This window comes from Cervus canadensis, chromosome 29 (genome assembly GCF_019320065.1).
Source record: "Cervus canadensis isolate Bull #8, Minnesota chromosome 29, ASM1932006v1, whole genome shotgun sequence".
Classification (NCBI taxonomy): domain Eukaryota; kingdom Metazoa; phylum Chordata; class Mammalia; order Artiodactyla; family Cervidae; genus Cervus; species Cervus canadensis.
This window is the reverse complement of record NC_057414.1, coordinates 44,884,169-44,952,962: the sequence shown is the minus strand read 5'-3', so window position 1 is coordinate 44,952,962 and position 68,794 is coordinate 44,884,169. Positions and strand designations below refer to the sequence as shown.

Genomic DNA, 68,794 nt, shown 5'->3' with positions numbered 1-68,794 from the left:
TGTTTGACCTGCCTATCCTGGGGACCCTCCCCCGCTTTCTGAGCAGGCAGGTAGCCTAACCAGTGACACCAGCCAGACCTGTGTCTGTGCAAGTGTGGGTGACCACACACACGTGTACACATGAGCACACGTGCATGCATGTGAGCACACACACTTGTGTGGTGTATGTGTGTTTCAGGAAGCAGGAGAAAGCTAGGCCGGCCCCTCATCCGGGTCTTCGGGAGGAGGTAGGGTCCTTGAATCCTGCATCCTTAAGAGTCCTCAAAGAGGCCAAAAGCTAGAAGCATTGCTGTCCTCTGGCAAGGCTATTTTTAGCTCAAGAACATCTATTTATAGCTCTGGCAGCCCCTTGGAGTCAATAAAGAGGAGGACTGGAAAAAGCTGATGGTTGTTTGCAGCAGCGCAGTGGCGCTTCCCCACCCCAACTCTGTAGAAGGACGGGAGACCAGCAGGGGCCCTGGGGCCAGAGCAAGACTCCAAACCCCCCGGCTCCCAGGGGTCAGCCGGCCCCAGCACTGAACCAGGCAGGCAGGGTGGTCGGATCTGGACCTTGGGGGCTGGCCTCTGCTCTCGACCACAGTCTGGTCCCGGCCACACCGGGTCACCTAGGTTCTGGGCCCTCTGCTTATGTTTCCACGTCTGCCCCCGCCACCCCTCACCCCCAGACCAGGGGCTCTAGGCCCTTGACAGGTTTGGGATGGGGGACAGATGGTGCATTGGGGTTGTTTGCGGTTGGCCTCAGACTGCTGACCACGATGCTGCGGGCTGGGATGCCCGTGGCCCTCACCTGGGCCGGTGCTACTTGCAGGCACCCCCGCAAACATTTGCCCACCGCACATCTCAGCAACCACCATCAGGGAACTTTGAAAAAACAAGGTTTATTACAGGCCCTGAAGTACACAGTAAGCCTGTGTTAGTCGCTCAGTCGTGTCCGACTTTTTGCGACCCTGTGGACTGTAGCCTGCCAGTCTCCTCTGTCCATGGGGCTCTCTAGGCAAGAATACTGGAGTGGGTAGCCATTTCCACCTGGGGTCATACAAAGAGGTCACAAGGAGAGAGGAAGAGTGCAGGCCTGGGGTTCTGCTCTTTTCGGAGTCAAGTGTGGGGTGCCTAGGGTTTTGCAGTTTCCCTCTTTATTGGTGAATTAATATATGAGTGGGAATTAAGGGAAGGGGACAGTTGTCTAGGTCACCCAGAGCTTTCCACATGGGGCTCTTCGTGGGTAGGACGGCCTGACTCTTCAGCGGTGCAGCTGGCATGCATGCGTGCTCAGTCACTTCACTCACGTCCAACTCTGCAACCCCATGGACTGTAGCCCACCAGGCTCCTCCTCCATGGCTTTCTCCAGGCAAGAATACTGGAGTGAGTTGCCATGCCCTTCTGCAGAGGATCTTCCTGACCCAGGGATCGAAGCTGTGATGTATTTATTCCAGATGGATATCTTTGAAATGGACGCCTCAACAATCAAAAGCTTAGTGTCTGGCACTACCTTTACAATCAGAAAAGCTAACGATCAGGCACAGGGGTGGATGGACAGTTGGATGGGTAGCTACATGAGTGGGTAGGTGAGTGGATGGGAGGGAGACATGGATGGACAGGTGGGGGATTAAGGTGAGGATGGGTGAATAGGGGTACATGGATGGATGGTGGGTGGGTAAATGGGAGGAAGGCAGGGAGGGAGGGAGAGAAGGAAGGTGGGTGCCGGAGCCTGCCGGCAAACGAACTGGTCAAGAACGCAATCACCAGAGTACCTAGGAAAAAGAAGACTCAGAAAGAGAAAGATGGGGTTGAGAGGGACGGAGTCCGCTTGCGTCTGACTCCGCCAACTTTATTGAAGAATACCACACCTATATATATGCTAACAGGAGTTACTAAGAATAGATCGAGGGTTTTGCATACGTGCAGAGCTACAGATGTTTTAAATTCCCACACTCAAGATCAGTAAAGCATTAATTACCCTAGCGCCCAACATGATTAAGATCATTAGAACATTAGATAGAAAACAGGCTTCATCAATAGAACATTAGATGGAAAACAGGTTTCAGGCATGATGAGCTTATCAGCACCAGAAAAACAGGCAAAAAGGTCACCGGTGTGTTTTTTCCCTGAAGGAGACAAATGCCAGTCTATACTTTAACAAGAAGGGGTGGCAGGACAAAGAGAGACCTTTTGATCTCTCTTAGGGCCGTAAGGGGCCTGTACATTCAGGCCGGCTCCCTGCAACTCCCCCTTTTCTTTAAACTATTGGCAAATATGTCTCCCTCAGGGGAACCCGTTGTGCCTGTAAATGAGAAAACATATCTCAGATATACATTGACAAATGCAGTGGCCAGAGGTTATTTCCACAAACCCATCGGGTATTGTTAGGAGCTACTCATCTTATACCAGGATTATTGTTCCTAGTCTAACCTAGGCCACACAAAGGACTTATTAGTATTCAAACGTCACATCTATCACAATTTTACATTTGTAGGTAGGTAAGAGTCCCATATGTTTCATCAGGTTTCCTGGGAGTGTTCCGTCTTCAAATGTTGGTATATGAGTCTTTTGCTCCCAGCAAATGTCGGCAGGGGTCGGTAGCTGTCCTTTTTCAGGGGTCATCCAGAAATATTCATCCCAAACTTGATAATAATCTCCTTCAAATCAATCAGGAGCACTGGGGGAAAGCTTGATTAATTACTGCACATGCTAATGTAAGAACAATATAGGCCAGAGCAGATCGGGGTTCAGCAGTGTCAGCGGCCATCCTTCTTGCTTGTAAGATGAACTCATGCATTTGCTGAGCTGTCGGGAATGCACCTCTCTGCTGTAGAGACAGCCGACTCATTTGCTGGTTCAGTGATCTTCTCCGTCTGGCGTACCAGCCTTTCCGGGAGCCAGCGCGGTGTTTCGGCATCCTGTGGAAAAACACATACATAACCCCTCCCCCAAATTAATACTGGATCCGGACCATGCCATGAATTGTCTAATGGGTCTTTCCATAATACCATTGGTTTCTTACTAGAGATTTGAGGGTCCCAAAATCTCTGGGCAGCTGAGTGTCCTTCTTTATCTAAAATTAAAAAATTTAAAATATATAAAGCATGATTAAGATAATTTCGAGGTAAAAGAGGGTAGAGCTCCCCTTTTGTATTTTTTGTAGCTGCAATTTCAAGATCTGATTGGCGTGCTCGACGATGCCTTGGCCCTGGGGATTATATGGAATTCCTGTTTTTAAGGTAATAGAAAAGGAGGAACAAAAAGTCTTAAAAGCAGAGGAAATGTAACCGGGGCCATTGTCAGTTTTTATAATTTTTGGTGTACCTAAAATAGAGAAGGCATACAGACAATGTGAAATGGAATGTTTTGCAGCTTCGCCAGTTTGTAGGGAAGCCACGATATAACCTGAAAATGTGTCAATAGATACATGAACATATTTTAAGCGACCAAAGGAAGGAACATGAATGACATCCATCTGCCAAAGGTGATTAGGTAATAGTCCACGAGGATTGACACCTAGGTGAGGGACTGGAAGAAACTGAGGACAAACAGAACAAGATTTAACAATCTGTCGGGCAGTTTCTCGAGGGATTTGAAATTGCAAACGAAGGGTATTGCTATTTTGATGATGTAAGGCATGTGATTGTTGTGCTGCAGCTACCTGTGAAAGAAAGACTCGAGTATGAGAATCGGCTATTTGATTTCCCATAGATAAAGGTCCAGGAAGCCCAGTGTGGGCGCGTAAATGCCCAAAAAAGCAAGGTGAGGCACGCTGTTGAAGAGATTGAATTGAGCGCAGTAAATACTGAATATTAGAATTAGTAGTGGAAATGAAGGGAACAGTTTCTATATACTGTAAGGCATGAACAATATATTTACTATCCGTAAACAAATTAAAAGGCTGTAAGAGATATTGAGAACAGACTTTGTGAACCGCTGAAAGTTCGACTTCTTGAGCGGAGGTATATCCAGTCTGCCAGGAAAAAGGAGTATTGTTAACCACAAAAGCAGCAATTCCATTAGAAGATCCATCAGTAAAAACAGTTAGTGCATTTTGGATAGGGGAATTGGAAACATTTTTGGGGATGATAAATGAATGTTGACTAGCAAAATGTAAAACTTTGTCAGGAGGTAAATAATTGATAATCTGTCCTGTAAAAGAATCAAAAGCCAGAGCCCATGAATCATTAAACTGAAAAAGCCATTCCTGTTGTTCTTTAGTATAAGGCACATAAATGTAAGTAGGATCGGCCCCCAGCATTTCTCTGGAAAGACGTCTTCCTTTGGCTACAAGGAGGCTAATAAAATCAAAGAAAGGAGTAAGAACTTTTGAAGGCGATACAGGTAAATAGATCCAATATAAAGGGGCATCTTGATATAACACTGCCGTTGGAGTATGTTTTGAGGGAAACACATATAATCCCCACGATCGAGAAAAGTCACAGTAGGTAGCAGAATGCTGAGAGAGGGCCTGTTCTACTAAGGCCAGAGCAGCTCGCCCCTCATCGTTTAGTGTTCTAGGGGAAGAAGGGTCAGTGGATCCTTTTAAAATATCAAACAAAGGCTTCAATTCTCCAGTGGTCAATTTTAGATAGGGACGGATCCAATTTATGTCCCCTAATAATTTCTGAAAGTCATTTAAAGTCTTCAGATTATCTTTTCAAATCTGAAGTTTCTGCGTTCGAAAGGCTTCTCCCTCTAACCTAAACCCCAAATAAGAAAACGGCGGGGATCGTTGTATTTTTTCAGAAGCAATTTGCAATCCAAATTTAGTTAATTGAAGCAATAGTAAGTCATACGCTTGCAAAAGAATACCCTCCATACAATGAGCAAGTAAAATGTCATCCATATAATGAACCAAATAAACTTCAGGATAAGTCTTTCGAACGGGGTCAATTGCCTGATCAACAAATTTTTGACAAAGTGTAGGGCTGTTAGCCATGCCCTGTGGAAGGACTTTCCAATGATATCTTCGTGCAGGCTGTTTAAAATTTGTAGAGGGAATACTAAAAGCAAAGCGATGACAATTAGGATGTAGAAGTATCGTATAAAAACAATCTTTTAAATCTATAATTATTTTATAGGTTGCACGTGGTATCCCAGCAGGTGAGGGCAAGCCGGGCTGGAGAGGTCCCATAACCACCATAGTTTCATTAACTTTGCGAAGGTCTTGTAACAACCTCCACCTGCCAGACTTCTTTTTGACAACAAATATGGGGGAATTCCAAGGGGAGTTAGATGGCTCAATATGTCCTAATTGCAACTGCTCCTGTATCAATTGCTCAGCTGCAGAAATTTTCTCTTTAGTCAGGGGCCACTGATTAACCCAGACAGGTTCATCAGATTTCCAACTGATTGGGTCTGCATGGATTACAGGAGAATCAGTAACCCCCATTAAAAACAACCTAATCCAGATCTAGAAGGTTTAGAAATAGACATAACTGGTTGGGTAATACCTTGATTATTTCTTCCTAGCCCCTGCTGGGGAAGTAACCCTTGATTCATCATCATCTCAGAAATAATCTGATTTGGAGCAAAAATATAAACCCCCATTTGTTGCATTACATCTCTTCCCCATAAATTAACCGGGAGATGAGGGAGAATGAAAGGTTGAAAATCTCCCTCATGTCCTTCAGAGTCTCTCCAATGTAGGATACTGCTGCTCTGCTGTGGATTTTGAGATTGTCCTATTCCCCGTAACATGGAAAAGGCCTCCTGTTTGGGCCAATGCTCTTCAGCTATAACTGACACATCCGCACCAGTATCTAAGATCCCTGTAAATTTTTTATTTTCAATAAAAAGATCTAGTTTGGGACGCTCAGCAGAAATGGACTGTACCCAATATACGTCAGAAGAGCTAAAACCATCAGTCTTTCGTTCTCGTTTAGAAGCAGTTTTCCCCTCTAAATGAAGAGGTAGCAAAACCAATTGTGCTATTCGTTGATTGGTGGGAATGCTAATTATATTTGAAGGTGCATGGGCCATAATTTTAAGTTCCCCTGTGTAGTCTGCATCAATCACCCCTGGGGACACTGACAACCCTTTCATAGTCCAACTACTTCTACCAATAATTAGTCCTACAGTTCCTTTTGGTAACGGCCCAAAAACTCCAGTTGGAATGACTTGCATTCCCATATCAGGTGTTAATACTGTGTGGGTGGTGGCACACAAGTCCAATCCTGCGCTGCCTGGGGTGGCTCGGAAAAGGCTTTTAATGCCGGGTCGATTAGGTTTGACTGAGGCTCGGTCTGAAGTGCCCCATAACATTGTTTTGGGGCCTGGGGCCGGCCCCTCACCCAGTTTCCCGACTTTGGAGGAAGAGGTTTGCCTTCTATATTCATTTTTGATCTACAGCCCCTGGCCCAATGTCTTCCTTTTTTGCATCTGGGACATACATCAGGATTCTTTGTACTATCTAAATTATTTTTCTTAGGACATTGGGCCATACGATGTCCCAGTTGTCCACACGAAAAGCAACTACAGGGAGGCCCTCCCTTTTTCACACCACCCTTGTTCTTAATCTGTTGATATAAAATGTCCTTGATAGTTTTTCCCTGGATAGCAGCAGCCATAGACAATCCCTGAAGATAGGAAGGGCCAATATCAGCACAAACTCTTATATAATCTGTTAAACCCCCTTTTTTTTTTCTATAAGGTCTCAAAGCAGCCTGGCAAGCAGCATTTGCGTTTTCATATGCCATCTGTTTAGTTACAAGAGTGCCAGCTTCTTCATCTCCAATAATTTTAGACACAGCATCAAGTAACCGAGCGACGAAATCCTGATAAGGTTCGTCAGGTCCTTGCCTAATTTTTGATAAATCTTCAGTCTTTCTATTTGAGGCAGGGAGTTTTTTCCACGCTTTTAGCACCACTTCATTAATCTGCAGGTAGGCTTGTTCAGGATAGTTTAACTGTTGATTAAGATCTCTAAATGCTCTTTCCTCCATTAACATGTCCAAAGGTAACAAGTCTAGTTGTTCTATGCTCTGAGATATGGATGTTAACATATCTTTAAGTTCAGAAAAAGGGGAGCCTTTATCTTTATTTTTGTGTTTAGTTACTATAAAGGCATCCCAATTTTTTTTATTGTACTCAAAAGCCTGCTCATCTAAGTCGTCCCGGTCTTCAGGGTAAAGTTCTGAATCAGAATCTTGCTCGGGAACAATAGTCTCATCATTATTTTTTCTAGGACCTGGGATTATTGGGGAATCATATATGTGCTCCGCTACCCTCTGGGGAGTATTCAAACATTTGGGTATTATAAGTTTTTCCGTTTAGACACTGAAACTCCTCTAGCTTTTAACATAGTTTTTAGAGTAGAAGCAAAGAACTGTCTACTATTATTTTGCCCCATGAGTTTTACTCTCAACTATACCCTCTCCACCCGTAATCATCCACAATACCTGTACTCGTAGATACTTTTTTACCTCATATATACCTTTCTACTTCCCGCGGGACAACTTTATTTCTTCGGGTGGCTGTACGCTGGAATCCGTTCCTGTCCCTGTTCGGGCGCCACTATGCCGGAGCCTGCCGGCAAACGAACTGGTCAAGAACGCAATCACCAGAGTACCTAGGAAAAAGAAGACTCAGAAAGAAGACTCAGAAAGAGAAAGATGGGGTTGAGAGGGACGGAGTCCGCTTGCGTCTGACTCCGCCAACTTTATTGAAGAATACCACGCCTATATATATGCTAACAGGAGTTACTAAGAATAGATCGAGGGTTTGCATACGTGCAGAGCTACAGATGTTTTAAATTCCCACACTCAAGATCAGTAAAGCATTAATTACCCTAGCGCCCAACATGATTAAGATCATTAGAACATTAGATAGAAAACAGGCTTCATCAATAGAACATTAGATGGAAAACAGGTTTCAGGCATGATGAGCTTATCAGCACCAGAAAAACAGGCAAAAAGGTCACCGGTGTGTTTTTTCCCTGAAGGAGACAAATGCCAGTCTATACTTTAACAAGAAGGGGTGGCAGGACAAAGAGAGACCTTTTGATCTCTCTTAGGGCCGTAAGGGGCCTGTACATTCAGGCCGGCTCCCTGCAGTGGGTGTGTAGGAACTATCTGTCACACACTTGTGTGCGTGCTAAGTCACTTCAAATGTGTCTGACTCTGTTCGACCCTGAGGACTGCGGCCTGCCAGGCTCCTCTGTCTGTGGGGATTCTCTGGGCAAGAACACTGGAGTGGGCTGCCGTGCCCTCCTCCACGGTGTGTTCCTGACCCAGGGGTCGAACCCGCGTCTCTCAAGTCTGTCTGCATTGGCAGGTGGGTTCTTTCCCACTGGCGCCACCTGTATGTTCCCATCCATCCTCCTGCTGGACGATAGGCATCCTGTCCTTGGTTAAGGAAGGTGCTCAGTGACGGTTCAATGACAACCACAAACCACCCGCCTTGGAGCTGGACACCACTGCAGAGACCCAGTCATCCCTCTCCAAGATCCCAGGAGGGGACCCAGCTTCTCCAGCAGCACAGAGGGTCAGGGTCAACCTCAGTGGCCCCTTAGGGCCCTTGCAGCTCAGACCCTGCCTCTGTGAGTCGGTCGGTCCAGGTGTTTCTGAGGCTCAGAGCGTGGCAAGAGCCAAGAGGGCCGGTTCTCAGGAAGGCTGTAGGTGGTGGTTCGGCCTCTGAAGGCCAGGCTGCACGTGGAGAGGCTGGGACACGCTCAGGCAGAGGGCAGAGGTGGGGCTGTGCCCAAGAGGGCCAGGCGGGAGCCGAGTGCCTCTGGTCAGGGAGAGGGAGGGAGACACAGCCCTCTGTGGCTCTGGAAGACAGCTTGGGGCTTCATCTCTTCTGCAGAAAAGTGGTCCGTCCTGAGAAGGGGAGAAGCCACAGAACCTCCGAGGGCCTGAAGAATGGACAAGGGGAGTTGGTGTGCCACTGTTCCAGAAAGAGGGGCCTGGGCGCTGGGCACACGAGTTGGGGGGGGGGGAGCTGATATCAGTAGGACTTCTCATGGGTGCCAGGCAGTGGGGGCTCATCAGGCCGAGACCCCAGAGAGACCCCGGTCTTTTACCCTTTTTGGCAGGGGGCAGGGTTTCTAGACTAGTAAGGCAGTTCTGGCCTGCTCCTGGCCCTGGGGCTGGGGAGTCTCCAGACACAGGGTCTTACTGAAGGACCCTCCTCAGACCCTGAGGATGCGGTGTGGCTTTAGGAAAGGAGGACTGGTAAGGACCGAGGACAGGACCAAAGCTAGTCTTGGGCAGAAGGGAGGCTGCGACAGGGGCCATTCTCAGAGCCGGGAGGGGAGGTGGGGAACGAAGGAGGACAAACAAGCTCCCGCCCCGCCCCCACCCCAAACACACAAAGGCTGCGGGGCAGGGTGACTCCAGAGCCAGGCTTGGCCAGCTCTAGGCAGGTCCCTGGGGGAGCTCCCTCCAGCTTTTCGAAACCGAGCCAGCCTTCTAATGCCCTGGGCCAGGGGAACAGCAGGCAAGGGGCTGGGGAGAACCGGGGCAGACCTGGTTCTCATCATCTCTGAGCAAACACCACTCAGGAGACCAGGGCAGCCAGGGGCAATTTGGGAACAGGCAGAGATACCCCTTACCCCATCTCCCCCTTGAATTAAGTGGAGCACCCCACCTCCTGGCAGCACATATGCTCCTGGGGCTCCCCCCACACAGACACCTGGAGACTCTGCCCAGATCCACCAGAGCAGATCCACCCAGGAGAGCAGTGTTGGCACCACGGGCATTGGGCCGGCGGAAGCCAGCCTCAGACTGACACAATTGGTGGACGTAGCTATAAAAAGCCGAGGAGACTTTGAAATAGAAGTGGGGGAAGGGAAGGGGGGCTGCGGGGGGGTCGGAGTCCCGGAGGGAGGCAGGCAGGCAGGACAGAGGGCCTGGGTGCTGACACCAGGGTAGGAAACAAAGCCCCCTTCTGGAGTGCCCCAGTCCACCCCACCTGTCCAGTGGGAGCTCACATCTGGAAACATTTGAGGAAGCAGGGTGAAGTCCAGCCAGCCCGGTCCCGGAGTTGGGGGGCGGTGTGCGGGACAACAGCGCGACCAGTGCTGTCCATACCTCTCGCCTGGCTCTGGGCCGGTGGCTCCCAGGGGACCTGAGGGCAGAGCAGCCCCTTGCTCCGATGCCTCCGGTCTCTGCCTCTTCCCGGGGTCAAGCCCCTGGCCCTGGAGCCCCGCCCCCCACCAGGCCCCCAACTCCACAGGGGCCCAGATCAGGGGGAACTAGGCCTGGCAGGAAGGAGGCTACCTCACTGTGCCTTTACCTGCTTCCTCTACCAGAGCCTCAGCGGCACCACCCACCTGCCCAGGATACTGGGCTGATGCGGGTCCCGTGTATCTCGGGCTGTGGACGTCAAGGCCAAAATCAGGCAACCAGAGGCCTGCAGGACTGAGGCCCCCTGTGGGCCCAGAGGGAGAAGAGAGATCCTCAGAGCTCCTTCCCTGAGTCACACACCCCCCTCCCCGGCTGATGTCAGCCCTGGTCCCCTTGGGTGCATCACTGTTTCTGAGGTTCCCACACCTAAGAGCCAGCCTCTGCTCCTGGCCCCTGCTGGTGGTCGGCTGAGGGGAGCTGGGCGCCAGGTGTTAGAGCAGATCTAATAGAAGGGGGTGGTGGGGAGGAGGTGATGAGGCCCTTCCCCTTGAGTCTGCCCTAACAGGAAACGCCCGGAGGACTGGATTTGGGGCCGCGCAGGACGGAGTGAGGGTACAGTCGGGGGCCTCAGCTCTCCCAGCCGCTGGTGGCTGGTGCCCTGGCCCTCCCCGGGGCCCAGCAGGGGAAGGGTGTGGCTGCACCGCCAGAGGGGGGAGTGGGCGCGGCCCCCAAGGGCGAGGGTAGGGCTGGCCGGCTGGGCGGTGACGTCAGCCCAGTGTAGGGGTTCCCAGGGAGTCGGCCTCGCCGTCACACTCCAGTCCCTGGGGTCCCTCTCCTGGGAGTGCAGACCCCGCCCTACAGCCCCGCACAGCCGGGCCAGTCCCAGGCTCCCAGGGCCCGGAGGCTAGGCGCGATGGGTGCGCCGCCCGCGGGCGCTGAGCTCGCGCGGGGAAGGACCCGGCCCGCCACGGCGCCCTTGGTCCTCCAAGCGCCGCTGCCCGTTTGTTCCCCCGCCTCCGCGGTCCCTCGCGGGCCCGTAGGGGGGCGCGGTGAGCACCTGCTACGCGCCAAGCCCGAGGGCATCGTGCCCCCGCCCCAGGCCCCAGGTGCGCCAACACCTGCCGGGCGAGGACGAGACAAGGGCGCCCCTACTAGTGCTCCTGGCCGGCCTTTCGCTCCCACCCAGCTCTTCCCGATCCAGGCGAGAAGCCCGGCAGCGCCACCTGCTGCCTGCGCCCTGGACGGGGCGGCCGGTCCGCGGGAGCCGGACCCTGAGGGCCCTGCAGCCTGGGAGGAAGCGTGGCCTGGGAGCTCAGGTCTTCAGCGGTCTCCAGCCTCCCCGGCACCCTCCCGCATCCTCCTCCGAGACCCTCCCCTTGGCCCACATGCAGCCCCGACTGCTCAAAGCATCACCCTGCTGCGGGCCTCTGGCCCACTGCCACACCCCAGGGCTCAGGGTCACATCTGCTGTCAACGGCCACAGTTGTGTCTCTGGCCAGCTTTCATCCTTGGCCTTCAGAACCAGAAAGGACAAGCTGCCAGGTGCCACCTACAGTCTAGCTGGCATCTCGGCTCCCTTCCTTTCCCCTTGCCCACCCCTCACCCCTGCTTCCCTCCCCTCACCCCACTGCCCTCCAGTGAGCAGCATGGACTGTGGCTCCCATCCCCTGCACCTCTCATCTGGATGGGGTCCTGGCCTCCTCCGTGGGTCCCCACACCTTCCCACCTCCACTGAGCTGCCTGCAAGCACCCTCCTCCACCAGCCCTGCTTCTCTCTTCCTGGAAGGTGCCCCTGCCCTGGTGCCAATGTGTTCCATGTCCATCCGTGGCTCCCCCAGTCTTGGGTGCGGTTGTGTGCTAAGTCGCTTCAGTGGTGTCCAGCTCTGTGCGACCCCACGGACAGTATGCCAGCCAGCCTCCTCCATCCAAGGCATTCTCCAGGCAAGAATACTGGAGTGGGTTGCCCTTCCCTTCTCCATCTAGGTGCAGGGCCTCACTCGAATCCCCCCATTGCTGAGCAGCCATTCACACTTGTCCTCCTTCATCGGGGTTCTGCCTGTGGCCCCACTGCCCAGCAGGGCCTGGCGCTGAGAGTCCTGATCTCTGCCTTCATGTTCACGTGACATTCTCCTGTGTGCCTGAGTGTGTCCAAATATCCTTCGTTTATAAGGACACCAGTCATCCTGGATTAGGGCCCACACTCGTAACCTTATCTTAACTAATTTCATTTGCAAAGACCCCATCTGCCAGTATGAGGGGTGCACCCCCACCACCTCACTGCAGGGTCCCACCAGCTCTGTTGCCCCCCACTGTGGTTTAGTCCATGCAGAGTCTGATCATCGCAGGAGGTCTCACCATGCCATCACACAGATGATGTCCCCTTGAGAGACTGCAGAGCCCAGCACTCTGGGACATTCTAGACGCTAAAATAACACACGTGCATGCCGAAGGGATAGATCTCATGAAAATTTAGGAACTTGCCACACCTAGGTGACTGTACCTTTGGGGGGGTTCAGTTCTCTGGAAGTGCCAAGACGTCCCCTCCAATGTGAAGGACAAGTTTTTACACCTCAGCACCTCAACACTGGAAGAGTACACATATTTTGATGGGAATATCAATCAGGCAACTGTCTAAACTGGAAAGAACAGCAACATAAGATCTTTTCAATTAAAAGAAGTCCAGGGAATTCCTTGCTGGTCCAGTGGTTAGGACTTCATGCTTTCATTGCCAAGGGCCTGGGTTCAATTCCTGGAGGGGAACTAAAATCCCACAAACCACACAGTGTGGAAAAAAAAAAGTCCAGAAGTAAGAAGTGCAAGACTGCTGTGGAAGTCTCAAAGTTTCAGCAGGAACTCAAATCCTTTCCATCTTTCTGCTCTGCCATCATTAGCATGCCTCATGATCCAAGATGGCTGCAGAAGTTCTAGCCATTGTCTTCCTATTATTGGCAGGAACCAGGAGACTGGGCCAGGATTGGGTGGGATGGAAGGATAAAAGGATACCCTGCAAGCCACCTAACAACTTCCACTTACATCTCATTGGCCACTCTGTCTACATGGAAAGCTGGGATAAAGGAGTAGAAGGAGGAAAATGAAGGAACAGAAAAAAGGAAAGGAGAAGAAAAGGATATGACATTGGGCAGGTAACATCATCTCTGACCAGAGTTCATTGAGTGTGCTGAGCTCATTGTGTGCCTGCTCGGTCGTGTCCGACTCTTTGCGACCTCATGAACTGTAGCCCACCAGGCTCCTCTGGCCACAGGATTTTCCAGGCAAGAATACTGGAGTGGGTTGCCATTTCCTCCTCCGGGGGATCTACCTCACCCAGGGATCAAACCTGCTTTCTCCTGTGTCTCCTGCATTGGCAGGTGGATTCTTTACCACTGAACCACCTGGGAAGCCTTGAATGTGCTATTCTTATCTAATTAGTAAGAGACCTAAGGGTTTGCCCACTTTGAATGTGCCCCAATTTGAGAAGATGATTTCGCTGAGGCTGCAGTAAAGCAGTTCTACCACTTGGCACTTATGCCTCACTAAATCCAGTGGTGCTTGGTGGAGATGGTGGAGCTGTCATGGGTGAACGAGATAGGAGGGCCCCAGGTTCTTGGAGCAAAGCCACATCATCTTACGAAATAAGTCATGATTCTTTGAGATGCGAGTTTTGACTTGCCACTGGGCTCCACTTCAGACCGTGCGTAAGACCACAGGACACTTCACGACTATGTGATCTGAATGTCCCATTACAGATTGGGTGACACAAAGCCATACAGTGGGGTGCACCCAAGAATAAACCACGATCAATGGGAAGGGGTGGGCCTTGAGCACAGGTGAGTTGCCTGAGCAGGAGGGTCACACTCTCAATATGCCAAGTCACAGCTCCCGGCTTCCCCATCTTCAGCCTCCACCTGTGACCTCAAGATTTTTAGGACATTGTCATTCCCATTCCACAAATAAACCACCTGAGTCACAAGGGCGGTAAACAACTTCCCCAGGTCATCCAGTCAGTGGAAGAGCAGGGACCCGAAGCCCAGACCGCCACAGGGACATAGGATAGCTGGTCTTGGAGCAGGAAGATGGACACACCCTCGGGGGGGACATCTGGGGTGTGAGGGGACAGCCAGTGTGAGGGGACATCTGGGGGTGTAAGGGGACAGCAGATGTGAGGGAACATCCGGGGGTGTGAGGGTACAGCAGGTGTGAAGGGATATCCAGGGTGTGAGGGGACATCTGGGGCATGAGGGGACGTAAGGGGTGTGAAGGGACAGCCAGTGTATGAGGGGAACATCCGGGGTGTGAGGAGACAGCAGGTGTGAGGGGATATCCAGGGTGTGAGGGGACAGCGGTGTGAGGGGACAGCAGGTGTGAGGGGGCAGCAGGTGTGAGGGGACAGCTGGTGTGAGGGGACATCTGGGGCGTGAGGGGACATCCGGTGTGAGAGGACATCCGGGGTGTGAGGGGACAGCAGGTGTGAGGGGACATCGGGGGTGTGAGGGGACATCCGGTGTGAGAGGACATCTGGGGTGTGAGGGGACAGCAGGTGTGAGGGGACATCGGGGGTGTGAGGGGACATCCGGGGTGTGAAGGGACATCTGGGCTGTGAGGGGACAGCAGATGTGAGGGGACATCCAGGGTGTGAGGGGACAGCAGGTATGAGGGGACATCCGGGGTGTGAGGGGACATCCGGGGTGAGAGGACATCCGGGGTGTGAGGGGACATCTGGGGCGTGAGGGGACAGCAGGTGTGAGGGGACATCTGGGCTGGGGACACCTAGGGGTGTGAGGGGACTGCCGGGCTTTGAGAGGACATCCGGGTGGAGGAGCATCGCGTTGAGAACATCCGGGGTGTGAGGGGACATCCGGTGTGAGGGGACATCCGGGGTGTGAGGGGACATCCGGTGTGAGGGGACATCCGGGGTGTGAGGGGACAGCAGGTGTGAGGGGCCATCCAGGGTGTGAGGGGACATCCGGGGTGTGAGGGGACATCTGGGGTGTAAGGGGACAGCAGGTGTGAGGGGACATCCGGGGTGTGAGGGGACATCTGGGGTGTGAGGGGACATCCGGTGTGAGGGGACATCCGGGGTGTGAGGGGACATCTGGGGTGTGAGGGGACAGCCGGTGTGAGGGGACATCGGGGGTGTGAGGGGACATCTGGGGTGTGAGGGGACAGCAGGTGTGAGGGGACATCGGGGGTGTGAGGGGACATCTGGGGTGTGAGGGGACAGCAGGTGTGAGGGGACATCGGGGGTGTGAGGGGACATCTGGGGTGTGAGGGGACATCCGGTGTGAGGGGACATCTGGGGCGTGAGGAGACATCTAGGGGTGTGAGGGGACAGCCGGTGTGAGGGGACATCCGGGCTATGAGGGGACATCCGGGCTGTGAGGGGACATTGGATGTGAGGGGACAGCCAGTGTGAGGGGACAGCAGGTGTGAAGGGATATCCGGGGTGTGCGGGGACAGCCGGTGTGAAAGGACAGCCGGTGTGAGGGGACATCCGGGGTGTGAAGGGACATCCGGGGTGTGAGGGGACATTCCGGGGTGTGAGGGGACATTCCGGGGTGTGAGGGAACATCCGGGGTGTGACGGGACAGTGGGTGTGAGGGTACATCCAGGGTATGAGGGGACATCCGTGGTTATGAGGAGACATCCGAGGTGTGAGGGGATATCTGGAGTGTGAGGGGACAAGCGGGGTGTGAAGGGACATCCCAGGGAGTAGGGAATATTCCTGCGCGGGCTCTTGAGGACCCGGAGGGCGGGGCCGCAGTGGCAGCCGGGACTACCTTTCCCAGCAGGCGGCGCGCTATGCGTCACTTCCGGCGGCGCCCGCGGCGCGCGTGTGGGAGTGGGTAAGAGAGTGTTTACTTCCGGCCGCCGCAGCCGCGGGCTGAGGGCCGAGCAAGTCGGGCGGCGGGCGCGGCGGGCCCCGCGCAGCCATGGACTGGCTCATGGGGTGAGTCCGGCGGCGGGGCGGGCGGGCCGGGCCGCGGGGCGCGCCGCGGGCGGCACCGGTCAAGGACATCCTAACTGGCGGGCGAGGGGCGTCCCCGGGTCAGGCCCGGGGCCGGGGCTCCCTGGAGCGGGTTCGGGGCCGGGCCGGGAGCGGGCCCGCGTCCGGCCTGCAGTCGAGCACTCGCGCGGAGCGCCGCGTCCCGGGAGCCGGACCGGGACCGGCGGCCACACCTTGCTGCTGGTTGTCGGCCGGCGGGGCATGTCGGACCGGGGCTGCTCGCCAGTCCGCGCGGGGAACTTGCTTCTGCAAGAAATAACATTGATGCCGGCAGAGGACCGTCCCTTTAAAAGGAAGGCAAAGGAGCAAAACAACCCAACTCTGCCAGCGTCCGCCGGGCGAGGTCGGCGGGCAGGGTGCGCTCGGCGCTTCCGCGGGCGGCCGCCGCAGGGCGGGGTAGGAAGGAAGCATCAGCACCGGGCCCGGGCTGGGCTCTCCCTCCCTCGGCGTGTGTTGGGCTTGCTGGAGGTTAGGTAACGTGCGGAACGTCACGTCGTTCTCCACAAGTTATTCTACCTGCCTCGGTTCTTTTTTCTTCTTTTCTTTCTTTTCTTTCTGTTTTTTTTTTTTTTCTTTTTACTTTTTGAGGATGGAGAAGGACAGGCACTTCTCACCCAGTTGGGCGGTCCTTCGTCAGCCTGGCTCGAACGTGCACAGCGCTCCTCTGGAGTCAGGGTAGTTACTCTAGGGCCTCGGGGTGGGAGTGAGGGAGCGCTTGCCTGTTGTTGGCCGGGGTGGGTGGAAGGCTTGTCTGGACACCGAAGTCCTGGAAGGGAGATGAAAAGTCCCATGTACGTTTCATGTCAGTGTCTATCGGGCCCTTGCAGGCACAGGCAGAGTGAAGGGCGCTGGCAGGATAATCAGCATGAGATGAGTGAGACCCTTCCCAACTGGCAGGTTGGCTGCAGTCTAGTGAAGGGGGAGACCAGGGGCGACCAGACAGCGCGAGGGAGGAATTGGAAGGCCAAAGACAGGTGCTGAGTGTGTCGGGGATGACCTGGAGCCAGAGCGCAGGGGCCTGGACGGCATGGCATTGTGGGGCGAGGCAGCTCACCTGGTTTCTTGCAGAGGTGGGACTCCCATCCCAGCCTCGCTGCTCAATAGCTGTGTGACTTTAGGTGGTCACTTCTTCTCCAGACCTTTTACAAAGTCATCTGTAAAGTGGGAGCCAGGGTCCTTGTCACCTGGCACTGTGGAAGGGTATGCTGAGGTGACAGAGCAAAGCGTGTAGCACAATGCCTGGCACTGGTGGGTGTATAAGTAGAGGTGTTCACCGGAGGGCAGACAGCTGTGTTTATTCTGAATGGTGGGTGCTTGTGTTCTGCCTTTATCAGGAGAGATGGCCTCCTGCAAGTCGGTTTCAGAGGAGTAGACTACTGATTGGCTGAGTTGAATTCGCAGGCCTTCGTATCAGAGGGACCAGCCTGATCAGCGGGGTTACTGAGGAGGCAACTGATCGTATTCTGCCTGTTATTCTGTGCTTGTGTCTGTAGGAAGCAGGTACTCTGTCCCTGGAAACTGACTGGCAGTCTGTTTTTTCTAACTGCCCAAGGTCTGTGCTTTATGGACTTTATTGTTATCATTGTGAACAACCAGAAATTTAACACAGCTGTTCTTGAGGCCCCTGTCAAGACTATGCAACCAGGTGGTCATCTGGGCAAGGTCAGCAGACCACTTATTTCTTTGCGCTTGGTGGCCGGTGCCCGTGTTGGAGGAAGACAGTTTTGAAAGGGACCGTCTTGGAGCTGATGCCTCTGTGGTCTCTGTGGAGGGAAGGAGCCCTCGCTGCCGCTTGTTTATAAAGTAGGCAGTTCTAAAGTGACTTGAGCTCTCCAGAGAGAGGTTAGGATGGAGTTTGCTTATCTGTGTGTGTGTCTTTTTAAACTTGATGGACTGCGGGTCGGATTTGGTGAATCATGAATTCTTTCACATCTCCTTAGCTATGAACCCCCTGCTCCTCAAAAAAAAAAAGAAGCCGGAATAATCTCAGTCGTCAGGTTCTGATCTTCTTGAGAACGTGTTTCCAGGGTGGGTGTCCTAGGACTCTAGAGCTGGGAGGGCTGGGGTATCCCCTTGTCTCTCCCACGACTTTATTGACCATCTGCTGTGACGTAGGAGGCTGCCGAGGCCCGAACTTCACAGCCACGGGGGACGTGAGCAGTGCAGACCCCGGGCCTCCCACCCTGCTCCACCTGCCGCTCCCCCGGCGCCCCTCTGAGGAGAGCTGACCAGAGGCAGGTGAAGGGTCTGGCTCCTGCCGACACCTTTTGCGCGCTCAGTGCTGGGGCTGCAGTTGGCCAGGTTGCAGCCTGGAAGAATCGAGGATTTGTGTATGTGTGTTTTACTGTTTCTTGATATTTTTGTTAATTCACACCATTCGCTCTCAACCAGGTTGTTTGGAATAGTTTTCATGTTTTTCCTGTTTTTTGTTCTTTTCAAAAGAAGGATTTTCTTTGCCTTCATTCATCTTGAGTGACAAAGTGTGGACGCAACTGGAGCGGCGAATGGGGCGCCCTCCTCCTCTTCTGCACGCCGTCCTGACCACAGGAGAGGCTGACAGACGGTTCTGTGAGCTTGCATCTTCCCCGTCACTGCAGGGCCTTGCTGAGTAACGCTGGCAGCCTTATCTTCAGCTCTCCCTGCCGTGGGTGAGGAAAGGGAGGCCTGCAGGAAACCTGCTCGGGGAGCTAGAAATGAAGCCAGCATGTTATAACTTGCTGCTGGGCTTTGCTGGGCTCACTTGCAGGAGAGCTTTGTGCCAGGCAGCTCACATCCGCTGTCTTCCTGTGCGTTTCCTCTGCTTGGCATTGAGCCGGCCGTTGAAGTCGGTGCGTGGTAGCTTTGTCCCTCTCTTTTTACGAAAGTAATTTCTAACTTGAAAAGGGCCGTGACTTCTTGTGTGGGTCACTTCTGTGGTCCTTGTCCTTTCTGGACAGTAGCTGGCAGGCTCTCACTCTCCTCGCCCAGAGCAGAAGCTGCATGAGCTGGGGCAGTGAGGGACCCACCCGACAGAGCGTGGTGGTTTGAGGCGCCTTTTCCTCCGTCCTTCACTGGCAGTGGTGGGCATCTAGGAGTGGTCGATAGCAGTGCGGTTTCTGTTTTACCCGACAGAACCACTCCAGAAGCTTCCCAGCGAGCATCTGGGAATGCAGGAGAGGAAACACACTCCCCTCGCTTCTGCCTGGGGGGGCACAGGGTGAAGTTTGCAGGGACCTGCCTGCCAGGGCGGGGCCCGTGCACCCCGCCAACCCCTGACTGGGGCAGCTCCCAGCCTTGACGTCGGCGCCTCCTGTTCCTCCCTGGAGGCAGAGGAGGTGGGTGAGGTGCAGGGTAGGGCTTCCTGGCTCTCCTGGCCGAAGAAGATCGGCTCCTAGATGGGTCACTTACTCCAGAGGGTGATGGGCTTGGCGCTCTTGGGCTGTGCCTAGGGTTTGCTGTGCAGACAGGGCCTTTCGGGCCCAGTGGCTCTGCCCGCAGGCCTCGTGCTCGAGTGAAGCGGACCCAGTCCTGTGGTTGCCACCTCTGTGGGTGTCTGAACTGGGTGTTGATGACCGTCCCTTGGCAGTTTGCCTCTGAGGAGGATGTCGTGGTGGCTGGCTATCAAATCGGATCATGAGAACACCCAGGCTGAACTTTAACAGCCTCATGGAGGTGTAATTTACATACCATAAAGTTTACTTGCATTTGGTGTACAATTAAGTAATTTTTAGTAAAATTACAGAGTAGCATGACCATCACCACAGTTTAGTTTGAGAACATTGTGGTCACCCGAAAGAAACCTGGTGCTCGGTGGCTCCCTTTTCCCACCCCAGCCCTGGGCAATAACTGCTTTATGGTCCGTGTCTGCACATCTGCCTGCTGGGCCGTTTTTGTAGAGATGGGACGGAGGCACAGCACGTGGTCTTCTGTGACCCGCTCGCTCATCTCTGCTGTAGACGTCCTTCATGCTGTCACTGGTCTCAGCTGTCCTTTTGTTGCCAAGTGATAATCCGTGGTGTGGAGATTTGTGAGTATCGCCTCTTCATGGACACCTGGACTCTAACTGCTTTTCACTGGTCCTGAGAGATGTTGCTGTGACCCAGCCTCTTTCAGCCAGCCGTGAGCTGGACGCTTCCCGCCGGGAGACCTCCAGGTCCTGCTGTATTTGCCGTCTGGCGTGGGCCGGGCCCTGAGCCCAGGATGAGATGGAGAAGATAGTCTGTGCTGTGTCAGGCTGGCGCTGGGGGCGCTGAGGGCCCGGCAGGTGGCTTGGGAGGGTGCGTAGGAGCTTTCCAAGTAGGAGCGAGGGAAGGTCGTGTCCTGGGAGGAGAATGGCACATGCAGAGGCACCGCAGCAGGAGCAGTGTGACCCCCGCCTGCCCGTCCCGGAGCAGCGGCAGGGCGTGCGGCAGGTAGGCCTGGGCGGGTGTGCTGACCCCTTCAAGGAGAGCCGTGGTCATGTAGAGCACACTCTCTCTCTCTTTTTTAAAAATTATTTATTTTTGACTTCACTGGGCCTCTGTTGCTGCACATGGGCTTTCTCTTGTTGCAGAGAGCAGGGCATGCGGGAGCTTAGTTGCCCTGCGGCCTGTGGGATCTTCCCTGACCAGGGGTTGAACCCGTGTCCCCTGCATTGGCAGGCGGGGTCTCAACCACTGGACCACCAGGGAGGTCCATGCGGAGCCCTCGTGGAACGAGCCCCATGTGTCTGCACACTTGGTGGTGACGCGTCATTTCTCACATGTCCTGCTTGGAGGGTCTGCAGGGAGCCCTCGCATGAAGCGTCCCCAGGGCTGTGCTGCTGGTGAGAGACTGGCGGACGGGAGCCCAGCAGAGCCACAGGGAGCCTGGTGGGTGCCGGGCAGGGCCCGCCTTCCGCCTGGCAGATGCCCCTGGGGCAGCCGCAGCGCCCCGTTCCAGCCATTGGCCTTGCTTCTCACCCCTGCCCCTGGTGGGCTCACTAAGGCCCTGTCTCAGGATGTGGGAAAGCTGGGTGGCACCGGGGCACTGGCTGCCGGGCTTGTCCAGCACTCGTGCCGGCCTGGGAGGTACCTGCTCAGGCGGGTGCTGGCGGCCGCCTCTGTGTGGATGCCTCTGTAGATGTTCTGCCTGTACCAGCCTTTCCCATGCCACCCTTGCCGTGTCCTGGAAACTCGGCTGTGCCCAGACCCACGTGGTTTTGTCAGGGAGGGGTTTAGGGGTCCGAGAGGGAGGCTGAGCCTGGGCGCAGTGTGCTTGGCAGAGTGCCCTCTGTGCCTGTGTTGAGCGCGTTGGCCCCGCGAGCTGGTCTCAGCGCCCAATGGCGACTTCTGTGCATGTCCCCCCAGCAGTGGCTGCGTCTGGAAGAGGCGGCGGCGCGTGCTGTTCCCAGCTGACTTGGCTGGAGGGCCTGCCCTTCTTTGTCCCCCTCGTGTTTGTTTCTCTTTCTGCCAGGCATTTCTCCGGGCCCGGGGCGCCCCTGGCCCTGTGCAGGGCTCTGCCACAGGATGGGGCCTGGGGACAGTTGGAACCGGAGGGTAGACTGTGGACACTTAAGGTGAGGAGGGGCTGGCGCGGGGCTGGGCGCTGTGGTTCTCTCTGAGTGGAGCCGCATGCCTTTGGGCCTCAGCCATGTTCTCCGCATCGCCTGGTTTTCTTCTCTTTGAAGAAGTCTCCTTGATGGCGGGAAGCGTGGCTGTGTGCGTGCGCCTGCGAGTGGCCAGGCCTGATGTCCCCCTGCCACTGCTGGCAGGGCTTCCCCAGAGGGTGGGTGCAACACTGGGAAGTGGGGCGGGGTCCTGTGGGCAGTTGCGTGAGAGCCATTTAGTGGGGATTCTGGAGGGTCTTTGAAAACTTTCTGTTTGAGCTAAGAGCTGGGGGATGCGAAGGGGCTCAGGGCCCAGATGGTTTGGGGTTTGAATCCCGACTGCAGCTTCACAAGATGTCCTGTTTCACTTTCGAGAGCCTCAGTTTCATCCTCTGTGAAATGGACGGGGGATGAATAGTAACCTTCCCAGCGGGTGGTGGGTGGGTGTTCTGCGTCCACATGGAAAAGGCCCTCCATGCCCTCGGCGGTGCCTGTGTGCAGAGTGTGGGTGAGGGCGCTGCATGCCAGGCCCCCAGGCCCCCTTGTCGCCACTGCCCCCCTCCCCCTGCCCTGCCGTGCTGCTGTGGCGAGCAGCTGCCCTGGTCCCGGTGCACGTGGCCCCCTTCTGCAGCAGGCCCAACTCCAGGGTGACCCAGGCGGGGAGCGAGGGTGCAGGGGCTCTGTGCCCTGAGGTGCCTGATCCCAGCCCCTGCCGGCCGTGCCCTCCATCTGTGACCCTCCCACTGGCTGCCCCTGCCAGTGTCCAGTGCTGCTGGCCCTGGGCTGGTGCACCTGGACCGCTCTCCTATCCCCCAGGTGCTGCGGGAGCTGCCCAGCCACTCCTTGGGTCTCCTCTCCCCCCAGGTGGTGGTTGCGGGTATGGAGGTGAAGCTGCTGTGGCGGCGTGTCCTCAGGTCCGCGCCTTCCGCACTGAGAGTCATCCTGGGTCACCCCAGGGATGCGTGCTGGGGCTGCGGGGCCGCCTGCAGCAGGGCTTTCTGCTGGCTCTGTCCTCACGCCAGCCCATTCGGGTCCCAGGCTTACCTCCCCCATCAGTGTGGTCCAGCTCGTGGTGGTCATGACTGGCCCCGCTGGTCCGTCCCCCAAGTTCCTGGGGGCGTCTCAGAGGGAGGGCAGAGGAAGTGGTTATCACCTGTCCCAGCTGCCTGTTAGTGAAAGAAAGTGAAAGTGTTAGTTGCTCAATTGTGTCCAGCTCTTTGCGACCCCATGGTCTGTCCATGGAATTCTCCAGGCAAGCGTTGGGGATAACCTTTTAAGGAAAAGGTAACTTTTTTCTTCTCCCAGGGATCTTCCTGAAGGAAATGGCAACCCACTCCAGTATTCATGCCTGGAGAATCTCATGGACAGAGGAGCCTGGCGGGCTACCATCCACGGCGTTGCAAAGAGTCAGACATGACTGAAGCAAGTTAGCACAGCCACCCCCTTCTCCCAGGGATCTTCCTGACTCGGGGATCGATCCCGGGGCTCCTGCATTGCAGCAGATTCTCTACCGTCCGCGCCACCAGAGAAGCCCCCAAGGATAGTGGAAGGGGTCGCCGTTTCCCACCCCAGGGGATCTCCCCATCTGGGGAGCCCACCTGCGTCTCTCACGCCCCCTGCGCTGCAGGCGGGTTACCACCGAGCCCCCGGGAGGCCCATCTGTGAGGCGCATCTGAGACAGACAGGCCTCCGGGCAGTGGCAGGTTTCATTCCAGGGGGTGCCTCCCCCTTCCTGCCAGCCTGTGGGCTGACCTATGCGACCCCAGCACAGGGCCTCTTCCTGTAGGGGTGCCTCTGCTGGACTCTGTCTCCCAGCTGGGGCTGCAGGGGAGGGTCCTCGCCGCTTCTCCAACTGAGTGTGGCCTTGTCTGCCCCCACTTCTGGGCTGACTCAGTGGTGTCACCCGGAGGTCCTCCTTGTGGCCACGGGACGGACACTCTCTGAGAAGAAGATGTCTGAAGGCGTGGGGCACACACCCCCTCCCGGCCCTTGCTGCCTTGGTTGGTGTGTGTGTACGCTGGGCTGGGAAGCCATGGCTTCGGAGCAGAAGGAAAAGGTGGAAACCTGAAAGGGGCTTCAGAGTGGCCGGCCTGCTCCCTCTGGACAGGACTTGCCGAGTCTCCAGAGCCCTTATTTACGCCTGCTCAGAGACCTTCATGCTTTTCACTGGTTTGGGCGAGCTTACCTCGTCAGGCCCTAACAGCTGCCAGGGACTGGGAGTGGAAGGTGGGGAGCTGGGTGGGTGGGGGGACCCGGTTTGTGGCCTTTATTATTGTTCAGTTGCTAATTCGTGTCTGACTTTTGGTGACCCTGTGACTCCAGTACACCAGGCTTTCATCTCCTTGACTATCTTCCAGAGTTTGCTTAAACTCATGTCCTTTGAGTCAGTGATGTCATCCAACCATCTCATCTTCTGTGTCCCGCCTCTCCTCCTGCCCTCAGTCTTTTTTAGCATCAGAATCTTTTCCATTGAGTTGGCTCTTCCCATCAAGTGGCCAAAGGACTGGAGCTTCAGCATCAATCCTTCCAGTAAATATTGAGGGTTGACTTCCTTTAGGATTGACTGGTTTAATCTTGTAGTCCAAGGGACTCTCAAGAGTCTTCTCCAACACCACAGTTCAAAGCATCAATTCTTTGGCACTCAGCCTTCCCTATGGTCCAGCTCTCACATCCATACATGACTGCTAGAAAAGCCGAAGCTTTGACTATATGGACCTTTGTCAGCAAAGTGATGTCTCTGCTTTTTAATATGCCGTCTAGGTTTGTGTGCACAGCCTGGCCCTCATAAAATCCTTCATTCCCCTTCCCACCCGTAGAAATGGGATAGAGCCAGTTTCCTTGCCATGCTGGGTGGAGGGTGTGGTTCCACACAGCCCAGAGGCCCCTGGTACAGGGGCAGCCCAGGAAGACTGGAGAGGTTGGCATCCTTCTTGTGTCCTCATGTGCCAGGTGCTGGTTAGGACCAGAGGGCTGTCTTGAGGGCATTGTCAGCCCTCTGGAAACTGAGCCTCTGAGTCTCTCAGAGAGGGACTTGAACTGCTGAGTTTCGGGTTCTTTCCTGTGGCCCCTCATTGATGCCGTGAGGGACCTGGAGACCCCGAGCAGGGTGGTGCCAGGTTGCTTTCCTTGTCTGTGAGCCTGCGCCTGTGTGGGTCCAGGGCTGACTTGCAGCTGCTTTTGGCTCTGCAGGGCCGGGTGCGTTGGCAGCAGGGCCTGGGCCCTGGGTCGGGTGAGGGGTCCTCCCGTTGGCCTTGCCGCAGCCCCAGGAGCAGGCTGCCTGCCAGCGGGGCTCCGCGTGGGCCGTCTCACCTTCCAGCTGGGCAGGGCCTGGGGCTGTGCCCTGCTGGGGGTGCCGCCGGGTGCAGGTGGGGAAGGTGCTGGCTGGTCTGCGTTGGCCGTGGAGGCGGGGGTGGGACTGTCCCCTGGCTGGGCTGGGCACATGGCCTCCGTTGTCATTCGCAGGCCTGCTCTTTGCAGAACCGTCTGGTTGCTTATGACTGAGCTGAGTCCTTGCTATGATGTTGGCCAAAAAGTTCCTTCAGTTTTTAAATACTAACAAAAAACACAGCTTTTAATTTTCACCCAGAACTTTATTGAACTGTTTTGTTCCACTGCCTTCTGCCATTTTTCAGGTAGTAGAACAAAACAGCTTCATGATTTCATCTTTCTAAAACTTCTTTATCTTTTTGAGCAAAGAACTGTTGCAGGTGCCTTTCCACAGTCTACCAGGGAATTGAATTTTTTTCCATTTGCAGAATTTTTAACGACCAAATAAAGGGAAATCTGAAGGTGCAGTGTCTGATGGATATGGAGATGAATTGGAACCTCCCAGCCGAGCTATAAGAGGTTTTACCTGGTCATCACAGAAACACGTGGTCCTTCTGGCCAGCCCAGTATTGTAAGGGGATCTGATCCCACGTGTTAGGATGAATAGGACTTGTTCTTAAAGAGACAGGGAGGAGCAGAGACAGGAACTGGGAGGTGCTAGCTCCCAGCTAAGGGCGCTGTCTCCCCGGCCTGCCCAGCTGTGTCTCCCTTGGGCGCGGGCTCTGCTGCTGAGAGGAGAGGGGGTGCAGCATGCGGGAGCCCCAGCAAGGACCCCGAGGGGCAGCTGTGTGTGCGTGTGTCCAAGCCAGGGGAGCCGGGGCCCGAGTGTGCGTCTGCGGGCTGCACCCCAGCAAGGCCTAGGGCTGGACCAGCGCCTGTGCCCCTGCCCTTCTCCTTCCTGGCTGTGTGTGCACGTGGGCACGTGTGTGCACACACACACACACACACACACACACACACACTCTGTGTTGGGACTGTGCGTGCCATTTAATTGATTCTGTCGGGAAAGGAATTCGATTCTCGCTGCCCTCCCAGAGTGTTGGGAGGCCCTTGTGCTGGGCTTCCAGTCCGGGCCACGTTTGGTCCCTGAGGCCGTGGAGAAGGCGGCAGGCGTGGGGCACATGGAGAGCCTGGGGCAGTGTGGTCCTCCGGGGAGCCCAGGTGAGCTCGCGCAGTCCCCGGCCCCTCGGGTGTTGGGAGCAATGGTGGGAGGCAGGGCTGAGCTGTCCCGAGGGAGAGACCTGTGGACACCTTGCTGCCCACTTCCTGGTCCTCTGTCCTTTGGTCTTTTAGCTTTTGAAGGTGATGAGTGAACAAAGAAGGACTCAGCAGGAGGAAATGCAGGCTGTGGCTGCCCCGGGCGTGGATGACTCTCTTGGAGGACCACGTCCTCTCGGAGGACCTTCTTGCTGGCAGTGTGGGGCGGTTGGCGGTGTGCACGTCCTCCCTTGTCCGGCTGGCAGCGTGGTGTCCGGGCGCGGGGCCAGGGCTGCCCATCTTCCTGAGCATCCCTGGCACGGAGTGCGTGCTGGGGTCCGCTGGGCCATGGCTTTTTCCCAGGACAGGGCTCTGTCCACCCCCCCGCAACCCCCGCCCCAAGAGGAGGCGTGCCTCTGGCGGCCCGGTGAACGTGTGGCCTCCCTTCTGGGCTGCTCTTCTCTCCCAGAATACGCGTGGCCTTGGGGCGTCGGCCCCACGGGCTCTGGTCACGGAAGAAGCGCCAGGAGTGGGACTCGCTCCCACCCCCGACCCATGCCGTCTGTAGTTCAGGTCAGCTTGGGGTCACGGCTACTCCCTGAGCCCTGGTACCCCATGGGGAGGCTCCAGCCCCAGCCCTGCAGACTGGTTCTGGCTGGGAGGGGTTTTCTGGGAGGCGCCTGCTGTGTGGCAGGTGGTCTCGTGACCGCGGTCATGTTCACTAGCTTCAGGGACGTGGACGTGCTCATGCCTACCAAGCGCTGAAAGTGCCAGGGCATGCGGTGAGGTCCTGAGGGTCCTGCCTGTCATCACAGGCTGTCCCTGCCTTCCCTGCCTGGCCCGCTCCCGCCTTCTGGAAGCAGGACGTTGGGCTGGGTCCGTGTGGCACTGTGCAGAGACCTGGGTCTGTGGGTGCTGTCTGCAGCCCCCACATGGTGCTGCGCTGTTGGGAGGAGACCCAAGCGCTTCTCCGGACGTGGGCCTGCAGCAGGGCCCTTTGTGATGAAAACCGTTGTTTTCAAGTACATTCTCTTGTTCCTGCTGGAAGGCCTCCTACCTTTTTGGCTGAAGAAGTGCTGGGCTCAGCTGAGTTCTGTTGAGAGCGCTGGCGTTTATAATTCATACAAAAATAAATGTGTCCTCTTGTTGTGACCTTGCTGGCTTTCATGCACTTCCTCCCAGGCCAACCGAGAGTAGTCGGGTTAAACGGTGCACGATTGTCAGCCCCACCAGGCTGGAAGGGCCCGGGAACCTCAGCCTGTGCGAGGACGGGGAGATGCTGGGGCGCTGTGTGTCGTTTCTTCTCGTTTGTTGCCTCCTCATTGGACGTGTGGGTGTAGGTGGGCGCATTGGTGGTTTGCGGGCCCTGAGTCTGAACTGTCGCCAGGAAGACAGCGGGCCCTGGTTCACAGCAGATGGCCACTCTCTTGTGAGATGGCGCCATGTAAGGCTGCAGCCCACCACCTGCTGTGGGGCCCGTGGAGCTCACGTCCACTCACGCACCACCCCGGACCCTGCCCAACCATCGAGCTGGGTTCCGCCGGGCCCACGTGGCCGTCCGCACGGTATGGGGACCAGCCCAGGGCCCTCTGCCCCCGCTCGGCTCCTGCTTGGGGGTTGAGGCAGGTCTAGCTCCCCTCCCAGCTGGAGCTCCCCTGGGGTGCAGGAGTGCTCATGGGACCTGCGAGGACCCTTTGAGGACGGAGCAGCAGGGGCCTGACGGGGTCTGCTTCAGCTTCCGCCCCACCTCGGGCTGGCCTCCTCCTGTCAGCACAGCCAGAACCCGTGGGCACAGGGTGACCCGGGGCCGGCATGGCTGGCCCTGCATGTGGTGGTCAGAGGCCCTGCCCCTGCCGCCTCACCGCTGGGCTCCAGGCCTCTGTCTGCCTCCAGCCGGGTGACCACGGCTGCTCTCAGGTCTCCAGGCCTCAGTCTGGCCCCCCGCCTCCCCCGGGGGCTGTGGCCCCTCGCTGGGAGGAGGTCGTGTCCTGGTGTCTGTTCCTGTCATGCCTACAGTGGTGGCTGTGTTGTGGGAACAGGCTCTGCTGCGAGGGTCCTGGTGACCATGTCTCCACAGCGCCCGTGCCCTGCGCCTCCCAGCAGGGAGGGGAGAGCAGGGCTGGCTGCGCGGCTCTGTTTTCCCAGTGTCCATGGGCCTTACGGCGTCAGCGCGCATCAGGACACTGGGCCCGCAGACGTCCCCAGCTCTCTGCTGATTGGCTGTAATCGGGGTCACAGGCCCTCCGGTAGCACAGCTGATGGGAGAGCAGCGGTGATCACGGGTCCCTCCGGGAGCTGAGTGACCCGCCGGGGGCAGTTCACAGGTAGTGCCACAGTTTTCCACCTCTCATGTTTTTCTCAGAAGTCTGGGTCACTTGGTTGCTAATGAAAACAATAAAATGTCCCCTAAAATGAGGTTTGGAGGGGTCTGGGCTAGAGACTGCACCCTGGTCTTCATGTCTGGGCTAGAGCCTGTGCTGGAACAGGCAGGGTCCTGACTGACGGCCCTGGCCATGGGACCCGATCCAGGAGTCACTTCTGGGCGGTATGACCACACCAGGGTCACGACTTCCCTGGGCTCCCTCCAGGCGGGCCTATGGTTCCCTGGGCTGACCCAACTCCAGGGCCTCAGGCCCTCCTAGACTCAGGCACCCATGGGTGGGATTGGGGAGCTTACGTCTTTATCTTTGGTTCGCATCTTCTGCAAACCAGCAGAGTACTGACCGTGTCGTACTCCTGCCCAGAAGACCTTCTGGACCCCCTTGTCTGAGGGGTGGAGCCCTCGTCTCCCTCCATCCCCCCCCCACCCCCACGGGTGCCCGTTGCACTGAGCCTCTGACGCCAAAAGCCCTGCCTGTGCTCACGCGTCTCCTTGGCCTGGAGACCCTCCCGTCTGCCTGCCTGACTCCTGTGTGCTTCTCTGGTCACGGGCTTTTAGAGTATTTGACCTCCAGCTTCAGGGCCCAGACACAAATGAGGGCAAGGATCGGGCTTCCCAGCCGTCTTCTTAAAGATGCTTGCCGTATCCATAAGAGGAATGAGGGGGGCGTGCCTGGCAGTCCAGTGGTTGGACTCTGGCTTCCACTGAAGGAGCTTGGGGCCAGTCCCTGGTTGAGGATCCTGCATGCCACATGGCATGGCCAGAAAAAAAGAAATTAAGAAAATGATCCCATTTCCAACAACATCAAAAAGAATAAAATATTTATGAATAAACTGAGGAAGTGAAAATTTTGTATGTTGGAAACTGTAAGACATCAATTAAATTGAAATCATAAAAGATACTCTGTGTTCATGGATTGGACGAACTAATATGGTTAAAATGTCCACACTATCCAAAGTAACCTAGCGATTCAGTATAATCACTATCAAAATTCTAATGGCATTTTTCACAAAAATATAAAAAATGATTGTAGAATTTGTATGGAGACACAGAAGACCCCAAAGCAATTGTGAAAAAGAACAGAGTTGGCGATAGATATCACATGCAATGATTTGAAACCATGTTATAAAACTGTAATAATCAAAACAGTGTGGTATTGGCATAAAAACAGATGTAGATCAATTGAACAGAATACATAGCCCAGAAAAAAAAACAAACAAAAAAACCCCACGTGTATATGGTCAGTTAATTTACAACAAAGGAGCCAAGAATATACAATGGGCAGAGGACAGTCTCTTTAGTAAATGTTACTGAGAAAACGACATGCACATGCAAAAGAATGAAACTGGACCACTGTCTTTTGCCACATAAAAGTGAACTTAAAGTGGATTAAATATTTGAACCTAGCACATGAAATCATAAAACTTACAGAAGAAAGCATAGGCAGTATGTTGACAACGGTCTTGGTGATGATTTTTTTTTTTTTTTTTTGCATTTGACACCAAAAGGAAAGGCAACAAAAGCAAAAATAAGGGGGGCTACATTAAGTCAAAACCTTCTGCTCAGCAAAGGAGACCATCAACAAATGAAAAGACAGCCTAGGGAATGGAAGAGAATATTAGCAGACCACCCATCTGATATGGGGTTCATGTCCAAAATATACCATGAACTAAAGTGTACAAAAGACCTAAATAGACATTTCCCAAAGGAAATACACAGATGGCCAACAGGCACATGAAAAGATGCTCAACATCACTAATCATCAGGAAAACGCACGTCAAAACCATACTGAGATATCACCTCACCCCTCAGAATGGTCATAAAAAAGACGAGAGGTCTCAAGAGTTGGTGCAGATGTGGAGAAAAGGAAGGCTTTGTGCCAGGTTGGTGGGAATGTCAACTGGCACAGCCACTGTGGAAAACAGCGTGGAGGGGCCTCAAGAAACTGAAAATGGAACTAGTATCTGATGCAGCAGCCTGCTTTTAGGAGTACATCCAAAGGGAGTTGTTTTCTTGAAGAGCGTTCTCTACGCCTGTGTGTGTGGCGGCACTAGTCACGGTTGCCGAGATAAGGGAAGTAACGTCAGTGTCGATTAGCGGGCGAACGAGTGGGAAAAATGCGGCCCCTGTGTGTGCACACAGAGACCTCTAAGGAAACGCCAGCCTCCTGGGGAGGCATGGTGCACGCGGCCCCGGCAGAAGGCACGTCCAGACCCCATCAGAGAACAGAGGAATGGGCAGGGGCCTCCTGGCAGTGGAGGATGTGCCCCCAGCCCCTGAGGAGAGCCTGGCCACGCTGCTCGTGGCTGTAGTCGAGGGGCCGTCCACAACGCGAGACTGCCCATCTCTGCTGGCCTCGTGTAAGTGGGCAAGCACACGTACAGAGATGCCCTTCACCCTTAGTGAGCACACGTGTAGGCTCCGGCCTTCCCGAAATGTGGGCCGAAGCCCTACTCAGGTTGAGGCGTAGGGCAGCGTGGATGAAACAGGGAGGAGAGGCTGCCGGGAGCAGCCAGGCTGCTGCTCCAGGGCCAGAGGCAGAGAGGCTGGGAAACAAGTGAAGTGAAGTGAAGGGTGCTCAGTCGTGTCCGACTCTTTGGGACCCCGTGGACTGTCCATGGAATTCTCCAGGCCAGAGTACTGGAGTGGGTAGCGTTTTCCTTCTCCAGGGAGTCTTCACAACCCAGGGATGGAACCCAGGTCTCCTGTGTTGCAGGCAGATTCTTTACCAGCTGAGCCCCCAGGGAAGCCCAAGAATACCAGAGTGGCTAGCCTATCCCTTCTTCAACAAGACGGTCCTATACAGACATCGGCTGCGTGAGCGACTCAACCTGTTTCTTACTGAAGGATTTTGAAAGCAGCCTCTGTTGATGATAATCAGTAAGACCCTTCCTTTTTGTCTGCTGATTCTGCAGTATTTAGGTTGAAGCTGTTTACAAGAGAAGGCTGCTCCCCTGCTCCTGTCTGTAGGCCCTGCCTCTGCTCTGGGTCGCTGGGTGGTGGCATTAGAGCCCCTTGATCTGATTGTGAGGTCAATGGGCCAGTGTCCACTGGGGTTTCTGGGCAGGCTTTGCTCCAGCGTGCTTCCTTTCCCAGCAGACCTCATGTGACCCCGCTGGTGACCCTCCCAGTAGAGGCCTCACGCATGCCCTGGTGGGGCCCGGGCTCTCCCCGCGGCACCCCCTACAGGTTCCCAGGACGTCCTAGACGCACTGGTAGCTTCTCCTTCCATCCCATTCAGTATCTCGTTCTTCCCTCCTTCTCCACCGGGTGGCCAGACGTGCCCAGAAAGGCCCCGTCCCCGTGCTCCTGCAGTGTCGGGCCCCTCCAGCCGTCCCTCGTGTCAGCGCCCCTTGCTGGCCGTCCCTCTGGAGGCAGGCAGGGAGGGCTCACGTCTGTGAGTCGTCTCTGGGGCCGGCCTGGGGAGGTGCCGACTGCAGCGTGCACCTCGTCCGCCTGCTGCCACCCCCAGCCTCACGCTGGCATCCCAGAGAGACCACACGGTCCTCCCCACACAGCAGCCTGCCCTCGACCAGGCCTCTGCTGAGACAGGTCTGCCTGGCCCTCTGCCTTGGAGGGGAGCCGAGGCTGCCTCTTTGGTGGGTCCCGTGTGGTGTGAGCAAGGACCGCGCCCTGCAGAGCTTCCTGTGAGCCACTGGGGTCTGAGGTATGGCAGCAGCCCCTCTGTGACGGGAACAGGGCAAGTGCTGGGCTCCATGCAGCTCAGGACGGGGCAGCTTGCTGCCTCCCCCGGCTCAGCCACCCTGGTGCCTGGGGACTGGGGAGAGGGAAACACACCCTCGGCCTCCTGAGAGCTGACAGCCCGCTGAGGGAGGCCCCGCCGGGCCGCTGCACACCGCCTCTCGTCCCAGTCCCCTCTGGTCCACGGGGGAGATGTCCTCCTGGGCCGTCGTGGCCCGGGGCCTGTCCTCAGCGCTCAGAGGAGATGGCGTGAGGCGGTGCCCGCCTCCTGCAGCGGCCACAGGCAGGGTGAGAGCGCGATCTGCAAAGCCCGACGTGACCTCTCTGAGTGCCGGCCAGAGAACCTCCCTTCTCGGAGCTCACGGTCTCTCTGGGGTCCCCGCTCGCCTCCCAGGTCGGAGTTGGACACATACTTCTGTTCACTGTGTGTCTTGTTCTCTCCTCACGGGGTGAGGGGGAGAGAGCAGGTGTGAGCCTTCGCCTTTCTGGGGTGTGGACACAGTGACGAAGGCTGCAGGCCAGCATTGGGGCGGCCTGGGGCACAGGGGCTTTGGCCGTGACGCCTCTGAAGAGACACTTTCTCCTGTCAGCCCTTTGGTTACCCCACATTAATATATACAAGTCCGGATAAATGCTTGATTCCTTGCGTCTACTTACCAGCTCTCAGAATCAAGTGTTGATTCTGTGACGCCTTCTCCGAGTAACCAAGAAGGTTTAAAGTATATATTTCACTAAGAATTCATTGATTAAAACAGTCTCGGTCTTGGAGGATACCGCAGCTCTCATCCTCCTTGATGGTCACTTTGCCCCATCTGTGGCCTCTGGGCGTTTATTCAAGCTGGTTCCAAGCCTTGTGACAGGGACTCTGGGGGCTTTGGAGATTGTCCCTGCTCTCTGCTGTGACAGCGAGGCCCTGGCTAGAGCCCGCCTTTCCTCCAAGGAGCCCTGGTTTCTTGTGGTGGGAGTGGCTTGTAGAGACCACATTCCAGGTGCCGGGGCGCCCACTGCTTTGGGGTGGTCATTGTCTCTGGGGCTTCCCAGGGAACAGACCATGCGTGGGAAGACAAGGTGCCCTGGAGTCATGCTGGCCCTCCCCATTCCACTGCAGGGCACAGGGCTTTCACGGAATACCCGGCCCATGCTGCAGCCGTCTCACCACGCTGAGGAGCCAGGTGCTCCGTCGCCTGCTGACCAAGCCCCTTGACTCCTCCTTGTCTGGACAGGGGACTCTCCTGACAACCCAAGGCGGTGCTGAAAGCGGGGGTGGGAGCAGGGGGTTTCCTGACCACCCTTCAGTCACGTCTGGCTGTTCCATTGTCACTGGGGTGGGTTTCTTCCCAGGAGGTTCTGCTACTAACCGACTGTATGATTATAGATAGCGGTTCTCTGCTGTCGGTCTGAATCTTTGTAATTCTGATTCATGATTATGGTGGTTCTGTCCTGGCTTTTTAAATTTTCCTAATGTTCAGAACAATTTTGGAATTATAGGTGATAGTTTTTATTTTCAGGGATAGATCTTTCTGGCATGCTGTCCTGGTATAGAGGATGTTCTAATTCTTACTTATTCATTCTCTGTGTTGTCTTTTTATTTTTTGAAAGAGAGCTCCACTTTAAAAAACAACATTTATTTATTTTTAAGTTTATTTCTGACTGCGCTGGGTCCTCATTGCTGTGTTTGGGCTTTCTCTAGTTGTGGCGAGTGTGGGCCACTCTGGTTGCCGTGTGCAGGCTTTTCATCGTGGTGGTGTCCCCTGTTGCGGAGCACAGGCTGTCGGTGTGCGGGCTTCAGGAGTTGCAGCTCGTGGGCTTAGTAGTTGGGGCCCCCACGCTCCAGAGCACAGGCTCCGTAGTTGACAAACGGGCTTAGTTGCCCCTCGGCATCGGAGAGCTTCCTGGGTCAGGAGTCAGACCTGTGTCTCCTGCATTGGCAGGTGGATTCTTATCCTCTGTGCCACCAAGGAAGTTCTCTGTGTTGTTTTTTAATAACTTTGAATCAGACCACCCATCACCCTTTCTTTTGATCTCTTTTTAAATAGAGTGAGTTTTCTTGTGTGTGTGTGTCTGTGTATGTTGGGTGGCCTGCTCTAGCTTTTTTAGTTTTGTGCTCTAGAGGTCCCACTTCTGTTGTTATCAGAAGTGACAAAGTTGGGCCAGATTGGCCTCCCCCAGCCAGGCTCCCCCTCGGAAAGGAGCTGTGGTTGGTTGGCCCTGGCTGGCCCATCCACAGCATCAGACCTCACCATGTAGGGGTCCACCCGAGCCCAGACGCCTTGATGGGCACCTTCCTTGCTTTCCAGGAGCCTGTTTTTGGTGGCGGGCTCCCTGGCATTCACAGAGCCCCGTGCCTTCCTTGCTGTCTCCGCTCATCGAGCCACCCCGTCGTGTGGTTAGCCTCAGTGGCTGTGCCCGGGGGCAGCCTGCTCAGCCCCGTGTGAGGGCCTGGGCATACAGGTCCACTGTGCCCCACCTCTTCTGCAAGGTCAGGCGGGCTGCTCTGCCTTCTGCTCTAGGCTGAAGGCCCAGCCTCGCCGCCCCTGGGCTGGGCCTGCCTTTGGGGAACGAGGTGTGGACTCAGCGGCTCTCCTTTCCGGGGTTACCATGGTCTTCACCTCCTCAGCCAGCCATCTGTTTATGCGCCGAGATGTTTCCTGTGAGTGAGGACATCAGCAGGGGGCACTGAGCACCTTCTCTGCCCGTGGAGGGAGTCCTGTTGGGTGGACTGGCCTCAGAGCCAGCAGAGGTATCCCCCTGTTGTCCCCTCATCTCTCAGCTTCCTTTTTTTCCGCGTGAGCAGCAGTCTCCTCCTCACCTGCCTGCTCTGCCCAGGGCAGCCGTGATCACAAAGCTTCCTGACCCACTGTAGGCCCTGGGTTTGGGGCAGCAGGGCTTTGATCATCTGTATGGGACAGGCAGGGTTTCCCTGGGTGAGAGGCCGGGGTCGGGCCTCTGAAGGGCTCCAGATCCAAGGAGACCTGGAGCGGGGAGCCTGATCCGGAGCAGAGAGAGCCGCTGGCCCAGCACCCACACCCAGGTGCCAGGGCGCAGAGCAGCCAGCGCCAGGCTCGAAGCTGAGCCTAGGTTCCTGAAGGGAACCAGGTCCAGCAGGAAGGCCCCGGTTGGGCCTGCTCCCCAGCTCGAGGTTTTTCTCATCGACCTGTCTTGACTCTTAAACTGCCAAACCCACTGGATCTGGAGAATTGCAGGCCTGGGAAATGCAGGCCCAGTGTCACACTGGAGCCTGAGACGGACACAGAAAGGGAACCACGGTGCCCAGGTGGTGAGCTGGATAGCGGGACGGGGCGTTGGTGTGTCAGTTCTGTAAGGTGTGTTTGGGAAAGGCATTTATTCATTAAGTGGACACTGAATAACTGTCTGGAGTAGAACTTGAAAAGCAGGTCTAAAAACAGCAGCCTTTGTTTGAAGTTCACGGCCAGCCTGTGGAAACACGGATTCATTGAACACACTTGAGGGCATCACGCTTGGAGAGCATTTCCCGTCGGCTCTGATTTTAGGCACAGCTCGGCTTTTCTCAGGACGGTCTCCTCAGCACTGTCACAGACCCCGGTGCTCGCCACGCTGCCCGCACCAGGCACTCGTGTGCCCCCCTGCAGGAAGGACCCCCTGTGCAGACCGCCGCAGACGGAGGGCCAGAGGCAGAGGCAGAAGTCTCTGGTCCAGTTGTGATGATGACCCCTAGTAATGCATCCTGTCACGTGACCTAGAGCGCGCTGTATGCGCATGTGTGTGGTATGTGTGCGCACGCCGCGGGCAGTGTCCGGGAGGGGCTGAGACGCAGCCTGACCCGGCCTTGGAGCCAGTGCTGTTGGGATGGGCGTGAGCCAAGCACAGTCCTGCCTGGGGGTCCCTGGGCGCTGGGCCCTCGAGGCGCCGGCCCCTGGGCGATCCTCCACAGTCCCTGGCGGCTGCTGTCTGCAGTGAAGGGGGCGGCACGGGGCCCCGGCTGTGCTGGTGCAGTCCCTCCCCCCGGCCTCTCCTCGCGGGGGGCCCCACACCTCTTCCTCTCTCTGAGCCCCTCCCTGGGCCCCCACAGAGCTCACCGCAGAGCTCGGGGCCCTTGACTTCACATCCTCCACTCCCGGAACCTAGAGCGGTGAGGCTGTGGTGATGAGGAGAAGCAAGAGCCCTGGAGAAAGCGAGGTGCTCAGATGTCTGTGCCCGTGATTCTGTCAAGAGCATCACATGTCAGCGCGTGAGGAGAGGCTTTTCCCAAATTGAAGTCCCGTCTCACGTCCCTCCTCGGGCCGAGCCTTACCCTGAGCCTTCGTGGCGCCTGCCAAGAGCTGCAGGGTCTTGGAGGGCTGCTGCGCGGAGACGTCCAGCCCGCAGGGCCTGGTGGTCCCATGCCGATGGCTGGGAGGCTGCGGGGCCCCAGCTCTGTCTCCAGCCCCTCTCCCTGGCCCGGCCCAGGACGAGGTGGCGTGGAGACCATGGAGAGGGGTGAGCGGCAGGAGGGTGGGTCTGTTCTGGCTCCTAACCTGCTATGGCTCCGCACCCCCGTGGCCGTGTCACTCGTGTGAGTGTAACAGCCTGCAGTGGTCATCTCCTGGGTGTTGTCACGAGCAGCCGTTCCCCTTGCTGATTGTTCTCAGGAAACCGCGGCTGGTCCACGGGGTCCCGCGCCTTCTCCTCCTGCTGACCGGCCCTGCCTTGGCTGTCTTTTCTGGTCCTCCGCGTGCAGAGTGGAGCGTCACTCCCGTCATGGCGTTTCTTGCCAGTGGGGCTGAGCCTGCTGCGTTTTTATTGCCTTTTTTCATGAGCCTTCCTTTGTGAGCTGCTCGGCAGGGCCTCGGGGGTGCCCTTGGGGCTCACGTGCCCGCCGTGGGGAAAGGTTTTGCTTGCCCCTTCCCTCAGCTGCGCTCACCCTGCCGAGGGCCTTCGTCCGGCGGCAGAAGCCGGGCGTCAGTCAGGTGGAGCGAGACCTCGGAAGCAGTGGTGCTTGGCGCCATGATGGTGCCGCAGGAAGATTTCCTTTTCTTCCCACGGCCACGCTTGCTGGAGGGCCATCCTTGCCTTGCCACCTGCGTTCTGCTCCTGTGGAAACGCTCCCTCACGCGGTGTATCCTGGGGGCCCAGGCTGGGCAGAAGCTCTTAGAGCCAGAAGCTTGCTGGATCGCCCCGCAGCTGTCCCATGGGGAGGGGGCGCGCTGGGAAGTGCTGGCCGCTCTCTGCCCCAGCCCACCCAGCCCGCTCTGCAGGCCTCTGGGCTGGTCTAGGGGCACCCAGAGGTACCCAGGAGGCGGTCGGACCCGCCTCGCGGTTCTCCTGTCGGGGGCGGGGGTGGGGAGGCTGCGGTAGCTCTTTCCCGCACTTGCTGGAGGAGGCGGGAGGCTCTGCAGGCTGAAAGCGCCGTTTGTGGCTCCTGCGTCCACCAGAGGGCGCGCCGGGCACGGAGGCCGCCCGAGCCCCGGGGCGGGGCTTCAGACCCCAGCGCTGGTGGGCGGAACGGTCTCCCTCTGCCGCTGGGCCCCGCGTCCGCACGGGCTGTTGGGTGCTGCTGCTCCGCTGGGTGGACGTGACACGGGGTGGGCTTGGTGGGAAGATGGGAGCCTCGGGTTTCCGGAGCCTGCACGGGATTCCCGTTCCCACCTGCGTGGGGCGGGGGCAGGGTGTGGGGACGGGGGCTCCCGGCAGCGTCAGTGTTTCAGTGTCTTGAGTGTCTGAAAGGTGAAGCAGGTGTTCTGTTGGCTCCGCTGGCCCCACTGCTGGCCTCCTTCATTGTATCTTGCCTCCTCCACCCCCCCACGCCCCCCACCCCCGCCACCACTGGGATCCTGTTTGAGGGATTCTTGGCAGTTTGTGAGCACCCCATGTCTGGAAGCAGCCCTCCAGTGACGGCGCTCGGGGGCACGTGTCCATCTGGTGCCCCGTGCTCTGGGGAGCCCTGGCCACCACCAGGGGCTGGCTGCAGTGACTGCCGGTGTTTGAGCAGCTGAGGGCCGCCAAGGCCAGGGTCTGCGTTCTGCCGCTCACTGACCTTCAGTGAGGTTCCTGTCAGTACTTCTTAGAATCCTCATGGAAACATCGACCCCAGGCGGAGCACACTGCCCACTTGTGCCCATTCTGCCACAATGGCCTGAGAACGGGGCAGGCCATCCAGCACCCGGGACTGCGCCTGTGACCTCGGCGGGGGGGCGGGGGCGTCTCTGAGCCACACAGCCCTCCTCCAGGAGCTCTGGTTTCAGAATTTCCAGGGGGGGCAGTGGCTGGTGGTGGTGTGGTCCTGTGAAGGCAAGGTGCCCGCGGGGCCGTGAGCACAAGGCTCACCAGAGCCGCTTTCTGAGTGGATGCGGGCGCGCCTGCTCCCCACATTCCTGTGCAGGCAGGAGCCTGCGTTCCCAGCCCTGGCCTGGCTCCGGCTGGACCTGTGCTTTGTCCTGGCCTCTGGGCGCGTCTCCGTGAAGACACAGGTGTCCATTTGGAGGCCTTGGACAGGATGCGCGCGGCCCACTGACCCTCAGGGCTGGGTTCCGGGGTTCTCTGACTCTGGGATTTGAGGGTGAGGGATGGAGGGAGGGGAGTTGGGCAAGGCTGAGCTGTTCAGGGACACCGTTAAGAAGAGTTTTCTCTGAGGCCCGCCAGTCCCATAGGCAGGCTAGGCCCGCCTCCGTGAGTCTGCCTGAACTGGGTGGGAAGCTTTGCCCAGAGGAGGAGTGTGGGCATCAATTGGTAGCTGAGTTGAGGGGCTGTCAGAAAGGGGAGAGCCCTGGGGCTCTGGAAGGGGAGCAGGGGGCCACCCACCAGTGTCCCATCGCATTTGGCCCCTTTGCCTAAAGAGAGTGGGCTTTGCACTTGTATGTTGAATCTGCTCCCTCCCCAGTCCCCCGGAATGAGAGCTGAGGGCTCTGGAAAGGCAGAGACCGAAGGGAGCAAAGGTGGGAGGCAGCAGAGTCAGAAGTTGGAAAGCTGGCGATCAGGTGGAATGCAGCCGTGAGGAAGCGGAAACCCGAGGAAGCTCAGCGTGGCTCCCTGGGCCGTGGGACCTCAGACCTTGGAGCGGGCCCGTTGGCGGTCTGGAGGTGCGCGGGAGCAGCAGACAGCCTGCTGCCTCCTGCTTGCCTCGAACCCAAGGATCGCTCTCCTGAGAGCGCGCGTCCCCGGACCACACCAGGGCCTCCCCCATGCAGATAAAGCCACGAGGACATGTTCCCCAACCCAGCCTGTGCCCAAGACCCTGGCGCCTGCAGTCCACTCTCCAGGCAGAAGAGTGGAGTCTGACCTGCCCAAGAGAGAGCCCTCCAGACACTTGCCAGTGGAGGTGGTGGGCTTGCCTCCTGCTTGGGAGCCAGGTGGTCCCCCAGGGCCTGCCTGAGCCAGCCCCGCCCCCTCATCCCCCCACACGAAACTGTCCGTGAGCCCTTCAGTGCCCGTCTTTAAATAGGAGTGGATGGCCTGTGATCACCACGTGTTTCATGGACTGTGTGAACAAGGAAGGCAGAGGCCAAAACCAGTAGAAAAGGAGGGAGCAGACTGAACAAACAGATGAGCTGCCCCATCTTAGTCCCCTGAGAGACCTGCAGGGCACGGAGGGTCCCCTGGCAAGTGAGAACCAACCGGTAGAGAAGAGGAATGTCCAGAGAGTTAACAGGAGTGCTTGGAAGCTGGAGGTGTGATGGCACAGTGAAGTCCTGGTGAAGGAAGAGGTGAAAAATGGGGTGCATTTCCCAGCAAGGGAACAGAACATCAGGTGTGGACACCAGGACGGCAGGAGTGAAGACGTTGGTGCATCAGTGCAAGGGGCTCTGAGCCACAGCAGGGTTCCAGAAAGAGGGACTTTTAAGCAACTCGGAAAATTTCTAGAATCACAGGAAGTGAGTTGAGATTGAGTAGGCTCACCCCGTGCCCCACAGAGTGAAAGCTTCCCCGCTGCCCCCAGGAAACACGAGTGGGACCTTCAGAACATGGGATAAGGGAAGGATTTCAGAAACCTTCAGAGGGCAACAGAGCAAAACTAACCAGGAATCTGAACAAAATCCAACCCGGAAACTAAAAACCAAGGAATTTCATTTCACATCAGCCACATCAGTGGAAGTCATTTCACATCAGCTGAACTATTAATCCAATGCAAGGATAGAATAAAATGTTTTTCCACTTGAAAATTCTGGAAAAAGTAGTACTTCTCATCCGCTACCTTTTGGGAAACTGCTGGGGAGGCCCAGTGCCCAAGGGAGAGGAAAGGGGTCCTTGGGAGGCGGCGCAGCCCAATAGGCTGGGGGTGGCCGGGCTGCGGGAAGAGCCAGGGCCGAGACGTTCCTCCTGGGCTCCTGTCAGGAACCCGCCTGGGAGGTACCAAGGCGGGTGCAGGTTCTGTTGGAGGAGTTTGATCCTTGCTGGGGGCTTGTCCTTAGCAGATCTCCCTGGACTCACGGTGGGATCACCTCCTGCCAAAGCTGTCATAAGCTGAAAATACAGAGCGCCGAAAAGGCATTCAGTGCATGTGACCTCCTCACCCGCCTCAGCCGTGCCCAGAGCTCACACGGCAGCCTCCACAGGGGCCAGACCATCTCACACAGCCCTGCGGACCCCCCGGGGACAGGCCCGCCCCCGGCCACGGCCACGGCCACGGCGGGACAGCAGCCGGCAGGGTGGCGGGAGCTCTTTGGTGGTCCTCGACCCAGGTGCCGCCAGGTTCGCCCGTGTGCTGTGTGTCCGCAACAGGAAGCTGCTCCACTGGCTTGGCACGCCTCGGGCGCCTCTGGGGCGTGTGGACGTCTCCACGGACGTGCCGGGGCACTCCCAGACACTTGACCCGGTGGGGGCCAGCCTGGGGCGCTCACCATGGGTGGGGGCTGTGGGGCCTGTCACTCTCCATCCCCGCTGAGCTCCCAGCCTGTCTTTTCTTGGGGTCCTTTCCTCTTGGGAAGCTTCCCTACAGCCCTGCATGAGCAGTGGACCTCATCCAGCTCTCTCTGACGTTTTTCTCAGGGAAGTCTGTTTCTTGATTGGATTCCAGTATTTTAGATTCGGAGGATTCCCAGTGTCTGTGCTTGAGCGCCTGTAGGGGTCGGGCCCCAGGCAGGGGGGCGGCTCCCCTGCTCCATGTGCTCCACCAGCCGCCTTCCTGTGCACTGAGTCGGGGCTAAATGCTGCCTCCGATGTTTTTATACCAGCGGGGAGGGCGGGGTGACTTGGCAGGACCCACCTCAGCCTTTTCTTAGGCAGCCTGGGCTCTGTGCCTGCTGGGCTTGGGAAGGCTCGTGGGGGAAGGCAACAGTCCCTGTGCCTGCGGCCAGCACTTCGGGGGGTCAGGAGTGGCTGCTGCGTGACCTGGGTGCCCCGTAGGCTGTGGTCCAGGAGCCCACTTGCCGGGCTCCACCAGCCTCTCCCACCAGGGTGCAGTTGGCTTGGCTGGAACCTCACCCAAAGCTGACGGCCTGTCGGGCATTTGTGCCACTCTCCCAGCCCCGAGCCCGCGCAGTGCAGCCTGCTTCCAAGCTCCCCCTGGCAGCCGGGCCCAGGTGGGTACTCTGCCCCAACCCTCACGTCGTCTTCTCTGCCCTCCTTGGCAGGCCGTCCGGGGTGGGGGGCTGACACAGGGATGCGGAGGGAGCCCGGCACTCAGCCTCGGGCGGGCGAGGCCAGCGGGGCTCTTGTTTGCCCGGGGCTGCGTGACGGGGGGCTGCCCTTCCCATGAGTGCGAGGTGTGTGGGCAGCTTCCCAGGAGCCCTGGCGGATCGGGGCTTCCTCTTCCTCTGGAGAGGGAGCACGGGGCTGGGAGGGAGGCGGGGTGTGGCCCTTGCGCTTCCAGTGACTCACCTGCCTCCTGAGCAGCTGCGGGGCTGTTGGTGAGGCTCGCCTCTCCCTGCCCAGGGCAGCTGCGCTTTCACCAGGGTCCCGGGCCTGCCTTCCTGGAGGTGTGAGCGGCCCGGAGCCGGTGGCGGGGTCAGATGTGGACCTGGTTTCGGCTCTGCCTCCGCCTCCTGCACTGTGAGATGGGACGTCGGGTCAGGTGAGCGGGCCTGGAGAGGGCAGTGCCGGGATGGGGCGGGGGGTGGCCCAGGCCTGGGGCTGGCACGAGGGTGTCGCCCTGGGCAGTGGCAGCCCGGGAGCCAGTGTGTAGGGCTCCCGGCTATTGAGGGTCCAGCCGGCTGGGGCGGAGCAGGCCGGGCTGTGAGGAGACACCTGCCTCTTCCCCTCTGGGGGCCCTGGGCTGGGGGCCTCTGGTCTCAGTAGGCTATTTCTGTGCTGGCGGCGGAGGCAGTCACCGCAGAGGACCCCCCCACCCACCCACCTCCCACCACCGCCTCTCCCGCCACCAGCGGGCGCGTGCCCCAGGTTGTCCCCTGCTGTGTGCGCCCTTCCCTTGGCTCCACGCGGGTTCTTTGAGTGGATCTCTAGCTTTCCCCTCCGAGATCCAGCATGGTGAACCCCCCACCCCACCCCCGCCGGAAGCATCAGCTGTGACATTCAGCGAGGCATACCACCCTTCCCAGTGAAACCACAGGAGCCCCTGCCTCACTTGCAGGGCCTTGAACAGGGTGTCCGTCCACACCCCCAGCCTCGAGCTCACCAGGCTGCTGGCGCCTCTGGATGTGGCCCCAGTGGTGTGGCTGCCGTGCGGGGTGCTCAGGGGCCTATTGGGGGGGCAGGTGCTCTGGGGGTTCTGAGGACAGAGATAGGGCGGGCCTGGGAAGAGAGAGCCTCTGTGCGGCCACTCCAGGCCCTCAAACCTTTGCCTACTCCCTTTTGTCTTTGAAAACGTAGATCAAGCTCTTTGTTATTGTGAAATAGATCAGTCAGAGAAAAGGGACTGGAGAAAGTGGTAACAGAGCCTGAAACCACATCCAGCCTGGGAAGAAGACATTCCAGCACGGTCGTCCTCTTTTTCTCTCCTGCGATAAGTGAACAGCTCTTTGCAATGTAACGCAGGAAGAGAAACCACAGCAGTTCCAAGTGCGCAGGTGTGTGGGTTTCAGGTTAGCGCCCCGCGCCCCTCCCGAGTCACGGAACCGGGAAGGAGCAGTGGCACCTGGCCCTGGCCCTCTGGTCCCCCCCCGCCCGCCTCTGGCCCCTCCTGCCCTTGGGCGCCCTGTGCCTGGAGTCCTCGGCGGGAGCCCTGTGGGCAGCGGCTTCTTTGGGGCCCTCGGGACTCCCTGCAGGGGCCCCAGCGAGAGTTCCTGCTTTGCTGTGGGCGCATTTGCCTCCGGTCAGCTTGCGGAGGTGTAATTTACATTCCACTGAGTCTGAAGTGTAAGCTTTGTTGAATTTTGACATATGCGTAGCCTCCGACCTCCCGCAAGGCTGATCTAGAACCTTGGACTGCCCTCGCTACACCCTGGGGGCTTAGCACCCACTGAGCTGCCACGGCCTCAGGTTCCGACTAAAACCCGTTTGGAGGGGATCCTCGAGTGTCCGTGTGTGGGGTCTGCCCTTGAAGCCTGCTGCAGTGAGGTTTGCCGGCTGCTGTGCAGAGCTGTCCTCTGTCCTGTCGTGAGGAGCAGCCTCACAGCAGAAGCCTGGTCGGCTCCACCCTTCCCGCGTGTTCAGACCAGGATCGCGCCGCCTGAGCACTCTCTGTGCCTCCATGTGCCCGGCACTTAGTCCTTTGCCGAGGGGAGCAGGTGGCTGGGTCCCCAGGGAGGTGCGTGTGGCCTGCGGAGGATCGGGCTCTGTGTCTGCATGTGCTCTCTGGCCCTATCAGCCTCCGTGGTCTGATTCTGACCGTCCTGGTGGATGTGGGTGCCACTTCTCTGGGGAAATGTCTGTCACCATCTCCTGTCCATTTTCAGTCGCGTTTTGAGAGTGCTGTGTCTGCTGGGGATGCAAGTCCTGGGTCAGTACATGATGCTTTTTTTTCATTCTCTCACGGGGTCTCTTGAGGTGCAGATGTCCTTGCTGTGGACTGTGTCCAGCTCCTCATCGCTGTCCGGGGACCAGGCCCTGGCGGCTTGCTCTGTTATGTGCAAGGACTGAGCGTAGGTTGCTGCTGCTTCTGGACAGGATGCCCAGTTTGGTGCATGCCCCTTTCTGCACGCCTGGGGCCAGCCTCCTGAAGGGGGCAGGGGCGGGCAGGCAGGGTGTCCAGGTGGACGTGGGCACCTGACTCTGTTTCTGTGTCCTTTGCTGGAGCTCACTGACTCGATGGACATGAGTTTGAGCAAGCTCCAAGAGTTGGTGATGGGCGGGGAAGCCTGGTGTGCTGCAGTCCATGGGGTCGCGAAGAGTTGGACACGCCTGAGCGACTGAACTGAGCTTATTGGAGCTCAGGAAGGTGGGGGTTGCAGAGAGATGCATCCTGACAGCAGCCACAGGCCCGTGGAGGAGGGCCCGTGGTCCCGGAGGGCGGCCGCTCCTTCACCGTGCCCGTTCACAGCACCCTTGGGCCAGCAGGGTGGCGGGGGTGGCACCGGGGAAAGCCTGGGCCAGGGGTGGGAAGAAAGGGCACGGTTGCCCCGCAGCTGTGCTCACACACCCACGCACACGGTGCTTCCCCGTGTAGACACACACACACTCCACCTGAACAGCCCTGGAGGCGCCCACGGGGCTGGACAGTCCAGGTGCTTGTCCTGAAAATAAACATGAGGGTGGCTTCCGACCGGGAGAACATCTCTGCCCACTCAGCGGGGGGCGTGTTTCTGTATCTTTAAGTGGACGCACGTGACATATGCCCTGCACGGTGTGGTTAGGGTTTGTTTCCTGGGGTGCGGTGGTCTGAGAGGAGCTCGGAGGCTGGGACGGCTGTCGGGACCCTGAGTGCAGGGCACTCACTGTGAGTGAGGCTTCTGGCGCAGAAGCGCCTTCAGTCCAGCTCTGCCATCCCCCTGCCTCCTGGCCTTGGCAGAGGCCTGAGCTCTCCAGACTCTCCTTCCAGCATAGCAGGCTGCTCTCTGTTTTCCTGAAAGTCCACCCACGGGAGTGGGGGCCTTGACCTGATGGTGGTGTCTTGCCTGCGGTCTTACTGAGGAAGCGGGCAGGGTAACTCGTCAGGGGCCCCAGGCCCTCCTTCCTCAGCCTGGGTCAGCCTGCCCCCAGGGCACTTGGGCCAAGCCCCCACGTTCTATGTACTCACAGGCACCCTGCTGGCAGCGGGGCCGGGGCCCAGCCCCTATTCATTGGCGGTGAGCGACTCGGGGGGCCGTGGAAGCAAGGTCCAGGCCGTGGTTTGTGTCCTGAAAGGCCCTCTCCTTGGAGACAGCAGCCCTTGGGAATGGGCTCTGAGCTCTGGGCTTCTGGGGGGGGCCTAAGTATGGGGGTGCAGACGCCCGAGCGTGCCTGAACGCAGGGCACCAGACCGGGGACAGCTTGTGCTCCAGGGCACGAGCGCCTGTGCAGAGGCAGAGGCCCGCCTGCGGCGCTGGCCGGGTGGGTGCCCCCGGACTGTCGGCACTGGGCCTGTCCTGTCATGAGGGGCATCGCTCTGCTGGCTGGTGCCTTGGAGGCCCGTCCGCCCATTGCTGGTGGCCACGTGGATTGTTTCCAGTCTGTGACCTGGTGGGCAGGTTTCTGTGTAGATCTGCGCTCTCTCTCTGGGGTCCGAAAATGCTAGGCCGCCTTCTCCCAGGGTGGGCCCACCTGCCCTCTCTGAGCTCGCGGCAGCCTCTGAGTGTGGGTGCCACTTGTGTGTCCAGCCTGGTGGCCGCGTGGCCCCTCGTGCTGACCCCCCTGCTCTGCCTGGAGGGTCCCCGTTTCCTGTGCGGTCTTGCTGTTGAGATGCAGGAGCTGGCTCTTCCGGGCGGGGGCGGGCCGGCGGCTTGCCCTCCGCGGCCTTGTTGCGAACGCGGCCCCTCCTCTCGCGCCTGGTCCCTCCAGCTCCCGCTGCAGCACCTTCCGTCGTCAGCCCGTGTCTGCAGCGTTCGGCCTGCCCTCACCGCCATCCAGGGTACTTTTTGTCTCAGATCTTTCAGTTTCTATGTCTACAAGTTCAACTGGGATCTTCAAAACACATGTTTGTTAAATGTCCTTGTAAGGTATCCACTGTTTCTCTTGTCTCTAGAACAGGTGGGGCAGTCATAGTGACCCTAACACCACTGTCTTCTCTCTCTGCCCCTGAGCCCCCTTGGGGTCTTTTTTGATCAGTGATTTGATTCCTAGCAATGCACTGTTTTCCTCCTTTGTCGAGGTTGGTGATTTCTGATTGGACACAAAACCTCGGGAGCTTTGCCTTGTGTGGTGTTCGTTTTTGCTGTTCAGTCGCCCAGTCGTGTCTGACTCTGTGACCCCGTGGACTGTAACACGCCAGACTCCTCTGTCCTCCACCATCTCCCAGAGTTTGCTCAAGTTCATGTCCATTGAGTCAATGATGCCATCCAACCATCTCACCCTCTGCCGCCCCCTTCTCCTCCTGTGCTCAAACTTTCCCAGCATTGGCTCTTTTGCCTTGTTTGCTGCTGGATATTTTTGTGTGTCTGTAAGTTGCTTGGACTCAGGTTGGAAATGATTGATTGCTTTCAGTCTTGTGTGTGTTCTGTGTTGGTGGGGTTATGGCGCTATTTCATATCTGGCCAGTTTTTCTCACCACTGACCTCTGGAGTTCTCCACCTGTCCCGCTCTGGTTGAGAGGAAGGAACTCGTTTTAGGCCCATGTGGGCCTTGAGGTCAGCCACGCCGATCCTTCTGGGTGGGGTATGCTCCTGGAGCATGTGTCCTGGGGGGCTTAGCCGGGGACCCGAGGGCCCACAGCACATCCGCACAGCGCTCGGGGTCCCATCCTCCTGGTGTGCTGCCCCCAACTGCTGCCCGTTTGGCCCCCCAGACTCGCTGCTGGGGCCCCTCAGCGGGGTCCTCTCCCTGCCGAGGAGCCTGGAGGAGGAGACACTGCCCAGCCGACTCCACGAGGCCGGAATATGACAGGACCCCGCCAGGCAGGCCCAGCTCCGCGCAGCGCCCTCCATGAACACCGCGGGAAAGCTTCCTCAGCCCAGCAGTTGGCTGGAGGCTTCGTGGCCCTCTCTCTACCCACGTGGCCCTGCTCTGGTGTGCCCCGTCCACTCTGCTTCTCTGCCGTGCGTGTCCACAGCCCCAGCTTCTGTTCTTGAGTTCGCTGTGGCCGAGACCCTGGGGCCCTCCAGCAGGCTGTTGCGGCCCTCCCCAGGCCTTCTCTGTCGTCCAGGGCACCATCCCCCACATTGTCCAGCGTCTGAAACCAGTTGCTTCTTATGTTGTATCCAGTTTGAGGTTGTTGATGGTGGAGGGCAAGTCCAGCATCAGTTACTCCTGGTGGAGAAGCTCTTCATTCCTTTTTCATTAAAAACCAAAGCCCTTCCCCTAGTGTCTCCCCGGCACTGCCACGGTGTTTCTTGTAGTCTAGACTTCATTTAGGAGCTCCCGTTTCTGGTTCTCATTGTGAGCCTTTTTGTCTGTCATTTCAGTTCTTTAATTCGCTTTATTTCTGAGGTTTCCAAATTTGAATTTATTGAGGTACGGGTTTCACCTGTTTTATGTGTGTCTTTTTAGATTGTTTTAATTATTACTCTTCCCTCTTGTTTTCCATTTTCGTTGGACTTGGCCTTGGAGCTTTGCCCACTTGCTTTCACGTGAACCACGTGTTCCTGCGCCTTCAGCCAGGGTTCTGGGCTCTGCTGCCTTCACAGCTGGGGCGCCGCTCAGAGCCTCCAGGTGCGCCGTGGGTGGGAGGGTTACAGACAGGGAGGAGATGGGCGGGGTCCCCGGGGCCGGACCAGAGGCGGAGGCGTCAGGGTGCACGCATGTCTGGCTCCACGTGGATGCCGTGTCCCACCGGGTGGGGACGCAGACGTGGAGGTGAGTGTGCACACCCGTGTCCTCGCTTGTCAGCCCCGAGCGTCCAGGACGGGGACCCTGGCAGCAGTGGGATGACGGGTCAGGTCTCGGTCTTTCATCTGCTCCGATAGACGGGCCCGGGGCCCCTTGAGGAAGCAGCAGTTCTCAGCCCGTGGCGGGCAGTCAGGCACCCTCTGCTCAGGTGCACCAGCTGCCTGGCAGGCCGCGTCCTCCCCACCCAGGGCCTCCACGGCTCAGCTCCCCGGTGGGCACAGTACCCGGGTCCTGCCCTGGTCCTCATGTGTGGCCAGGCAGCCAGCCTGCCCCACTGCGTGTGGGGGCTCCTCCTGGGGGCTCTGCCGCGGCGCGGAGCTGGCTCGAGCCTGGGTGAGTGGTTGGTTTTATGGGACGCGGCCGCGGGGCTGGAGTCTGGCCACGGCCCGGGCGTGGGGGCGCACTCCTGCTGACTGCAGGTCGGCCCCGCACTGACGATGAGCCGGCCTTGCGGTCAGCCGGAGGCTGGAGCCCAGCCGGGCTCGTCCTGTCGGACGCTTGCTTCTCTAGGCCTTGATGGTCCTGTGTGGGGCCCGTGGTAACAAAGACCTTGGCCACACCCCTCTCGTGCCCCTTGGAGGCCTCTAGCTGTGTCCACGGGGCTTGCCGCCCTCTGCCTTGTGCCCACTTGGCACGCTGTCTTCCCGCGGCCATTCGGGTGGAAACGCTGCCCGCCTGCCCCTCTCTGCAGTGTGCAGCCCACCCGCCCGGAACGTCCCGGCCACGTCAGGAGGGCCCCCGGCAGGTCCTCTCTGGGGCCACGCCGACCCCGCCGCAGCGGCCTTGCCCCACACCGCGCCGGAGCGGCGCCACTTTGAAAGGCAACTGAGATGTTCCCTCAAGTAACCAGACTTGGCCGGCCTGCCTGTAAAAGGAGCAGCTGCTGTCCCTGCCCGCTGGGCCGGCCGCCTCCCCGCCCCACTTGTGCTCATTGGCCGGCGTGGCTGGCTCCTGGTCAGGGCTGCGAGGCCGGCGGGGAGCGTTGGGGCTGGGCGCCTGCTTCCCCGGCCGCTTCTGCGCTGCCCACCATGCTCGGAGACCACAGCGGTCTCCCCGCAGAGCGAGCTCTGCTCAGCCAGCCCCCCAAGGCTGGGCTCAGCTGCAAGACAGTGCTTCAGGCAGTTGGTAAAGTGCTCAGGTGAGCGTGGCAGGGCCGCGGGGCATCGGAGTGTCCCTCATCCCGCCCCAGGGCTGTCTGGGGAGGAGTAGCCGTCCCCCTGCTCAGGTCTCCGTGGCGTGCAGACCCTGCCGGGGCCGGGGAGCGGATGGGCCCCGGGCGGGAGCAGCTGGGTGTGCTCAGAACTTTGCTTGGAACGAGGCTCTCCCTAGACTTCAGCCCTTCCTGCTGTCTGTGGGAGGCAGGGAGCCCCCAAAGCGGGTACTCAGCCCAGAGGGTCTGGGTGAGAGCAGGGGGCTCCCGAGACCGGCGTCTGCCTGCGGTGAACCGTGCCCGCAGCAGACCTGCGTCGTGCCCTCCTGAGCCCCCTGGACCGCGCCTTCGCCACCCCCAGTCCCCGGGCAGAGTGCCCGGAGTCTGCGACGAGCGACCTTGTCCGGAGCCTGCCCTGGTCTTGTCTGCCGTGGGGCCTCTTTCCTCACTCGTCTCCCTCAGCTGCTCCACGGAGCCTCCAGCGTCCCACGTGAGAGGCTGGAGCCTCTCCGCCTCTTGTGCGTCAGGGTGGAAGCGTCCAGGTTGGGCATTCAGGAGCGCGGGGGGCTGGGGAGCAGACCTCCTGGGCCCTCCCAGGCAGGGCGTCCGCCCTGTGCTGCGTGCCCTGGGGGCCTGGCTCAGCCCTGTGGTGAGGGGGCCCCGGACACGCTGCTGGCGGGTGGAGCACTGCCCTCCCCTCCTGGGAGCCGCAGTTCAGACGAGACCCGGCCGGCCTCGGTGTGTGCTTCTTGTGTTTGCTTGTGAGTTGGGTGCATCACAGCTCTTAAGTAAAACTATCTTTTGCTCTTCTAATTCTTTGATTGTAATCAGGCTATGCAGGCCTCTGGGTGAGGGTCTGGGTGAGGCCCAGCTGTGGCTGCTGCTGGCCCTGGGGGAAGGACCACCGTCGGGCGCCGTGACCCGCGGCCCGAGTTTCTGTGGTTACTGCCCTCCTCCCCCACAGGGCCGCCCCCGGCCGCCCCCCACCATGGAGGACTCCGCAGGGTTGCAAGCAGAAGCCCAGAGTGAGCTGCCCTGTAGAGGTGTGGGGTGTGGGGACGCTGGCTCTGATCAGGAGCGGGGGGGCTGCTGTGTGCGCCCGGTGTGGCGGGGGGTGGCCGGACCCGGAGTGGGCGCCCTGGAGGCCACAGGCAGGGCTGGCCCTCCGAGCCGTCTGGGGGAGACAGGCCGAGGCCTGCCGCGGGACCAGGAGGACTTCGCACAAAGGTGGCGATTCAGCCAGAAGTGGGGAGGGAAGTCCCGTGGATGCGTCTCAGCGGCTGGCCCCCTAGAGGCTGCGCTGCCGGGTGGGCCGTGCCATGAGCACCCGGTGTGAGGACTGTCTCGGGGGTCGGCCGCCTTCACGTGTCTCCCCACAGCGTCTAGCCGCTGCAGCCCCTGGGGATTTGATGGGGGTTCCGTGGGGGTCTTCCTGGTCTTCTGCCTCCACGTCCCTGCTCTGGGAAGGGGCTGGGCACCAGGGCCCAGGAGGACCATGAGAACATGGCCGGGGGCAGGGTGGTCTCCAGGTGTCAAGAGTGCAGATGCCCCAGGCCCGCTCGTCAGAACCTGGGGTCTGGGGAAGGGGTGCGCTCTCCCTGGGCACCTCCTTCCTCAGCCGCCTGCCACACCACTCTCTCTGTCCTGGGCTTCGCTGTGGGGCCCACCCAGCACCCAGGTTTCACTCGGAGTCCACGTCCTCACGTCTCAGGAGGCTCGTGACCCAGCTCCCTTCCAGCCGTGAGGCCGCGCCCGGGCCGCCCGCCTCCATCAGGGTCTCCGCGCGCCCTGCTCCTGCGGCCCCTGGCCCAGACCGCCCCGAGCCCCCTCCTGGGGAATGCGCTGGCTGCGCTGGTATCTGTGTCGGCATCTGGGGAAGGCGGTGGGCCGGCCGGGCTCTGAGGGGAGAGGGGCGTGCCCCGCCTGTATCCGCCGCAGTCCGGCGCCACCTTGCCGGCTCCGGCCCACCTGGCCCTGTGCCTGAGGCCCTGGCCCCTCGCCCAGCACGGACGCCTATGCCTGACGCTGCCCGCCACTCCCGGAGGTCAGGACCTCACCACAGGTGTCCCTGTGGTGGCCCTTGGGGCGGCCTTGCCTGGGGCCGAGCCGGCCATGTTGCCTTTGGAAGGAGTTGAGCTGAGCTGGCGGCCTCGGCTGGAGGGGCGCCCACCGCCTGCGGGCCTGGAGCCGGGTCCTCCCCACTGGCGCCTGGGTCACCGTGTGTTGCCGGAAGCCTGTGCCCGAGGGCTCGGCCTCCTGGCTCCAGGCCTTCCCTTCATGGAAAGGACACCACGGAGGCGGAGGCCCTTGGGTGTGGCTGGCCCTGCCAGCCCCCAGACCCGCCCCAGGCAGGCCCTGCCCTCCGTCCTGCCGCCTTCTGGCCAGCGGCTGTCCTCTCGTGGTGGCGTGTGTGCGGGGCGCAGGTATGTGCAGGGCGTGGATGCAGAGAAGGCCAGGCCTGCTTCCCAGCAGTGCTGGAGCCTGGGGCCCAGGGCACTTCTGCTGGCCAGCTTGAGGAGGGCAGGTGCTGACGGCGGAGTGAGCGGATGGGGAGGCAAGGCCTCTGACCACACAGACCACAGCCCAGGGCCCCCAAGTCCCATCTCATGGAGCAGAAGCCCAGTTCCTCCGGGGGGGTGTGTCCCCCAAGAACCAGAGACAGCGGGCACCCCCCGCCAGAGGGGCTGACCATCCCCCTGGAAGGGACATGTGGGCACGGGGACACCATGCCCTGGGCAGGAGGCAGCCCTGGGCAGGCCTGCACGAGGCCCTGCGTCGCCCCTGCATGGCAGCCACTTCCTCTGCCCCTCTGCCCGACCGCCCATGTGAAGGCCCCCGGGGGAGGCTGCTGTGCGTGCCCAGGCGCAGGGGTGGGGCCGTCGGGGGCTTCCCGGCCCGGGCTCCCCTCGCCCCAGCCCCCGTGGACGATGTTGGCGCCCTCCACCCCTGCCACCGCCTCGGGGTGGCTGGCCCCAGCCAGATGTGCCACCTGGAGCAGAGGCAAGGGGGTCGGGTCAGCGGGGCCGGGGCACAGTGGACAGTCCGCCCATGGGCAGACGCTCGGGGATGGGCAGAGCAGAGGGCCACCCAGGTTTGGAGGCGCATTCTGCGGGCTGGCCCCTGGTGCCCAGGCTGTGGACGCAGGCACCTTCCAGGCAAGCGCAGGCTTTCCGCCGGGTGGCGGCGGCTCCGTGGCGCAGACCCGGGCTCAGGAAGGCGCTCCACCCACCGATCCCTTGGTCGCTTCTGTGCCCGCTGAGGGAGCTGCAGGGCCCCCAGAGGTCCGTGTCCACGCTTGTCCCTGTGACCCGCACCCCCCCCCAGGACTCCCGAGGTGCCCCCTGCGTGTGCTTGTGTGTGTGTGTGCAGTGTCCACACCTGGGCCCAGCGCAGGATCCCGCGGCCCCCACCCAGTGCTGGCCGCTGCCGTGCCGCACCCAGAGGCCGAGCACACGTTGCCTTTTAAGGCAAAGATCTGCTGTGAGAAGCTGAGGGGAAAGCATTTCCCTGGCATTCAGGGAGCATTTTTCCTTCCTGTTTCTCTTAAATAAACCACTAGCAACTTTTCAAAACAGAAGAACAAAAGGGGCAAGGTCAGGAGCTGCAGACCTTCCATCCCGTGTGACCCCCCCGACCTCTGCACCTCAGTGGGACTGGGGGGCGCACACAGTGTCTGGTTGGCGCCCGGGTCCTCCGTCTGCCCGCCCCCCACCCCCAGCCAGGCTGCATCCCCCAGGCCTGTGGCTGCCCCTCGCTGGGGGCCTCACTGGGCGGCTGTGCCCTCGGATTCCCCCCACCCCCAGCCAGGCTGCATCCCTTGGGCCTGTGGCTGCCCCTCACTGGGGGCCTCACTGGGCGTCTGTGCCCTCGGATGCCCCCCACCCCCCAGCCAGGCTGCATCCCCCAGGCCTGTGGCTGCCCCTCGCTGGGGGCCTCACTGGGCGGCTGTGCCCTCGGATTCCCCCCACCCCCAGCCAGGCTGCATCCCTTGGGCCTGTGGCTGCCCCTCACTGGGGGCCTCACTGGGCGTCTGTGCCCTCGGATGCCCCCCACCCCCCAGCCAGGCTGCATCCCCCAGGCCTGTGGCTGCCCCTCGCTGGGGGCCTCACTGGGCGGCTGTGCCCTCGGATTCCCCCCACCCCCAGCCAGGCTGCATCCCTTGGGCCTGTGGCTGCCCCTCACTGGGGGCCTCAGGCTGGGCCTGTGGCTGCCCCTCGCTGGGGGCTGGGCCTCGGATGCCCCCCACCCCCATCCCAGATGGCCCGTCCCCAAGAGTCCACCCCTGAGGGCAGCCTTTTCTGGCCGGTGGACTCAGGCCGGGCTGATGGACCGACCGTGTATTTGCTCAGAGTCGGGATGTTGCCACTGGAGATCCCAGGCACTCGAGCCAAGAAAGGACACGAGTCCCTGCTCTTAGGAGCCTCCCCCACCCTCCGCGAGAGCCTGACCAGCCTTGAAACGTGGCAGAGGGGGAGCAGTGTCCCCTCGTGTCGGCCCGGGCGGGGCCCTGCTCCGGACACGGCACACACTGGCTCCCTCAGCCCCAGCCTGTGGCAGACACGGGGACTCGGGTCAAACCCGGCCCGGGCTGGTGTCCCGGCTACGGCTCCGGGTCTGCTCCGTTGGGCGTGTCCTCCCTGGGGGATGTGCCGTCCCCTCCATCTCGGGCCTCGGGTGGGGGCGAGGCTGGCTGTAGGGCCACCGCCATCCCGCCGAAGTGGGGCAGGGCCTCCCTCAGGCCCAGGGAGCTCTGAGTCTTGTTGCTCATGTTCAGAGAACATCTCAAAGCCGTGTGTCCTCTCTGTTATACGGCATCAGACTCTTAACAGGTGAGAAAAATGTTAGTGAGAAGTGGCTATTTCGTCAGATCTCTGTGACATCCGCTCACGCCGACGTCTGTCTGTGCCTGGAACCACGCGGTGCCCCTTAGCGGGTGTGTGGGCAGCGGGCAGGGGGGCCTGTGGGGACAGCAGGCCTCGGGGCGGCCCGGGGTGCCAGCACACAGCAGGGCCTCCACGAACGCGGGTCAGACAGGACCCTGTGAGGCCGCGGGCCCGGCCAGGTGGTGCCCCCGCCACGTGCCCCCAGTGGCCCTGCAGTGGGGGCCTGGGCCTGGTGGGGGCCGGGAGGGCTGCGGGGCCGTGGTGTCACACGTTGGGGGGTGAGCCGGCTCATGTGGCCACTCTCCTGTCCTTGGGTGGGCTACGAGCCCCCTGCTGCCTCGGGTTCCAGGCTTGGGCCTTGAAAGGGCAGGGAGGGCACAGGCGCAGGGCGGCTTCCGCCCACACCTGGGCCGCAGGAGCTGCAGCCCCCAGGGCCAGGCCTGCGGCCTCCATGCCTGCCTCCGCCGTGACCCCTGCCTCCCTTCTCTCTGCAGGAAGTCCAAAGCCAAGCCCAACGGGAAGAAGCCCGCCGCCGAGGAGAAGAAGGTGTACCTGGAGCCAGAGTACGCCAAGTCCAGGATCACAGACTTCGGGTTCAAGGAGCTGGTGGTGCTGCCCCGGGAGATCGATCTCAACGAGTGGCTGGCCAGCAACAGTGCGTGGGGGTGGGGTGGGGCCAGGGCGGGGTGGAGGGCGGGGCGGCCCCTCGTTTCCCCCGAAACCCCGGAGCTGGTGCTCAGCATCCTTGCGCACAAGCTGACTGACGCTGAGGCACGGGATGGCCAACCAACAGAGCCTTGGGGTCCCTGCAGAGATGGCGACTCGGTGGGGGTCCTGGTCACGCCGGGGGCGGGACACCAGGGCCAGGGAAAGCTGTGGGATGCAAGCGTGGTGGCAGGGCCGCGGTGGGGAGGGCCACGGCCTGGGGGATGGCTCCCCCCACCTGCCAGCCAGGCTCGGGGCTCCGCTCGCAGGACACCCCCCACAGGGCCGTGTGCCGGCTCTCCTTGGAGGGGAAGTCATCTCTGTGGCCGCAAGCTGGTGCTGCCGGCCATGTTAATGGTGTTCCTGACCAGCTGGGGATGCTAAGACTAGGGTGGGAGGTTTTCTACCCAGGCCTTCGTGGAGGGCACTTGGTCTCAATGGCCAGGGGCACCCTGCCCAGCTCAGCACCGTGGCCTGTGCCGCCCACCCCCGAGGGCCGTGCTGTGCTGAGGCTGTGGTCTCTGCTCTGTGGTCGGCACCAGCCCGCACACCCAGGGCCTGCGGAGAAGCTCCGGTCCTCTTGGGCCCGCAGGACACCGGAGACGAGACGGGCACCACGGTGAGGCTCTCAGGTGCCACCCTTCCTTTGCAGCCACGACGTTCTTCCACCACGTGAACCTGCAGTACAGCACCATCTCGGAGTTCTGCACCGGGGAGGCGTGCCAGACCATGGCCGTGTGCAACACGTGAGTCCAGGCCCGGCGCGGCCACGCCCGGGGCTCCCCTGTCTGACTCCACTCCTGCAGCGTCCCTGCTGAGGTCTCTGCAGGGCCCTTTACCAGGGCTGCTCCCTTGTCCCCCGAGGCCCCAACCTGGTGGGGAAACGGGAAGCAGAGCCCAGCAGAGTGGGGGACCCGGGCAGCATGGGTACCCCTGGGCATGGGTGCCGGGAGCCAGCTGGGGCCCAGCGGGCTGTGTCCTGGGGCAGAGACATTTCCACGGGACGTGCCCACCGTGCTCCCTGAGACCGTGGGGCGTGTGCAGCCAGAGACACTTCCCGGCGCTGGTCCCGCCGGCTGAGGCCCGACCCAGATCTCCCGCTCTGCGTGGAGGAGGCGCTGCTGGCCCATGGGGCTGGGATGCCCTCCTGTGGGCCTGCTCTCTTCTGGAAATGGGCACCCCGAGGGCTCCAGGACACCCCGCCTCTGTGGCAGCTCTTGAAGCTACATGGGTAGGAGAGCCACCACATGGCCCCAGGCTCACCCCCAGCCCCGGGGGCAGGAGCCACGGAAGCGGCCACGGACAGGAGGCTGCGTGGGCCGAGGAGGAGGCACGGATGCTCCTCTGATGGCTCCTTGTCAGGGTCACGGCTTGCATGCCGAGCTGACATGAGCGTGTGCGAGCAGCCGGCCTCCACTCGTGGACGTGCTGTGCTGCCACGGGCAGCCTGGCTCAGGCCGGACACGGGGCCCTGCTCTTGCTGAGACCCCTGAAAGCCCCTGCCCCTCAGAGGGCGTGAGTGCAGAAGACGGCTGCTGTCCACTCCTTACGTGGCTAGAGCTGCTGATGGCATGTTCAGGTGTCACTGTGTTCCCCAGAGAGCCACAGCCCGGCCTGGCCCGGGGCAGGTGCAGCAGTGCTGGGGGCATGCGCGAAGTGAGCCCTGGCCCCTCAGTGGGACGGTGGCCTCCAGAGCAGATGTGGCTGGGCGGCTGGAAGTGGGCAGGGCAGGGCTGCATCGCCCTGCCTGTGGCCTGTGCGCATGAGAGGCCCGGCCAGGCACCCAGGCGTCAGAGGGGGCCTGCGGGCTGGCAGGTGTGGGAGCCAGGGTCCTTCTGAGGCACCACCAGGCACCTTTCAGGCAGCAATGTGCTTGAGAAGAGGCTCCTTGAAGGAGCCCAGGATTGGGTGTGAGGCAGACCTGTGTCTAGATGGCTCTGCCACGTCAAACTTGGAGATCTGGAGATCTTGAGAATTCTGCTCTTTATTTTTCCTACCTGTAACCTGCTTTATATGGCTTTTGTAGATTTATATGAATGATTATTGTTGTTCATTCATTCAGTAATGCACAATTCTTTGTGACCCCATGGACTGCAGCACACCAGGCTCCCCTGTCCTTCACCGTCTCCTGGAACTTGCTCAGACTCAGGTCCATTGAGTCGGTAATGCCATCCAACCATCTCATCCTCTGTCATCCCCTTCTCCTCCTACCTTCAGTCTTTCCCAGCTTCAGGGTCTTTTCCAGTGAGTCAGTTCTTCCCATCAGATGGCCAAAGTATTGGAGCTTCAGCTTCAGCATCAGTCCTTCCAATGAATATTCAGGACTGATTTCTTTTAGGATGGACTGGTTGGATCTCCTTGCAGTCCAAGGGACTCTCAAGAGTCTTCTCCAACACTACAGTTCAAAGGCATCAATTCTTCAGTGCTCAGTTTTCTTTATAGTCCAACTCTTACATCCATACATGACCACTGGAAAAACCATACCTTTGACTTGATGGACCTTTGTCAGCATAGTAGTGTCTCTGCTTTTTAATATGCTGTCTAGGTTGGTTGTATGTTTTCTTTCAAGGAGCAAGAGTCTTTCATTTCATGACTGCAGTCACCATCTGCAGTTATTTTGGAGCCCAAGAAAATAAAGTCTATCATGGTTTCCATTGTTTCCGCGTCTATTTGCCATGAAATGATGGGACCGGATGCCATGATCTTAGCTTCTGAATGTTGAGTTTTAAGCCAGCTTTTTCACTTTCCTCTTTCAGCTTCTCAAGAGGCTCTTCAGTTCCTCTTCCCTTTCTGCTGTAAGGGTGATATCTGAGGTTATTGATATTTCTCCCTGCAATCGTGATTCCAGCTTGTGCTTCATCCAGCCCAGCATTTTGCATGATGTACTTTGCATATAAGTTAAATAAGTGGGGTGAAAATATATATCCTTGATGTACTTCTTTCCAAATTTTGAACCAGTCTGTTGTTCCATGTCCAGTTCTAACTGTTGCTTCTTGGCCTGCGTACAGGTTTCTCAGGAGGCAGGTCAGGTGGTCTGGTATTCCCATCTCTTTCAGAATTTTCCACAGTTTCTTGTGATCCACAGTCAAAGGCTTTGGCATAGTCAATGAAGCAGAAGTAGATGTTTTTCTGGAATTCTCTTGCTTTTTCGGTGATTCAGTGGATGTTGGCAATTTGATCTCTGGTTCCTCTGCCTTTTCTAAATCCAGTTTGAACATCTGGAAGTTCTCAGTTCATGTACTGTTGAAGCCTGACTTGAATTTTAAGCATTACTTTGCTGGCATGTGGGAAGAGTGCAATTGTGCGGTAGTTTGAGCATTCTTCGGCATTGCCCTTCTTTGGAATTGGAATGAAAACTGACCTTTTCCAGTCCTGTGGCCAGACTGGAACTGCTGAGTTCCAAAACTGCTCAGTTTCCCAAATTTGCTGGCATATTGAGTGCAGCACTTTAATAGCATCATTTTTTAGGACTTGAAATGGTTCAGCTGGAATTCCATTACCTCCACTAGCTTTGTTTGTAGTGATGCTTCCTAAGGCCCACTTGACTTCACATTCCAGGATGTCTGGCTCTAGGTGAGTGATCACACCATCGTGGTTACCTGGGTCATTAAGATCTCTTTTATATGGTTTTTCTGTGTATTTTTGCCACCTCTTCTTAATATCTTCTGCTTCTGTTAGGTCCATATCGTTTCTGTCCTTTATTGTGTCCATCTTTGCATGAAATGTTCCTTTTATCTCTAATTTTCTTGAAGAGATCCCTAGTCTTTCCCATTCTGTTGTTTTCTTCTATTTCTTTGCATTGATCGGTGAAGAAGGCTTTTTTATCTCTCCTTGCTATTTTTTGAAACTCTGGATATATCTTTCCTTTTCTCCTTTGCCTTTCACTTTTCTTCTTTTCTCAGGTATTTGTAAGGCCTCCTCAGATAACCATTTTGCCTGTTTGCATTTCTTTTTCTTGGGGATTATAGAAAAAGCAAGAGAGTTCACGAAAAACATCTACTTCTGCTTTATTGACTACACCAAAGACTTTGACTGTGTGGATCACAACAAACTATGGAAAATTCTGAAAGAGATGGGAATACCAGCCTCCTCAGAAATCTGTATGCTGGTCAAGAAGCAACAGTTAGAATCGGACATGCAACAATGCACTGGTTCAAAATTGGGAAAGGAGTACGTCAAGGCTGTATATTGTCACCCTGTTTATTTAACTTATATGCAGAGAACATCACGAGAAATGCTGGGTTGGGTGAAGCCCAAGCTGGAATTATGATTGCAGGGAGAAATCTCTATAACCTCAGATATGCAGATGACACCACTCTTATGGCAGAAAGTGAAAAGGAACTAAAGAGCCTCTTGATGAAAGTGAAAGAGGAGAATGAAGAAGTTGGCTTAAAGCTTAACATTCAGAAAACTAAGATCGTGGCATCCAGTCCCATCACTTCATGGCAAATAGATGGGGAAACAGTGGAAACAGTGACAAACTATTTTCTTGGGCTCCAAAATCACTGCCGATGGTGACTGCAGCCATGAAATGAAAAGACGCTTGCTCCTTGAAAGAAAAGCTGTGACCAATCTAGACAGCATATTAAAAAGCAGAGACATTCCTTTGCCAACAAAGGTCCATCTAGTCAAGGCTATGGTTTTTCCAGTGGTCATGTATGGATGTGAGAGTTGAACCATAAAGAAAGCTGAGCGCCGAAGAATTGATGGTTTTGAACTGTGGTGTTGGAGAAGACTCTTGAGAGTCCCTTGGACTGCAAGGAGATCCAACCAGTCCATCCTAAAGGAGATCAGTCCTGAATATTCATTGGAAGGACTAATGCTGAAGCTAAAGCTCCAATACTTTGGCCACCTGATGGGAAGAACTGACTCACTGGAAAAGACCCTGAAGCTGGGAAAGACTGAAGGTAGGAGGAGAAGGGGATGACAGAGGATGAGATGGTTGGATGGCATCACGCACTCGATGGACATGAGTTTGAGCAAGTTCTGGGAGCTGGTAATGGACAGGGAAGCCTGGTGTGCTGCAGTCCACAGGGTCACAAAGAGTTGGACACGACTGAGGAACTGAACTGAACTGAACTTCTTGGGGATGGTCTTGATCACTGCCTCGTGTTATGAACCTCCACCCATAGTTCTTCAGGTACTCTATCAGATTTTATCCCTTGAATCTATTTGTCACTTCCACTGTATAATTGTGAGGGATTTGATTTAGGTCATACCTGAATGGTCTAGTGGTGTTCACTACTTTCTTCCGTTTAAGTCTGAATTTTACAATAAGGAGTTCATTATCTGAGGCACAGTCAGCTCCTAGCCTTGTTTTTGCTGACTGTATAGAGCTTCTCCATCTTTGGTTGCAAATCAGTCTGATTTCGGTATTGACCATTTGGTGATGTCTATGTGTAGACTCGTCTTCTTGTGTTGTTGGAAAAGGGTGTTTGCTATGACCAGTGCGTTCTCTTTGCAAAACTCTGTTAGCCTTTGCCTTGCTTCATTTTGTACCCCAAGGCCAAATTTGCCTGTTACTCCACGTATCTCTTGACTTCCTATTTTTGCATTCGAGTCCCCTATGATGAAAACAATATCACTTTTTGGTCTTAGTTCTAGAAGGTCTTGTAGGTCTTCATAGAACTGTTCAACTTCAGCTTCTTTACCATTGCTTTTGGGGCATATACTTGGATTACTGTGATGTTGAACGGTTTGCCTTGGAAACAAAGAGATCATTCTGTCATTTTTGAGATTGTACCCAAGTACTTCATTTTGGACTCTTTTGTTGACTATGAGGGCTACTCCATTTCTTCTAAGGGATTTTTGCCCACAGTAGTAGCTATAATAATGGTCATTTGAATTAAATTTTCCCATTCCAGTCCATTTTAGTTTACTGATTCATAAAATGTCATTGTTCACTCTTGCTATCTCCTGTTTGACCACTTCCAATTTACCTTGATTCATGGACCTGACATTCCAGGATCCTGTGCAATACTGCTCTCTACAGCATCACCATTTCCATCACCAGTCACATCCACAGCTGGGCGTTGTTTCCATTTTGTTCTGTGTCTTCATTCTTTCTGGAGTTATTTCTCCACTCTTCTCCAGTAGCATTTTGGGCACCTGCCGACCTGGGGAGTTCATCTTTCTGTATCATATCTTTTTATCTTTTCATACTGTTTATGGGGTTCTCGGCAAGAACACTGAAGTGGTTTGCCAGTCCCTTCTCTAGTGGACCATGTTTTGTCAGAACTCTCCACCATGACCCGTTCATCTTGGGTGGCCCTACACAGCATGGCTCATAGTTTCATTGAGTTAGAGAAGGCTAATGTGCTGTCTAGGTTTGTCATAGTTTCTCTTCCAAGGAGCAGATGCCTTTCTAGGAATCATTCAAGATCAAGGAATGGAAACTCACACGAGTCAGTTTAAAGGAAACGGGAGGTTTGTCAGGCCCACAGAGCCGTGTGCTGTCTGTTGCAGGGCCATCAAGTCCACCCAGGGCCCAGGCCGGACACCCTTCTCCACCCTGCTGATGCCTGAAGGACTGGAACCAAAGGGGAGTTTGCAGTCCCAAAAGAAGGAAGGCCTATGCCCAAAACACATTTGAAGACCTAACAGCTGAAAACTTAACAAATTTGGCCAAGACACAAACCTACAGATTTAGGAAGCCTAATGAATTCAAAATAGGATAAATCCAATGAATCCACCCCAGGCATGTAATCAAACTGCTGAAGAGAACACGCTGTAACAGCCAGCAGAGCCAGCAGCTTCGCCCCTGCAGGGATGTGGTGGGGTGGCTGTGGCCATCCTCTCCCATCTGGGGGCCAGGAGGAGGCCCCACAGCATGGTTAAGGTGCTGCATGGAATCAGCAGTCTCCCGGGAGTTCCACATAATGTCTTTCAAGGATGAAGGTAAGATAGAGACAGCTGTCAGTGAAGGGAGACTTGGAGAGTTCACTTGCAGTGCAGTCAGGGAGGCTGTGCTAGGAGGGAGCACGGGGCAGAGGACGCGGGGCGACGTGATGGCCGCCTCTTCAGCTCCTTGAAATACGTCTGGAAGGTGAGCAAAAGCCATGACCGTCTGACAGGTCTCCAGCGTGCGTCCGCAGCACTGCCACAGGGTGGCCTGGGGGCGGGCAGAGAGCCCTGTGTGCTGGTCGGCTTTCTGACTCAGATGCGGAAGAGGTCCTGGGCGCCAGGTGCAGGGTGGAAACATCGGGACGCGCTTTGTAATCCTTTGAGCCACCTCTAAAAAAGTTGCATGAGGGACATAAATCATAATAGATAAATTAAAAGGAAATAGAGAGTGGGGAAGAAGGCAGGAAATATAAGGAGTGAGAATCAAAGGGAACAAATAGTAAATGATTGTGAACTTAAATTCAGACAGATCCGTCATTGCAGTGAATGTCAGTGGTGTAAACATGCTGGTGACAAGACAGAGACCGTAAGTCTGGATTTTCAAAATGAACCAGCTGTACAGGGTATATGAGAAACTCCCTTTAAAGCAGTGACATTGGCAGGTTGAAAGTGAAAATATGGAAAAAGAGATGCCAACAAAACATAAGTCAGAAGAAAGCTAAAGTGGCTGCGCTCATGCGGACAAAGCAGACTTCGAGTCAGGAAGCACTGACCTTGAATGCGTCTGTGCCAGATAGCAGAGCTTGTACACGAAGCAGGCAGACAGAACTGAAAGGACAAGTGCTAGGGTTGGAGATTTCAACATGCCTCTTTTGGTAATATACAGACTAGTGGACAGAAAGCCAGCAAGAATCTGGAACTAAATAGCACCACCAGCCAACTGGACTGAATTGACATTCACTGCACCCTCAGTAGCAAAATCCACATTCCTTTCAGGTGCACTGGGATTATTCACCAGAGGAGGTCACGTCCTGGCTCACAAAACGGACCTTAGCAAACTGATCAGAGGTGCAGAGTAAGTTATCTGCCCACAATTAGTTACGTTTGAAATCAGTAGCAGAAAAGTCTCCAAACATTTAGAGATCACTGTACTTTTTTTCCCTTGCCACGCTGTGTGGCATGTAGACTTAGTTCCCTGATCAAGGCAGATCGAATGTGCCCCTACGTTGGGCACACAGAGTCTTAACCACTGGAATGTCGGGGACATCCCAAGAAATTAACGCACTTTCAAATCGTCCATGGGTCAGAGAGGAAGTCTCCAGGGAACTTAGAAAACGTTGTAAACTGAAATGAGAACGCAGCATATTTGAACGGCATTTGAGATGCAGCTAAAGCAAGGTTTAGAGGATTAAATGCTTATTTTAGAAGAAGAAAGATCTCAATTCAACCTCAGCTTCCATGTTAAGAAATGAGAAAAAAAAGAAGCATGTGTGCGGTGTATGTGTGTGCTGTCATGTCCAGTTCTTACAGCCACAGACTGCCAGGCTCTGTCCATGGGATTTTCCCAGCAAGAACACTGGAGTGGATTGCCACGCCCTCCTCCAGGGGGTCTTCCTGACCCAGGAATCAAACCTGCATCTCCTGTGACTTCCTGCATTGCAGATTCTTTACTACTGAGCCCGTGGGGAATCCCAGAAAAAACAAGAGCAAAAAACAAAACCCTAAATGGAGCAGAAGAAAAGAAATGATAAAATAAGAACAGAAGCCACTGACATGATTGTTTCTGAAAACAATAGGGGAAATTAATGAAACCAGAAGCCGATTCCCTGAAAAGAGAAGTAAAATTGAGAAACCTCTAGTAAAACTAACAAAAGTAAAAAGAGAAAAGATACAGATTATCAATATAAGGAGTAAAAGAGGAAATAACTATAAACCCAGCAGAAATTAAGAGGGTAATAAGGAACCATCAGAAAAATCTCTGCATACGTAAATTTAACAGTTTAGGTTAAATGAATTAGTTCCTTGGAAAGCACAAAATATCACAATTGACCCAAGATGGGTAATGCAATAAGGCAAGAAAAATGAATAAAAGTCATTTAAATTGGAGAAGAAAATAAAACTATTTGCATACAGCATGATTGTCTATGTAAAAAAGCCCAAGAGCTCTGGCAAAAGGTTGAATCAATAAATTTAGCAAGCTCAACACACAAAAAAATCAGTCATAGTTTGTATACTAGCAGTGTACAACTGGAACACAAAATTGATACAGTTTTATCATTTACAGTAGCTCCAAAAACAGTGAAATACTTAGCTATGGACTTAAGGAAACGTGTACATGCTGGAAACTACAAAATGCTGATGAATGAACCCAAAGACCAGCAGCGTAAATGGAGAGACACTGTATTCATGGATGGGAAGACAGCATACCAGAAGTATAGATTCATTTAATGCAACTTCAGTCAAACTCCCAGCAGAGTTTTTATCCATAAATAAGCTGATTATAGAATGTACATGGAGTAGCAGAATCCCTAGAATAGCTACAGTGATTTTGAAAAAAGAACAGTCAGATCAGTAGAGTCCAACAGCGCTGTGCTAAGAGTTACTATAAAACTGTGGTAATCGAGACCGGGGGCTTGGTGACGGAAGAGGCACAGAGGTCAGTGCCACAGAGCAGGGTCCAGAAATGCACCCCCACAAACACGGCCCCTTGGTGTTTGGCAGGGATCAGAAGCATTCAGTGGAGAAAGGATAGTCTTTTCACCTAAAGCTGTTAGAAAAACCGGTCATCCAAATGCCTCCTTCTGCCAGAGTTGACTGCCACAAGATACAGTCCATTGATGAAGGAGAATCAGTAAAGTTGACTTCATCAAAATTTAGAACTTCTGTTCTGTGAAAGACACTGTTGAGAGAAAGGAAAGACAACTGCAGACTAATCAAGAAAGGACTAGTGCCTGGAAGGGATGAGGAACCCTCACAGCTCACAGTGAGAGAGCTGGTCATGACTGGGCACAGGACTCAGACCGGCCACGGGGGAGGACCCGAGCAGGACGGAGGAGCACCAGCAGCAAGTGGAGAACACGGATTCAGACTTGGCTGTAGGAGCGTCTGTTAGCTCCTCGCCACGTGCCGGCGAGGATGGAGGGGCTGCCGGTGGGGCAGCCGTTCCGAGGACATCTTGGTGGCGTTCCTACTGCGGACCCGGCGCTGCTGCTCCTGAGCATCCTCCCAAGAGAAACGGGAACTGGAGCTCATACAGACACCTGCCCAGGAAGGGTTTCGCAGCCTGACCCATAATTGCCCCAAACTGCAGGCCACCCAGGTGTCCTGCAGCAGGTGACGAGATGGACTAGTGCATCCACATAGGAGTCCATCTCAACGAGGAGAAAGACAGGGTGGATGGCAGAGCCGGGCTCCGGACATCACCTGGAGTTCCTGTGGACACATCGCTAGTGTGCGGAGGACTGACCGGCAGGCCAGGGGCCGCGGTGGGAGCTGTGCCTCGTCACGTGTCCTCTGTTGGGGTTAAAACCCGTCAGGCTGCACGCCAGAGCCAGTCAGCTTTACTGTGAGACAGTGCAAAAATAAAACGAGAACGAAGAAAAGGCGTGCTGAAAGCAGAGGATCCCAGCTGTCACGGAGGCAGGGCAACCGCGGCAGGGCCCCTGAGGACCTGGTCTCTCGGGTCTGACCTCTGGAAGCTCTCCTGGTTTCGAGCTGCAGTGGTTTTCTGACTCTGGCACTGGTGGCCAGGGACATCTGCACCAAACGAGGCTGGAGAATCGCTGGGGTGGAGCTGCCCTCTTCCCTGCACCGGCCCCAGGACCCCAGGGGCCGCTGTGAGGGGAGGGACAAGTCACCTCTCAGCGCGTCCTTGGATGGGGCAGGGGCCCGGGCAGGGGCCAGACAGTCAGCAGGGCCACTCTGTGGTGGGGAGGGCTCTGGATCCTTGCTGGGTGTCTGCTTCCTGGGGGCCTGCAGGGAGCTCGGCAAGCTTCTCAGGACTTTGTCTGACCCGCTCCGGGGCCTTGTGGGGTGTGCGGGTGCTGGGCTCTGCGGGGCAGCGTGGGCACAGGCGTGGCAGGGAGGCCTCGCCGAGGTGGAAGTGGCTGGCAGGTGTCGTCTGCCTTCTGCATCGGGGAGGCCGGAGCCAGGTACCCAGTGGCAGTCAGGGCTGTGTTCCCTTGTCCACAGAGGGGTGGCCTTTTTCCTGGTGGCCTGCCCATTTGTTGTGGGCTGTGTTCCTGTCTTGCAGCCTGACCCCATCCCGACCAGGGGCACAGATGAACTCACAGGCGAGGGGGGTGGAGAGCCCCGTTCCTGCTCGAGGAGTGGGGATGGGCAGGGCAGCAGGGCTGTTCTGAGGTCCCCTAGGCCATGTCCTTTCTTTCGGCCATGAGACCTGGAGAGCCTGCTGTCCTAACAGCAGGTCTGGCCAGGTGCCGGGAGGGGGGGCCCTGGGGCTGTCACCCAGGGGTGCCTAGTGAGCTCAGGAAATCAGGGCAGGGTGCTCAGGGCCAGCCTGGGGTCCTGGCCTGCGATTAAGTGGGATGGTGTCGGGGAAAGCTGTCTGTTCTGAAGCCCAGTAAAGACAGTGAGAAGGCGGTGGGGTGCTGGTGGAAGTCTGTGTGCAGCCTTGCCGTCTGGCTGGGGCAGGGTTGGCGCCTCGGCTGTAGAAGGGGCTGCCCTGGTCATCACTCACTGACCCAGGCAGCATGCGGTTCCCCCCTCCCTGCCATGGGCTCCGAGCAGCCCTTGGCCAGCCCGCCTGCAGGTACAGGGCCCCCTGCTGGGAAGACTGGAGCCCACCCTGAGGCGGGAGGGGAGAGTGGGACTTGGCGGCTGCCGGGGCTGATGTCTGAAGGACGGCCGAACAACAGTGTTACGTGGACTAGGATATGTGCTGGGCTGGGGTCCACATCTCCCGACACCCTGACCCACTCCCACCTGAGGACTGCCCACCCTACCCCCACCTGCTGGGCAAGTTTCTGAGGTACACAGAGACCGAGTGGGTGTGCAGAGGCCCCCTCACCCAACCTGGCCCAGGGCGCAGGTTTGGCCCCTACTGGGGGCAGCAGGAAGCCTCCCATGGAGAAAGTGAAAGTGTTGGTCGCTCAGTCCTGTTGGACACTTTGTGGCCCATGGACTGTAGTCTGCCAGGCTCCCCTGTCCATGAGATGCTCCAGGTGAGAGTACAGGAGTGGGGTGCTGACCTCTTCTCCAGGGGATCTTCCCGACCCTGGGACCGTACCCAGCTCTCCCGCACTGCAGGCAGATTCTTCACCATCTGAGCCACCAGGGCAGCCCCGGATCCTGACAAGTCAAGGCAGGGTCTCCGGGGAAGGACGGCAAAGCTGTCTGTCACCGTTAACCTAGGGGGAGGTCCCGTGCAGAGGGAAGCGTCAGCACAGCCGGCTGTCCCGTCACCACGCGCTTGTCCCCACAGACAGTACTACTGGTACGACGAGCGGGGCAAGAAGGTGAAGTGCACGGCCCCCCAGTACGTGGACTTCGTCATGAGCTCCGTGCAGAAGCTGGTCACTGACGAGGACGTGTTCCCCACGAAATACGGTGCGTGTCCCCGCCCTGCCCCGCCCACGACCCCGCCCACTCCAGGCCAGGCCGGAGGAGCCAGGGTGGAGCCCAGACCCGCCCTGAGCCACCACGGCAGCACCTGGCCAACGGGAGGTACCATTGCCCAGGCCCCTCCTCTGCGGCCAGGGCACCGAGAGCCCTGGGCGCTGGGCCGGCTTCAGCTGGGTCGCGGGCCCCTGGTCCCAGAGGCGCCCAGTCCAGCGGGGAGAGCACCCACCGTCAGGACCCCGCGTGGCGCCCACTCACTCGGGCGCTGCAGGCGGGCACGCAGGGCGGCCTGTGGCAGGGGGAGGGGGGCAGACCCCCGGTCCGGGCCTGGGGACGGTGCCACGGCCTTCCTCCCCCGGGGCCGGGGTGGTGACCCGGCCGTCCCGCAGGCCGCGAGTTCCCCAGCTCCTTCGAGGCCCTGGTGAAGAAGATCTGCAAGTACCTGTTCCACGTGCTGGCGCACATCTACTCGGCGCACTTCAAGGAGACCCTGGCGCTCGAGCTGCACGGACACTTGAACACGCTTTACGTGCACTTCATCCTCTTCGCCCGCGAGTTCAACCTGCTCGACCCCAAAGAGACGGCGGTCATGGACGACCTGACGGAGGCGCTGTGCGGCGGGGGCGGTGGGGACGGGCCGGGCGGGGCGGCGGGCGCACAGAACCACGTCAAGGAGAGGTGAGCCCGGCGGCGCCCGCACCGAGGGAGCGGCGGCGCGCCGCGCGCGTCCGTGTCTGTGCGCGCACGGATTGTGCGCACCTTGGACTCCGCTCGTCCGTGGCAGACACTTCCGGGGCCGCCCGCCCGAGTCTCCCTCTAGGGTCTTCCGCGTCCGCCCCACCCCCGGCTGGGCCTTGGCCTCCGGGGAGACACGCAGCGGGGCGGGGGGGGCCCTTCCCCGAGGCGGGGGCCGCAGGCTTCGCTTCCGCCGCCCTTGGTCTTGGCTCCGGTTGGAGTGGCTTTTAGAGACCCTAGCCTGGCTTTCTCCTCTCTCCGCCCGATCTGGACTCACTCTGGCTCAGGGCCGGCTGGAGGGCCAGGGAGGCCGCGTGTCTGGAGCTCCGCGAGCTGCAGTGTCTCCCTCCACTGCCTTCACTGCCCAGGAGGGGCCCCGGGCCAGCAAGGGTCCGGGCTGCGGTGCCCGGGGGGGCGGCCTGTGTGGAGCCGCGGCCGGGGGTTAGGAGAGCCTGGCGTCCCTGTGCGGGTGTAATAAAGAGACTTCTCTCAGGTCAGCTCCTGTGTGTGTCCTCAGCGTCTCGGTGCAGAGGGCGGCCTGGCCATGTGCCCTGTTCCTCACATGGCCCAGGGCAGCGCCCTCCCTTGCAGGCCAGCCCAGGGAGCCCTCACTGACCACAGCTGTGCTGGCCGAGAGCAGGTGCTGCCTTCCTGCCAGGGCCCACCCCAGACTCCTCTGCCGCATGCGTCCACGGTTGCTGGGAGCTGGGGGCAGGGCTGTGTTCCGTGGGTCAGGTCCCCAGGGGTTCCGGACCCTCAGTCTCCCTGTGGTGTGCCCTCTCCACCCGGGCAGCAGGGACCCTGGAGTGGGGGCCACAGTCGGCCAGAGGTGAGCGTCCTGGCCAGCTGGTACAGAGGCTTTGCTGCGGGGGCCACCTCTGGAACGGGCAGCATCACTTGGGTGGGTGTAGGATAGCTGGGGGGGTGGTAGGGTGGGGGGTGGT

General features: G+C 57.8%; 1 protein-coding gene across 6 annotated transcripts; it reads left to right on the top strand.

Moving 5' to 3' along the window:
• The first annotated feature begins 15,869 nt into the window (after positions 1–15,869).
• Positions 15,870–68,347, top strand: MOB2 (MOB kinase activator 2). Of its 6 annotated transcripts, none has more exons than XM_043451959.1 (6): positions 15,908–15,996; positions 42,033–42,171; positions 54,482–54,642; positions 55,345–55,438; positions 66,979–67,103; positions 67,505–68,347. In XM_043451959.1, the coding sequence occupies exons 2-6, from the start codon at positions 42,110–42,112 to the stop codon at positions 67,795–67,797; spliced, it is 735 nt and encodes a 244-aa protein (XP_043307894.1). In that variant the 5' UTR covers positions 15,908–15,996; positions 42,033–42,109; the 3' UTR covers positions 67,798–68,347. The 6 variants fall into 6 exon arrangements, with proteins under 6 accessions (XP_043307896.1, XP_043307894.1, XP_043307895.1 ...); XM_043451960.1 differs by lacking the exon at positions 15,908–15,996 and adding an exon at positions 41,437–41,680; XM_043451961.1 differs by lacking the exon at positions 42,033–42,171 and having other exon boundaries at positions 15,870–15,996.
• Positions 68,348–68,794: the final 447 nt, after the last annotated feature.

What these genes read in the sequence shown, in the direction of transcription:
- MOB2 (XM_043451957.1), top strand. Translation starts at nt 49,220, where the DNA reads ATGGGCCCCGGGCGGGAGCAGCTGGGTGTGCTCAGAACTTTGCTTGGA. An exon ending in ACGAGACCCGGCCGGCCTCG is followed by an intron (nt 49,843 to 54,481) that starts GTGTGTGCTTCT and finishes TTCTCTCTGCAG; the next exon opens with GAAGTCCAAAGCCAAGCCCA. An exon ending in CGTGTTCCCCACGAAATACG is followed by an intron (nt 67,104 to 67,504) that starts GTGCGTGTCCCC and finishes GCCGTCCCGCAG; the next exon opens with GCCGCGAGTTCCCCAGCTCC.